The sequence below is a fragment of the Mixophyes fleayi genome, chromosome 9 (assembly GCF_038048845.1).
Source record: "Mixophyes fleayi isolate aMixFle1 chromosome 9, aMixFle1.hap1, whole genome shotgun sequence".
NCBI classification, from domain to species: Eukaryota; Metazoa; Chordata; class Amphibia; order Anura; family Limnodynastidae; genus Mixophyes; species Mixophyes fleayi.
This window is the reverse complement of record NC_134410.1, coordinates 13,528,643-13,587,094: the sequence shown is the minus strand read 5'-3', so window position 1 is coordinate 13,587,094 and position 58,452 is coordinate 13,528,643. Positions and strand designations below refer to the sequence as shown.

At 40.1% G+C, this 58,452-nt stretch overlaps 2 protein-coding genes across 2 annotated transcripts; both read left to right on the top strand.

The window, feature by feature from the left end:
• The first annotated feature begins 5,618 nt into the window (after nucleotides 1-5,618).
• Nucleotides 5,619-29,368, top strand: LOC142101992 (zinc-alpha-2-glycoprotein-like). Its single transcript, XM_075186495.1, has 7 exons — nucleotides 5,619-5,759; nucleotides 13,103-13,348; nucleotides 16,435-16,710; nucleotides 23,306-23,578; nucleotides 24,643-24,748; nucleotides 25,854-25,939; nucleotides 27,814-29,368. The coding sequence occupies exons 1-6, from the start codon at nucleotides 5,681-5,683 to the stop codon at nucleotides 25,909-25,911; spliced, it is 1,038 nt and encodes a 345-aa protein (XP_075042596.1). The 5' UTR covers nucleotides 5,619-5,680; the 3' UTR covers nucleotides 25,912-25,939; nucleotides 27,814-29,368.
• An 8,034-nt stretch (nucleotides 29,369-37,402) lies between these two features.
• Nucleotides 37,403-55,929, top strand: LOC142101989 (class I histocompatibility antigen, Non-RT1.A alpha-1 chain-like). The gene is made up of 7 exons (XM_075186490.1): nucleotides 37,403-37,653; nucleotides 39,994-40,263; nucleotides 42,289-42,576; nucleotides 43,697-43,969; nucleotides 45,704-45,819; nucleotides 50,560-50,652; nucleotides 54,900-55,929. Exons 1-7 carry the CDS (start codon nucleotides 37,545-37,547, stop codon nucleotides 54,921-54,923), a joined length of 1,173 nt encoding a protein of 390 aa, XP_075042591.1. The 5' UTR covers nucleotides 37,403-37,544; the 3' UTR covers nucleotides 54,924-55,929.
• The last annotated feature ends 2,523 nt before the right edge of the window (nucleotides 55,930-58,452 follow it).

The following is a 58,452-nucleotide window of genomic DNA, read 5'->3' as shown; positions in this document are numbered from 1 at the left end:
GAGGAATTCAGAGGGCTGCTCCTCACAGCCGTTCACAAAGCTCCTCGTGGGCGGAGGAAAGCTTCATAGAGCACTAGTGATGTCATCAAAGGGAGTCACCAGGTACAGGACTGAGAAGCAAGAGATAATGAGGGTTGGGTACGAATTTCCGATGGTGAAAACGCCAACGGAAGAAATCCACATTAGTAGTGAAAAATCAGTGTTCAGGCCGTATTGTTGGGCTAATCCAGTGGTCTGTATGCTTCTGTAAAGGTTCTGTCCCAAGTGAAACAAACAGCATTTATAACAGCTGTTTCCAAGTTCTCTTCAGGTGGCATTATTGGCAGCAATTTCAAAATCCGTTAGGATGTACTGTGGAGTGAGCTCGATATTATAGTTCAATGCATCCTCCTGTTAGTCTTGTAAAAAAAAATTGGAGCACTCCTGGCTTTTACTGGAAAGTAAGCCATACAAAAATGGGACAAAACGTCTCGTATTTTCTCGTATGGTCTATATTTGTCTAAATAATATTGGGCATGTTTTAAAAGTGTCACCCATCACCCAATATGATGCTTCCAGGAGGTTTTTTTAAATTGGAGTTGCAAATAATAAAATTCACTGCCAAACAGGCTATCTCTGCCCAGAAATTTCACTCCATCGATTTCTGTTACATTTTCTGGCCCATACATTTCATTTAGGGACGTGGGCTGCGGTGGCAGATCTGATAGTCTCATCCTTTTCACAGATTGTCTGAGAGAGTCACGATTCGACATATAATTTGTTACACGCTGAATAATCTGAGCTGGGCTCTCTTAGTTTGGGCACGTTGTTTGATTTGTTCCCTTGCAATAGTCTCCACTGTGTTTTCTGCCCTCGCTGGGTGATTATGCTCACCCTGTGAGACCAGTACTCGGCTATTTGCCAATTCTATTGTTATGGCATGGGATCACCAATGCTCAACATTTTTCTCTGCAATTCAAATAAAATCTTGGTCCACGCTGCCTGTCTGTGCTGAACAAAAATCCAATGACATTCAGTAGAAAACCTCCGTTTTGAGAAGGGATCGTTCGACAAGACTCTTCAGCCATAATTTTAAAAAAAAATGTTGTTTTTGTTGAAGGAACAGAAAAAGTACATCTCCTATAGCTCAAAAATAGCGTAGTTTTTGTTGAATGAAAATACAAAGGATTTCTGCAATAGCGCAATACAATCACGATGATTTTCGGATTTCTCCTGATTTGCATCAAAAAGCTATGAGCTATGTGGTGCTAACTCATTTATGGAAAACATTGTCGAATAGGAATTAAGAAGTTAAAGTAATTCATGCATAAATTAAATGCTGTTAGCCAATTAAAGTCTGCAATGTATTTTATTGTTGATCCTTCATTGCCCTTCCTCTGTCTAATTGACATGTTGCAACTAAATGTCATTGATTTTTAAAGCGGCCATCATTAAATGTTGAAAAGTATGAATTCATATTATAAGCACACTTAATGAATTTAATGCATACTAATGTATTAATTAGTTGTAATTGATTTAACTATAGTAATTGTTAAAACATTTGTACCCTAAAAGAAAACATTTTTTTCCATATGCTCTCTTATAATATTTCTGGTGTAAACAAATTTATTGTCTTCTATTTGGTTACAAGAATATGGGGTCTATGCATCAAGCAACAACTTACTTAAAAGATGTGGAAACGGCTGTTTCCACATCTTTTAAGGAAGTTTGCTATGTATTACATGCCTAACGGAGGAGATTTCATAGAATCCGATACATGGCTAGGCTGCCGGTAAGTAGAGAAATTGAATCGCAGAAGAGGGGTCATTTCGCCGGGGCTCCAAGAGTAGCCCAAGCATGGTTCATCTAAGCAGGGCATAAATATGCATCACTGCCATGTGCAGCGATGTATATTTATCAGCTCAGCATCTTATGATGCATAGACCCCTATATGGTTTTTATATTTTAATTTAGTAGTGGGGTTTTCAAGACTAAAGGTAGTTGATTTTAAAACTGATTTAAATCCTAAATATTCCATTAAGTGTAATATTAAAAATATTGTTTATCACAACTGCTTTCAATAGGAAACTTTGCCGTGAACATAGAGAGCTTAGTTATTAATAAGGGTTATAAGGTCAAAACTTTGGGAATATTTGTGAGCAAACTATAGTGACACCCAGGGGACATCCCGGCCCCCCTATTAGCATTTACACTGCCCCTGTGAAGACCACCCCATTTCATTTTGCTTAAAAAACCTGTGTTGGGAAGGGACAAGTTGTCAGTCTTTTGAGAAAATCAATCCACCTTGATAAGCTGTCCATCTTCCTAGCCAATTTCCCATGGCACAGATTATACAATTTATGTAAATTATACTCTGAATGTAACCCATTTTATTTTAAACTGTTTTGCTTGTGTATGTTATGTCAATTATTTATTAATTGGTTTTTATATCTGAATGCTCTGTACCTTTGTATATTAAATCTATAAACTTAATAAGTGGCGTCCTTGATACTCTAAAAGAATCCATTACCCTGTTAAGAAGAATATAGCTCGACCAAGTTAATCCTTTCAATGTCGGTGTGTGAGTTGCTAATACATTTGACTAACAAGCCTAGTGTGTGCTTGTATTTACAGTTGTGTAACAGGCTGGAGGTATGAAGAGTTAACCCTTTGATTGCTGGTGTGGGCTGTGCTAAGCTGCGGGTAGCCAGAAGCTTTGAGTGCCAGTGTGGGACAGTATATCGGGGTCCTAATGCACGTATTCAATAGGTGGTGGCAAACCTGAAGTGTGTGGGGGTGAGAGAGCGCTGTGTGGGGGTGATTCAGTAGCTCTATAACCTGTGTGATAGGTAGAGAGAGACTGTGCTGGAATCGTGTGCAACATCATACAGCAAACACCCCAAAGTCACGGAGGCTGGGAGTGTGTTCGTGACAGACTTCAATAAGTCTGGTTTTCAGTTTTTCAAAAATGATTGATATTTTTAGATGTGTGCTTTCGTTAGTTGCCTACCTCTATACCAGAGGTGGGCAAACCAGTCCTCAAGGGCCATCAACTGTTCATGTTTTTAGGATTTCTGTCTGTAGAAACAGCTGGGATAATTACTGACCCAGACAAATAGATTAACTTAGCTGTGCATGATTAAAGAAATCCTAAAAGCATGAACTGTTGATGGCCCTTGAGGATCGGTTTGCCCACCTCTGCTCTATACAGATTCAATGTGAATCTTTGCGACACCTGAATTTCTAGCAATTAGTTAACTTATTTTGTCCAATGCAATCTGTTTGTTCTCTAATGTAACTACCAGACATTACGGCTCCCACGTACAATAATGTTGTTGGAAATCTTTTATTGTAAGTATTGTTTATAGTGTTTTTAATTAAATCTCATTTGTTTTTATTGGGACGTTTGACTTCCAAACCTGACTCAAAAATTAGGGTAGTAAATATTTCAAATGCATGCTAAGTGTTCTCTGTGACATGGATAAACTTACATGAATCGGTTAATTAGCTTTTTGTTTGATGAGTGAAGTTGCCAGGTTACAGTGATTGTTACAGAACTTATCTGCCTTCAAAAGTACAGTCTGAAGTAGAGATGGGCAGGCTCGGTTCCCCGAGAACCGAACCCGCCCGAACTTGAGGTAGCCGAGTACCGAGCCGAAATCGAGGCAAAACGTCCTTGTGACATCGTCAGATCTTGGAGCTCGGTTCTCGCGATGTTTGAAATCCATAAATAGCCGCCTTCACAGCAACCCAGCGCCAGTTGACAGAGGGAGAGAGAAGGGTTAGGTCGCAGGCAGCATTAGAGCAGGGAGAGAGCACTTCTTATAGCACTTCTTACAGCAGGAAGAGAGGTGGATAGAGGAGGCATTTTTGCAAATATTACCAACTGTTTGGAGTGTCATATTCCCTCCTCCAGAAACTATTTTCTGCCTGCAAAAATAGTAATATAGCAGCAGTATATATTTCTGAATTTGCACTACAAGTGTTTGGAGTGTCAGATATTCCCCAGTTCCAAAAAAAGCCATTTTCTGGTGCTGAAAGTATTATCTAGCAGCACTATATATTTCTGAATTTGCACTACAAGTGTTTGGGGGTGTCAGATATTCCCCTCTGTGAGAAACAATTTTTCTGGTGCTGAAAGTATTATCTAGCAGCACTATATATTTCTGAATTTGCACTACAAGTGCTTTAGGTGTCATTAAAATGGATTCACAGCAGTCCACATATGAGCAGGGTCAACAAGCAGCTGCTAGCACCAGTCCTGATGGTAGTCTTCCCTGTACGTCATCTGGTAAAGCCTATGTAAAAGTACATAGTCTTTTTAAGTCAGGGAAAAAAACACACCCAAAAAAAACTTTTACTGTGTTGAAGAGAAAAAGAGCTGTAACTGATGAAAAGTTAACTGCCGATAAAAAAAAATTGCCAACATACCATTCTACGCTGCCGCAGTGGCAAAAAAAGAATGAGGCCTTCGCCTTTCTCTATTAGTGCGAGATCTAAAAATGTTACAGAGCCTTCTGTGCTTTTATACTGGGTTAGCAGAAAGCATAAATGCTAAATTCCTGCAAACCAACCAAGGCTTTGCTCTGTCCTCTGTGCATACCGCTAACAGCATTCATAGAACTAAGTCTTCGTGTGTCAGGAACTTTATCAGTAGGTCTCCGATCCTGACAATGAGCAGGACTTTTTATTGCCACTTATCACAGAGCTAAAAAGTCACTTAGAGCTGTAATTGAATTAAAAAAAAAAAATATCTGTCTGAGTGAGGGCTTTATATCCCTGCAATGTAACTATATATACTTAGCAGCTATCAGAAATCAGCAGTACTGACCAGGGAGTAATCAGACAACTAGAGGTCGCGGCCCTGGCAGTCCTGCTAAAAGTTCTGGTAGTGAAGTAGCTAGGACAGTGCCCTAGAATCCAAACCAGGGCCATCTTTCCCATTGGGCACGCTGGGCAACTGCCCGGTGGCCCCACGTGCATAGGGGCCCCATAGCCAGGGCTCTGAAGTAATTAAGAAAAAAACATACCTTTTTAGTGGTCACACAGCGGCAATCGGGCTCCCTCCTCTTCCCCTCCTCCCTACTGAGCTCGCACTGAAGTCGGTCGTGACATCATCACGCCCAACATTTTCAGTAAGGAGCGCACCCAGAGGAGCCACGATGCGACGGACAAGCAATCGAGGAAGAAAGAAAACCGAAAAAGAAGGGAAGACAGCGATAGAAAGATAAGTGAAGGGGGGACAAACAGGAGCATAATGGAGGGCACAGTGTCTGTTACAGGGATAGAGCAGAACCAGGATGAAAGGGGCAAACAGGAGCATAATGGAGAGCACAGTGTCTGATACAGGGGGACACCAGAACCCGGAGGAAGGGGGGCAAACAGAAAAAAACCTTTATGTGGATTAATTTCTGTAGTATGGCATGCTTTTTTTTAATGTAGGACCCCAGTGCATGCTTGGCTCGGGGCCCATAATGTTGTTAAGATGGCCCTGATCCAAACATCTATCTCCCCAGGAGATGCTGGAGGGCAGAGATAGGTATGGTGAAAGTGAAAGAGTTGAGAGACGGGGAATCCGACGAATATAGAAACTGAAAGTAATAAACACTTACTGTAAATGTCTATAAACGTCTGCTCTTTTACTTTCTTTCTCTCCTTCTTGTTCCTGTAAGTAGAGAGAGAGGTGCTGCTCGGGGTCTTCATGAATCACAAAATAATATTCCAAGACTGTTTCATGGGACTTCTCCTGTTGTATCAGCCCATTGTAATGGCCCAAGCAGGTAGGTGATCTATTTACATTTCCCATCATTACTGTGTGTGGTATAAGTCAGCTTTTCATTGTGCCTTAAGAACACGTCAGATTTGAGTTATTTCCTCTTTTCTGAGAAGAGTTTAAGGGGTCTATTTATCGAGCATTTTACCTGTGTTAAAGCCCCGAAAACAACAGTTTTCGGGGGTTTACCGTAAAATCACTATGTAATATTGAAGCATCGCAGCAGATATCTCAGATATCTGCTGCTTTGCATTTTCTATCGTTTTTCTGAGCACTCCCCATAACAGTGTATGGGAAGTGCTCAGAACCGCTATGTATTAAAGTTTAACTAGAGAAAATGTTCTCTTTTTTTACATGTTAATGTACTCCATCTGAAGCTGGCGCCGTCTGAAGCTGGCGTACATTAACATATCTGAAAACTTTCGCGCTGTCTGAAGAGCAGAGCTGGACAGCGCATGTGTGGAGGGATCATGTGACCCCTCCCTGTCACTCATCCTGCAGTTTGCCGTCCAGGATGTTACTGCGCATGCACCAACTATTCGGTCGGTGCATGCGCACAAACAAAAAAAGATGTTTGGACTGTTGTAGTTATGACATTGACATCCTTTTACTAAGAGGTGGATCAGCTCCACAGCACAAACACAGCAGCCTGTAGCACTAGCATTGCATTATAATGTAGAGAAGTCTTACTTATTGATAAATAGGCCCCTTTCTATCAAATACATCATCTCTGCAATTTTTCAAAAATAAATCTTGAGTGTTTATGTCGGGTTTTCCAAGACCTAGGCCAGGTCTGGTGAGTTAGTTTAAAGTTCCACAGTAAACTGAATACTATAAATTGTATACTGTCTGTAATTTGCAAATGCTATATTGGTGTGTTCGAACTCCCCCCCCCCTTTCCCCCCCCCCCCTTTTTTTTTTCTTCTGTACCCCCCATTTACTTAAAAAAAAAATTCAATAAAAACGATTGATGATAAAAAATAAAAATAAATAAATCACATGGGCAGCTGAGCGATAATCACCTGCCCGCCAATACTGGCTCTGAGGCAGGGGCAGATCTCGACTTTTCTAGATTAATCCTGGCCCATCCCCTGTCACAGCTCCTCCCCTCTCCATGCAGATATTTGCCTTTCTGTTGTACAAGATAATAATGTACACAGAGAAGTGAATGCAGCATAGGTATATAGAGTTTACTAATGTTTTACAACTTTCAGTATTACCTGCTAGATATTAAAATTGAGAAGAAATCTGCAGACAAGAAGCCTAAACGAACAATATCATTGCAAAGGGGAGAACTCCAGACTGTTCTAGCTGGTAATAAACACAGGATTTACCCATTAATATGTCTCTGTCATACGTATGTGGAAGGTCCTAGGAGAACGAACACATGTTCATGTCTGTGACTGACCAATTAATATCATACTCTGCCAACTCTCCCGGAATGTCCGTGAGACTCCCGCATTTCGCGAGAGTCTCACGGACTCCCGGGAGAGTGTGACAATCTCCCGCATCTGGAGAATTCTGGCCACTTCCTGTGAAGTGGGCAGAATTAGGTCCAAAACGCCGCGATTCACAGTGAATCGCGGCGTTTGTCCCCGCCCCCTGCTGTCAAATGACGCGTTTGCGTCATTAGTTCACGGGGGCGGGGCCAAAATGACACGAATTATGGAGCCCCCTGCCCCCATCACGCCCACCTCCCCCCGGCAGACTCCCGGAAGCCAACTTAAGTAAGTTGGCAAGTATGATTAATATGTTCCTATCACAAGAGTTCATAAGGACATAGAAAGAACTGACCAAGTAAACATGTCCAAGTCATTGCTATCTGCAAGGTTCTAGGGACCAGCGGTGGATCCAGAGGGAGTATTCGCCCCCTTTAGAGAAATAAAACATAAATGAGGCTCCAGACATGAAAAAGTTGTAGATTGACTAATGGTAGGGCATACTTACCTACTTCCTCTAATCTGTTTCTGGGAGATGGGCGTGACTGGAGGGTGAGAGGGGGCGGGGCAAACCGTGTCATTTTGGTCCCGCCCCCGTGGCCTAAATGGCGTTTTGCCACGGGGTGCGGGGCCAAAATGACGCGATTCACAGTGAATTGCGTCATTTAGTGGTGGCTGTTACCTCGATACTGCAGACAGGTAACAGACAGTTCTGTCAGGCACCTCTCACATATATACTTTTCACTTCTGATGATTACACTGTTGATTTGTGTTCTGACATCCACTGATTTGCATTCAAATGAACGCTCCTCTCACATGAAGCCTATCACTCCCGATAAATGTTCTGCTGGCTTATTTTATATCAACTGTTCATGTGTATTCTAATAAACACTCTTTCAACCTATGGTGTTTCTATCTCTATTTTCGTCTCTATTATCCATGCCTACTAATAATTGATTAAATAGAGGCAAAAAGTGCTAGAAATCAACATATAAAAAATATAATTGGTGAATCAATTAATAAATAAATAAAAGTGATCTTAAAACATATGGACTTCAGTTGTGAGTTAGTGCAAATTATATAGTGACCAGTTTATTACAGTAATGTAAATTTAGACTAATGTAAAATATAATCCTTATTGTATAATTAAATAACACTAATATGTATTCTCTTATTTATTCTTTATTTGTCTCTTTCTTTTGTCATTATATTTATCTTTTTCTTTTCTTCTTTTTCTCTTATTCCTTTTCTTATTTTTTATTAGCATATAGATCTTTTTCTTATTCATGTTTCTTTTTTAATTTTTTTAGTAGAAACCAACCATCTCAAACTTGAAACTGGCTTCTATTAGTTGTATAGAGGGGTTTCAGGTTGATTTCACTCCTGGGTCACTTCTACTTTGACGTCACGTTCCGTTCAATGTTACTTTCCTTCTGGATTTTAGAGGCAAGAATTAAAAGGCAGATAGAGGCGGCAATGTGCTAGGAGGGATATGGCCCAAATCGTCCCCGCCCCCACTCAATCTGTCCCTGCTCTTAAGATATGCGCTGCCTGAGCCGGCTGGCTTTGTGAATGTGCCTCTATCCCGAGAGTTATGCTACGGCACGTACAGGTAGAGACTGGTGGGAGAACGGAGATAGAGATGTAGATCCTAAGGGGCACATTTATCATTATTCACATAAAGTGAAAAGTAGTTTTCAATCCTTATCACAATGATAAGGATTGAACTACTTCTCACATTTATGTACAGCCGTGCAGAGAAACAGCAGTTCCGAAAAACTGCTGTTTCAGTGATAAAAAAAAAACATACTTACCCCCCTCTTCGGAAGCGCTGTCTTCCGGTCTTCTCCTCACTCTTCAAGTGCGCATGTCCAGTACACAGATCCCCTCTCTGTCTCTGCAACTATCGTTGCAGAGAGAGAGCTGTGAGTGACAGGGAGGGATCATGTGATCCCTCCACACATGCGCTGTCCAGCTCTGCTCTCCGGAGCAGAGCTAACAGCATTAGATTTCCTCATGTACGCCAGCCTCAGCTGGCGTACATTAACATGACAAGTTCCCGAAAAAAATGTTTTTTCGGGACTTGTTAGATTGCGGCCAGGAGCAGTCACCATTCTGTTGAATGGTGACTGTTAGAAAAAACGAACTGCAGCGAAAATTAGTGGTTTTGAAGACTGAACAGTCGAACGGAGCTGTCATAAATATCAATTGCAGACTTCCTTCACCTATTTTCACGGTAAGTGCACGATAGTGCAATACCGTCATTTGTTAAATGTGCCCCTAAGGCTGGGTACACACTAAAGAATTTTTCCGACCAATGTCTTATGTACAACGACTGTACATACGACTAAAGTTCTGATCTGTCGGTTGACAAGAGAGAAAAAAAAATACATTACTTAAGCGTTTGTTGGGGGGAAATTTCTAAACAGTCGGCTCCATTAGAAAATTAACGCATGTAGACCTAACAGCTTCAGTAGCACTTCACAAAGATTATATGTGGGTGACACTCTGGGAGAGGAGAGGTAATCACATAAATTCAACAAGGGTGGCACTCTTTGCTTGAAGAGAAACTTACATAGCATCTGATGCAGACTTATTCACGGAATGGTTGCAAATAGTGCCCGGAAAATATATGACAGATACACACAAATCAGCAGACGTCTTTAAGGGGCACATTTATCATTATTCACATAAAGTGAAAAGTAGTTTTCAATCCTTATCGCAATGATAAGGATTGAACTACTTCTCACATTTATGTACAGCCGTGCAGAGAAACAGCAGTTCCTAAAAACTGCTGTTTCAGTGATAAAAAAAAAACATACTTACCCCCCTCTTCGGAAGCGCTGTCTTCAGGTCTTCTCCTCACTCTTCAAGTGCGCATGTCCAGTACACAGATCCCCTCTCTGTCTCTGCAACTATCGTTGCAGAGAGAGAGCTGTGAGTGACAGGGAGGGATCATGTGATCCCTCCACACATGCGCTGTCCAGCTCTGCTCTCCGGAGCAGAGCTGACAGCATTAGATTTCCTCATGTACGCCAGCTTCAGCTGGTACATTAACATGACAAGTTCCCGAAAAAAATGTTTTTTCGGGACTTGTTAGATTGCGGCCAGGAGCAGTCACCATTCTGTTGAATGGTGACTGTTAGAAAAAACGAACTGCAGCGAAAATTAGTGGTTTTGAAGATTGAACAGTCGAACGGAGCTGTCATAAATATCAATTGCAGACTTCCTTCACCTATTTTCACGGTAAGTGCACGATAGTGCAATACCGTCATTTGTTAAATGTGCCCCTATGTCTCTGTTCTCTTCGTGAGCATAAGCAGTGAGAATTTGCCCAATTTCCGCTATCTAAACTAGTGAAAGTGCAACTCAGCTTCAGGCCCATAGATTCTACGTGAGTGACACTTGTAGAGGAGAGGTACTCACAGATTCACTCCGGTTATTATTCACCTTAATAATACACATATTGGTTATATACTTTTTGTTTATATACTTATATGCTTTTTGTTGAAACTAAGGATGAACAATTTGTAATATAGTGAGAGATTGTGGCGGAGATACAATAATATGGCCACGCACCGGACCCACTAACCTCAAAGTCGGGACCCTGTGTTCCTACGTGTCCCCTCATACGGTCTCCACAGTCTCTCTCCTCCCTGTAGCAGTGCTGCGCTTCCCGCTGGTGGGCGCTGTCTTGCCGGTGGTTCTGCGCATGCGCGGACCTGGCTTCTATAACTTCTGTTCATTCAACCTATTGGCTGATTACCTGCTGGGTTTCCTCTATATAAAGCACCTCCTACAGCTTCTAAGTGCCAGATCTCCAGGTCTCCCTACCTGCTAGGACGCTCCCTCCTCTGGCTCCTGCTTGCTCTTCTCTGTTACTGTTGGAATCACCTGCAGACTGTCACGCCTCCTATTGATCCTGCTTCAGGGCTTCCCAGCTCTTCAGGACCTCAGCACTACACTTCCCTGCAGACTAGTGCACCCCTGTGCACCCTATAATCTGCTATCCCACTTGCCTTGTACTCAGCGCTTCTTCTTCCTGCTGCATACCACTCCTGCGGTCTGAATTCCTTCCTCTGACCTTAGCCCCAGGGCTCTCCACCTGGTCTTGCTTGTTGCCCACTAGAGGGCCACGACCTGGCGAAAACCTCCCTTTCCGTTAGATTCCACGCCTCTTCGTAGGTAGTGTCTAGCCAAGCAGACCTGGGTTCCATCTGGCTCTGAATCAGTAACAAATATTTTATTCTCATCTGACAAAACATGTGTTTTGTCAGATGCAAGAAGACCATACCCACTCCCTCAGAATGTCCGCAAGACTCCAAATTCCAGGTACCTTTCCAAGACTCTCGGGAAAGCAGGTCACCCTCCCTAATCCTGCCCACTTCCTAGAGATATGGGTGGGGTGTGGGCCTCACTGACGTGATTTCTTACAAGGCTCATATTGAAAGTGATTGATAATAGAATGTGCAATGTCCAGATTCCTGGTATAGCTCATATTGAAAGTGATTTATAGTGGAATGTGTTATGAACAGTAAAGCACAGTAATTACAGTTAGGAATGTCACACTTGCGAAACCATAAACTCGTGACTGCATCTAAAGGGAGAACAGACAGGACCATGCTACAATTTGACAAATGTAGGTGGCTGCCTAAAACATTAATGGTTAGTTGATGCCTTAATCATTGAATGAGTGACATAATGGAAGGGGCAGTGTACCACCATGTGGGTGCCACCTAAGGCTGGCAGCCCCAAGTACTTCATAAAGATATGAAGAAAAATGATGCCTTGTTCTAAATTCTGGGAACCCTGAATCAGTGCTCCATTTTTGGAATAGAGTGGTATCATATGTTATATTTAGGGTATGCAGTAGACGGCTAGACATTCATTTGGTTAATATTCAGAAAGTCGACAACATTAAGTGGACAATCCAAATGTTGACAGTGTTATTATGACAAGTGAAATGAAGACAGTATTATTAGGTCAACAATTCACATATTCTGCAGTATTGTTAGGTCAACAATTGACATGGTCGGCAGTATTGTTAGGTCGCCAATTGAAATGTAGACAGTATTATTAGGTCAACAATTCACATATTCTGCAGTATTGTTAGGTCAACAATTGACATGGTCGGCAGTTTTGTTAGGTCGCCAATTGAAATGTAGACAGTATTATTACGTCGACAATTTGAATGTAGACAGAATTATTAGGTTGACACTTCAAATGTAGACTTTTTATATGGTTACGGTTAGGGATAGGGTTAGTGTTAGGGTTAGTGTCAGGGATACGGTTAGGGTCAGGGATATTATTGTCAACCTAATTATACTTTCTACATTTGAATTGTCGACCTAATAATATTGTCTACACTTGAATTGTAGCCCTAATAATACTATTTACATTCAAGTTGTCAACCCTATAATACTTTCTACATTCGAATTGTAGACCTAATAATACTGTCTACATTCGAATTGTCGATATAATAATGCTGTCTACATTTCAATTGTCGACATAACAATACTGTAGATGTCATTATTGTCGACTTCCAAACCATCTGTATATTATGATGTCGACCATATATATGTCGATCATTTACCTGTTGAACGTATGTATAACACCCATATGTAGATATTATATATAACAATTATATACACCACAGCTTTGCACAAAACCTCTGAGGTGGCAGGAGGCGGGGAGAGCACGGAGCAACAAGCCGCATAGTAATAATTCATCTCAATACCTTGCATGCGCCCCCTCACTCTGCCCCAAATCCTCCTCTGGACACTGTCCCGGAAGGACAGTTATGCAAAGCAAGTACAGCAGAACTTGCAAAGAATTATTTGAATGGAACAAAGTGCAGGAGATTTGCTTCTCTCTATCCACATCTTGTAATTTATTATTTCTTCTTTCACAGGCAGCCACAGTCTCAGCTATTACTTTACTACAGTCAACGGTCCTTGCCCCGGGCTGCCCCTCTATTCAATAGTTGAATACATGGATGACATGGTCATTGCGAAATATAACAGCGATATCCAAAAAGTGGAAACTGTAAGAAAGTGGATGCAGGAGCCTGGGGATAGCACTAAGCTTGCAAAAGAGTATGAAGCCAAACACCAGAAGACGTTACAAGTCATGGGACAGCTTTTCAACCAGTCATCCGGTAAAGTAAAATAATATCGCTATATTTCGATGCACTGTCGAGTCGCAGGCGAGTTGCACATTGTATCAAACAGCAGCAGCAGGTGCACAGCAAACAGGTGCAAGATGGGGAAAGACACAGGGACAATGTATTAGGTGATGGTTAGGAATCCTATTTAGCAGCACAAGGTCTGGCAGAGCTTCTGTAGAGCTCCAGTAACGGAACTCTTCTCCCTCCAAGTGGTCCAAGTAACTCTGGAGTGTTAGGAATGACTTATACACCCATAAACTTACCCAGTTATGTGAGGACTAAGAGGGGCGGGGCTTTCAGATTCCCTAAAGACTTAACCCCTTCCTCACATGTGGTCGATCTTCACACAGCCACGTACAAGTACTTCATTCTGGGTCTGATTCATTAAGGAAAGAAATGCAAAAAAAAAAGTACATTTTCCCCTGGACAAACCATCTTACAATACATGGGGTGCAAATTAGTTTATTATTTTGCACATAAGATAAATACTAGCTGCTTTGCCATCTAGCACACAAATACTTGATAGCTTTATTTGTACACTGAAATATAAGGTTGATCTAGGACATGCCCTACCCCAACTATAAATCTGTCCCCACATTTTAAATTCACCTCCCTCTCCAATGCAAAATGGTTTTGTCCAGGTGCAAAGTTACTCCTTTTTTTTTGCTTTACTTTCCTTAATGAATCAGGCTCGCTATGTTTTTCGTGAGGCTTTTCTTAATAGAGAAGATTTAATAAAAATATAAAGCAGTACAAATATTGCACGCAGTCCACACCGTTTAACATATAAAAAAGCTCTGTCTCACCACAATGATGAAAATATGTCACCAAAAAGTTTATTAGAACAACCTGGTTTTATGATGTTCATGAGGAGAGTGCTTCATGTTAGAGTGGAGGTGTCATGATGTGAGTAGGGCAGAACACAGATCTCAGGTCCACATATCTTCCTCACTACTCTCCCGACGTTTTTCATAAGGGCCAGGTAGTCATGTTTCAAAAGTTGCTGGTGGGGATGGTTATAGGGGCGGATACTGGCCAACATCTATAGTGATGACAACTAGTTAAGCAGGCTTGACCTGTGCTACCACATCATGGGGATTGGCCCATAGACTCTACAGAACCTGCAGAACCTGAAAGACTATAGATCGGAGTTAGCATCAGTGGTACTAGTTTGAATTCTATCTAAGATTCCCAGCAGACAACAAGGAAAGATTTGAAAAACTTTGACAAATTTTGCAGTATTAGATTAACAATCTTTGTCTTTAATCGGAGATATGCTCCCTCCATCCACCCAAGCACAGTAACAGACTTAAGTTAAATGTTACAAGTCAGCCACTGATTTAGTGATTATAGAAAACAGAATTCTAAGGTGAAGTGAAATGTAACAGCAGAAGCATTAACCCTTGATTAGCATGCTGTAATGACAAGGCACACGTTCTAAGAATCAGAACAATGTCATTGTGTTCATTTCCTCCAGGCACCGCTATTGTGTTTGGACATTGTTTTTACCATTTTGCTTAGTTGCCAACTCTGTCTGTTTATGTTTTCCAGGGTTACCGCAGTAAGTACAGTCACAGACCTCCTTTCCTGCTTCCTTTGTCTCAGTTTATAGTTACCCTGCGTTCTTACTGTCAGGGAGAGCTAGTACATGTGCTTATTCTTTCCTGCCTGTACAGCAGGGCCAGTGGCAGCAGCTAAATGAAGACATTCACCCTATTTGTAGAGATCCTTGTCTGTAGAACATCTCACAACTTAGGAAGCCATTGTGATAACCATAAAAATAGCCTCAAGTTCATGTTGTTGATCGTATTATGTTTTTCTTTAACTTTATGAATTAGTTTAGATTTCATTGTGGTCTTTAGGATATCCACTACATCAATAACCTTACAATTGTAGTATCCCACTAGCTTTCTCAGTTTAGTTACTAGTTCTCTTGCATTTAGATTATGGTCTGGAAGTTTAACTAATGACTTCACTGCAAAGGGAATCTATAATCATATGAATGTCAAATCCCAGTATTATCATAACCCCCACTTGCTGCAGAGGTGCTAACACACTGCCCAATACAGTTGTTGGACCTGTGTTGTCTCTCTAGCTGGGATTGTGCCCTTTTTTGCAACAGGCTAAAGGTCCCCTCTGCAGGTGTTGAGATGTCATGTAGTCAGTCCAGTGTCAAGGGGATTTAAAGGGGGTCCCAGCAAGAGTGAAAGGGAAGCAATTGCTTCTCCCAAATGCTGCAACAATTGCCTCCATCGGCTCCCAGTTATAGTCTGTGTCATTGTCTATTATCAAGTCATGGTGAAACTGTTTAACCTGCTCAGTTTTATCTAGAATAAAGGTACTTTCTAGAGGCCAGACATTCTCTTTCCATGTCCTATTCATAACAGCACAGTAGACTTCGCCCATTTCCCCTCCCCAAAGACCTTTGCATTCAGTGCACTTTAACCAGTTAACCACTCGGTCACTGCTTAAGCAGGAATTTGAACCAGTGGTTTAAAGTACCGCACACAAAACAATTAAATCTCTTCACCCTATGAACATAATAATTAGAAAAGGTAATTACCTAGTCAAGCATCCTGGACCTCTACTCCCTGGACTAAATTCTAGGCAACTTAGGAAGCCATCTGCAATATCCATGCAATAAGCATGTTCTTGAGCCAAGAGGCTTCATGTCACAAAGCCACACAAAGACTATTGTAAGGCAAAGATACTTCTCTGGCCGAATAACATGACTTTACTTGACAAACTTCATATAAAATATTTGCGCTTTTTTATAATTATAGAAATGACTTAATTAGTGTATAATAAAATATATATGAGAGAGTCCCATGATGCTATGGCCTTCGGAAAACAACATGTTACCTTTATGGGCATAAACGGGCTACATGTGTACCCGATACAAACAGAAGAGCAGCTTTTAGGTTTATTGATACTTATATATTAGTCAGCCCACATGTACCCCAGATAGCTAATACCATGAATTATTCTCAGTTATTAATATACAGTGTGTTTGAATTTTAGGTATTCCCATTTTGCTAGGGCTCTCTAATAACTTGGTGTCTATTTTGGTCCCACAGACTTGCACATTTATCAGATAAAATTTGGGTGTGAACTCTATGAGGACGGCAGCATTGGTGGGCATACAGAGTTTGGATTAAATGGAAACGAGATCATTTTCTTCGATAAGGAAAGATTACTGTATATTCCAGCAACACGTGAAGCTCAAATCATAACACAAGACTGGAACAGAGACCAGTCTAATGTTTGGGTGCATAAAAATCTGATGGAGCATGAATGCATTGACCGGATAAAGAAGTATATCTCTCATGGGAAACATGAACTGGAGAGGGAAGGTAAGTGCTGCCAAAAGCGTTAAATCCAGAAAAAAACATTGTACTACATGAATGTTAATTAATTCCATATCAGCAATATGAACATTTTACCACTGAGGATAGATTTTCAAAACTAGTGAAAAGGAAAAGTGGAGGTCAGGCCAATCAGAATCTAGCTATCATTTATCTAATACAGTCTCGAATAAGAAAGCAATCATCTGATTGGTTTCTATGGGCAACGCCACTACTTTACTGCTTCATTAAATTTGAGGGTGTTAAATCTAACCCTGAGAGAGTTATCACACACTTGCATGTCTAGGCCTCTCAACCTGGGTACGGCAGCACTATTTAAACTATTTTAGGCGTGTTACAAGTACCATCACATCTGATATGTTCTTGTACCGCTTGTGATCGCTTGGCATTTTAATTCATCAATGTGCTCTTGAAGCAAAGCATCAAGAGTACATTACTAGATACACACTGTACAAGACCATGCACGGGAACTCCACTTTGTAATAGTTGCCTGGACTGTGATAATTTGCAATAGAAACGCATGTTCATAAAACACTGCACACACATTCGCATGTGTTAATTCTTCATCTGAGAAGTGTAGTGGACGTTATATCTGAAAAATGATAAATATAGTAGTTTATGCAGAGGATAGTTATATTGGAAGTATATCAAGACCTTGGTTTGGCAGACGTACACATTGGATTGACCTGGATGTGGACCTCTATACTTTGGATCGCACTGAATGTGGACACTTTAGACCAAACTTCATGCTTACCTCTATTATTATTATTATTATAATTAATAACAATAACATTTATTTATAGGGCACCACATGAGTTCCGCCGTACAGAAGGCAAACAACAAGACAGTACATGGAATAACAGTACAATACAGTAAACAAATAACACAACAACTCTCAACATAGCTACTAGGGTGCAAGGGGTATATTCAGTGCAGGCTAAAACCTATGCCCATTGGTGTGGGTGCAACTAACAGGTTTAGAGCCCCTGAAAGAGGTGCAAAGACAATGGAGGAGTGGAGTCAACGGGCAGAGAGCCCAATTGCAGGTTAATTTGAACCTTAATAGACGTGGACCTTTACACTTTGGACCATATGGGATATGTATCTCTACAATATTTACTGGAATAGATATTGACCTCTACAATTTGAAATTGAATAGACATGAACCTCTACACTATGGGCCACACTTAATATGGACCTCTACACTTTGGACGTGTTTGGATGTGTACCTCTAGAGTTTGGAATGGATGAGGATCTATACACTTTGAAGCGGACTGGATGTGGTTCTCTACACTTTGGATGAGATTGCATGTGCATCTTTACAGTTTGGATGCATGTGGACCTCTACACTTTGGGCTGCACTGGACCTCTATATGGTTATGCAATTTTCAGTGGAGAGGTTTAAAGGAGCATTATACTTAATAAAGCATAAATATTGATGTTTGTTTATGCAGTGGATAATTATATTGTAAGGATATCAAGACCAGACTGGACGTGGACCTCTACACCTTGGACCAGAATGGATATGGATCCCTATACTTTAGACTGAACTAGATGTAGACCTCTACACTTAAGGCCGCAATACATGTGGACCTCTACACATGTATTAATTATGTATCTACAAATGCATTTTGCGGGAGTCTCCCGGACTCCCGGGCGGGTGTGGCAATCTCCCGAATTCTGCCCACTTCACTAGGAAGTGCCCCACTTCCTAGTGAAGTGGGAAGAATTAGATCCCAAACGCCGCCATTCCCGGGGCCAAAATCACGATATTTTGGTCGTCCCGCCCCCCTCCACTGGCTGGCTCCCGGAAGGGAGCTGAAGAAAGTCGGCAAGTATGGGTAATATTGCAAGAACAACGCGATCTTGTTCTGGCAGACGTGTACACACTGGACCAGCCTAGATGTGGACCTCTACATTTTGGATGTTTACTTCTATAATTTGTAATGGATATGGTCCTCTACAATTTAGACCTCATTGAATGGGGATCTCTATAATTTGAATAAATAAAATATATGAAAGGGGTAAATTGCGCCAAAAATCAGCTGCTGCTAAATTTCCTATATGAATCACACAATGTTCCAAATAGAATTAAAGAAAAAAAATAAAAATAAAAAAAAAAATATATATATATATATATATATATATATATATATATAATTCAGCGCTGCCGACCATAATCACATGAATATATCCCAAAAAGGAAGAATGGAAACTAATACATTTGTGAAGATGGATGTTTACAAAACCTTCTTATAAACATACACAAGTGAATAATAAAAATAATATTAAAAATACTTATTTTTAAGGAGTAGATCCGTGGGTCACAGTGTTCTGATCTTTTTCTCCATTTTATATACGATGATGATGATGTATAAAAAAATACAACATAGTATAGTATTGTAACAACAGGTGATCTATAGTGTGATAGAGTGTTGCTCTTTTTGTAACATAATCAATCTTCCATTCAGGATTTTCTTCTTATGTGAATCCACTCACCAGATGCAAAATAAATAAATGCCTTGAATATTTAAACGTGTTCAATATAGTGTGGTGTACATAATGTCTTCACCCAACTCCTTAAGTGATAACACTTACAAGATAGAAAGAGATAGTGAGCTTGGTTTCAGATTTCTTTAAGGTCCTCCATGGGGATACTCAAAGGTTCTTCCCAGGTAGATATTCTCAATATCAAACAGAAAGGAAAAAACAAGCGGATCTAGTGTGATACCGTTTGACTACAAAAAATTTATTGCACATACATAGCATATAAAAATAAAAATAAAAAATGTATAAAAACTGGAACATAGGATTATGAGGATTCCTACCAGACAAAGAAGGATAAAAGGCTTGTAGTTTTAAGTCCCCGGAGTATACAGCCTCCACTTTCCTGGTATCCAGATGGTATAGGTGGTATAGGAACCTCAAAGGTTCCAGATCTAATAACCCTAATATACCAACGCGTTTCAACCTCTTGATTTAGGTCTTTATCAAGGAACCATCTGGATACCAGGAAAGTGGAGGCTGTATCTGAAGGTTCCTAAAAATGTAATTATTGGGCTACAAAATGCCATTCTACCCACTGTACACTTAATCACAGATATGTGGGCCAGCGGAACTGGGCAAAGTAAAGATTATATGACTGTGACAGCCCACTGGCTTGGTCATTCACCTTCACCAGCAGGGACAGCAGCAGCATTTACCCAAGTACGTCACATTTTTGAGAAGTAGGCTACTCTGTATCAGCGGCTTCAGTAAGAGGCATACAGCTGACAATCTGTTCCAAAAACTAAGGGATGTCATTGAAAAATGGCTAATCCTGCTTGGACTCTCCTGAGGATATGTCATTTCTGATTACGACCCCAATATTGTTCAAGCATTACGGGTTGAATTCCATCACATTTCCTGTTTTGCACACACAATCAACTTGGTGTTACAGAACTTTTAAAAAATGACATGCAGGTGATGCTGTTTGTGTCCCGAAAAAATTTCTGGGTCAATTTCTGGTTTCTGCAACAGCATGTAGGAGAATGCAGCAGCTGCAAGAAGACTAGCATTTGAGGGGAATATACTTTAGTCCAGCGAAGTAGTCACCTGTGAAGAGAGTGCAGACACGGTTAGCTTGAGTCAAGTGATTGCCTTAATAATACATTTTGACAAGGAGCTACAGAAATTTAACATTTGAAATAAAACAAAGTAAATGTGCTAACTATATTTTACTTGTAGATTAAATACTTAACTTGCTTCGCAAGGATTCAAGAGTTATCAACATCATGTTTGGAAGTCTTCTCCTTCAGTTTCTCTGGCAACTGCTTGTTGTAAAAAAAAATTGCTTTCCCAAGACGCCCAGTGGTGATGCAGATGAGTCCGCACAACATTTTGATATTTGCTCTGCTGTAAAAGAATTGGCCAAAAATCGTGACAGCTCTGCCCTAAAATGAACTACTAATTCCATTTGGAAGGCCATTATCGGCAATTACATCATACTACACAGACTTCTATGATGGTGGAATGAATTAGTATTGTTTGAGGAAGATTATCACTAAACCCTGCCACCTCTTCTGTTTGAGTGATCTAAGGTACAATAAAATGTAACTGCAGATTTAGACCAAGACTGTCAGCCCTATTATTTCTATTTCAGCAATTACAATTAGCAATGGAGCAATGTAGCTCTTCTCTTTGGGTGTTACCTATATAACGCAGTAGAATTTGCCTGCAAATTCTACAGACAAGCCTGCTTGTCTTCCTCTTCATTAATGACTCTTAGCAATTGAGCACTCATCTTTGGGTGTATATTACACACAAACCTTATTAGTGCAAATTAGGAAAAATACAGTTTAATCCCTGCTAAGCCCTCCACCATCCTTTGCATGTTAATAGTAGGATTGGTTGGAGTTATGGTCAAGGTCACACATTTTTTTGTCAAATCCTCCAAACCAGCCCAGATGTCAAACTGTTGTGCTCTGCCACCTGCATCATCCCTGCTTGTGTTTGGAAACTGCAAATTGGTGGCAGAACCTCACGTGCCAGAACTGCTGCCACTGGTGCCACACTGCTGCCTCTAGTGCAGGACTTACACAATCAACCACATCCTCATCAACATCCTCATTAGCGCCCTCGTCGGCTACCCAAATCTCCCCCTCATCCTCTTCTAATTCCAAAGTGTCATCCTCACTTGGTGTATCACCGGCTACACTCGGGCTGTTCAGGGCCTTCTTTATGGGTACATTATCAGAATGCTCCCGATTAGACATCCCACTGTTGGATGGACTCTCCACAGGGATTGGTGTCATTTCGGATTCTGAGCATACATTATCCTCTAATGCCTTACGGTTTTCTTGCAGCTCGGCTTTGACGCGTAACAGTAGTTGTGCACCACTTTTAGACTCCAAATTACTTGGTCTTGCTTGGTCACGAGTGACCGTACAAGAAGAAGGCTCAGTAACATTTTTTGATCTGCCACTAATAGAGAAAGGCAAAGGCCTCATTCTTTGCCACTGCGTGTGTAGAATGGCATGTTGGCAATTTTTTTTTTTTTTATTGGCCGTTACCTTTTCCTCAGTTACACTTCTTTTTCGCTTCAACACGGTACAATTTTTTTTGGTGTGTGTTTTTTTCCCTGATTTCAAAAGACTATGTACTTTTACATGGGCTTTAACAGATGACGTACTGGGAACACTACCATCAGGACTGGTGCCAGCACCTGCTTGCTGATTCTGCTCATATGTGGACTGCTTTGAATCCATTTTATGGAGCCCAAAGCACTTGTAGTGCAAATTATTGTATTAGATAGATACTGCTGACAAATATGACTTTTTGTGACAGCCAGAAAAATTTGTGTAAAACACTGGGGAATATGGGACACCCCAAAGCACTTGTAGTGCAAAAAAATTGAAAAATAAGCCTCCTCTATCCTCCTCTCTTCCTGCTCTAACAATTGCTAATAGAATTTGAATTAATAATAGAATTGAATAGATTCGAAATGAAAGAATAATAGAAAGAATAAGGTGTACAATTATTGCTCTGTCCCTGCGCTGATATAGCCTGTGACCTAACCCTGCTCTCTCCCTCTGTCAAATGGCGATGGATTGCTGTGGAGGCGGGTATTTATGCTTTTTAAATCTCGCGAGAACCAAGCTCAGAAATACGAATACGTCATGATGACGTTTTGCCTCGATTTCGATTCCGAATGGGCGGGAGAGTACCGAGCCGAGGCGAAATTCGGATGGATTCGGATCTCGGGCAACCGAGCCCGTCCATCTGTAGTTTAAATATTCAAGGCATTTATTTATTTATTTTGCATCTGGTGAGTGGATTCACATAAGAAGAAAATCCTGAATGGAAGATTGATTATGTTACAAAAAGAGCAACACTCTATCACACTATAGATCACCTGTTGTTACAATACTATACTATGTTGTATTTTTGTATTTTTTTTATATATCATCATCGTATATAAAACGGAGAAAAAGATCAGAACACTGTGACCCACGGATCTACTCTTTAAAAATAAGTATTTTTAATATTTTTTTTTATTATTCACTTGTGTATGTTTATAAGAAGATAGGATTTGTAAACATCCATCTTCACAAATGTATTAGGTACCATTGATCTCTATAATTTGGACTGGACTGACTTGTGGACCTGACTAAGTAAGTGCAATTTTTCTATGCTGAGACCCAAACTTCTACTGTACTATTATACATCGACTTCATCAGCTACAGTGTTTCAGAACTTTTTGAATAAGCTACACCTGTTCAACTATATGAACATTGCCTTCTATTGTGTTATATTGCTATGGTTGCTATGACAAAGATCCACCATCTTTGCAAATGTTACAGACACCACGCCTGGGGAAAATGATGCTTGCTAGTTTTGGATTCAGGATTGGTAAGAGTTTGACCAATCAAGGGGACAAAGAGATAGGATTTTTTCTTGTGAAAAATGTCTTGCAACCCACTTGAGGTTGGGGGTCACACAACAGCCATATAATACTCTTGAGCAGAGTACAACAGAATCCTGTTTTTAATTTTGTTCTTGGAATTATTTAGTAATTGTATTATTTAGTGGATCTTATTGTCAGTTCCTCCACAGGTGAAGGTCTCTGGTCGTCAGTCAAACAATATCATACAGCTTCACTGTTGGGTGTACGGGTTTTACCCCCGAGCCGTGGATGTGTGGTGGATGAAGAATGAGACAGTCGATTTTCCCCTAGATGAAGCCACACAGATCCTCCCCAATCCTGACGGCACCTATCAGACCAGAGTCACCATAGACGTGCTAGTTGGAGAGGAGGACCTTTATTCCTGTTATGTGGATCACAGCAGCCTGGAGGAGGCACTCAGTGTGAAATGGGGTGAGTGTTACTGGTACATCTGACAGATACAGAACCTGGAGGCACATACTGCTCAGGGATGACCATGGTTGCAGTGTGATCTGTTTGTTCTGATAGGTTCTTAGTTTAAAGTAAAGACAGATTGGGTTTAGATTTGGAATATTCTTGATATTTTTTGTGGTTACCCTGCATTGTCAGGTTGTGAGGTGAATAAAGTTTTTAATCTGTTTTAAAATATGACTTTATAGTTGTAAGGCGACCGCTGTTCAAGATGTGAGTTACTCATCTGATGCTACTAAATGTATATACATACAGACAGCTCACACAAATATCTTCTTCACTGAAATTATTACCCCCAAGTACTGCAATAAAACAGAAGGATCCTATGTCCGATATTCATGTAGTTCAGGCAGAGATGGATCATCATAGGGACAGATGGGGTGACTTTCCGGGGCCCAGGACAATAGGTCGAGATCACAGCCTCTAATTTGTTTTTTTTTCGGCCGGGTCTGGCCAACCTGGGACTGTGTTGTTGTACGTGTTGGGAGGTGGTGGAAACTCCATCATCTCTTACCCTGCTGTATGTCCGGTGATGGAGGGGTCAGAATGCTGCACTTTACTACACAGCAGTAACTCACGCTCATCTGCCATTTTGGTGCGCTGTATAATGTACGTTTGACATATTGCTGAGATTCATGTGTGGAGTGAGGACCAATGGCATACATCTAGCCAAGAGCCCATGATCATCTTTATCCACCACTGAATTCAGGAAATTCCCATTGGCTCCTCCACTCAATGTTCCCTCATGGAAAACAGCCTGGGGAAGTTTGAATGTAACTTTTCTTTGCAGAAATCTTACATTGAACCTTTCCATTTGTTAGCCTTGGAGAAGCAACTAACATGGACCTTGGTGGGTGGGAGTATCTCACAAACCATGAACGTTGCTGGTGGTGAAACCTTGTAGCTGGTATTTGGGAAAAGACAAGTTGTTGATAACTACAAAATCTGTTCAGTTTGTTCTCTCCATATGTATTTTTTTAAAGACTTAACCATTTCCCTATTTTCGTGTTGTCTGCCATTAATAGAAGCCAAGATGAGCAGGTTACAAAATTCAGAGCACATTGGGGTTCCTGTGGCTATGGTTGTGGCCATGCTTTTTTGTTTATTGGCACTACGAGGAAAATCATTTAGGTAAGTAAATAAGCTACAGTCACTGGACATTAGAACACTAAACATATAAGGATAAAGGTGTTAGTCTTTATGCTTGGCCAGCCCTGACCTCTATACGATTGTACTCACCTCGTCTTGAATTTTTTAAATGACATTCAAAGGGTGCAGATGACCCAAATACAGAGTTCCCTGTTTAGTGGGTGGCTGCAAAGCCTCTTTCTCCCCTGCCGTTTTTTTTTTACATGAGACCCGGTAATCAGAGTTGTCCTAAACTTTCAATGGGATGGCTTCTGTACAACCCAGGCCCACAAGCACATTTTTATGGGCAAAAATTTCATTAAATATAAATATTGAAATACACAAATGTGACACATAATAACCATAACCAGATGTCCCTCTTGTGGTTAATTTAAGACATTAATGATGCTCATCTAGCAATATTGGAGGAGAAGAATGTAAAAGAAGAAAGGGGAGTGCTCCTAATGTGCTATAAGCCAGGAATCTGAAGTGACTTACCTACACTTTTGCTTATGTGCATTTTCATGAGCAGACAAATACACTGAATTACTGAAAGCTATTTGTATTGCATTGTTGCAGATTTTGCAGTTAGTAAATGACCCTTAATATATGTTTTGTAGAGCTCTTCTTGTTGAATAAAACATAATTACTCCTCTATCTGGTAGATACTTTGGTGAAAAGTTGGTAAGTCAGTAAATCTGGCACTGGGAGAATTGTGTCAAACATCCTGGGACTGGAGTCTAAGACAAGATTTTATTTTTACCATGGGTTAGCAAGCAGTGTGACATGTACCCATCACCTACACCTGTGCATTGGGTGTGCTGGTGCAGTGGTCAGCACATGCAATTTAAAATTTGGCTAGGTGGGATGATCAGCACTGCAGGGACACAAGTTGGTGATCCCAATTTGACTGCAGCTGACTTCCACATCACTAGAGGTCTGTAAGGGGCATATGAAGAGATCTGTAAGGGGCATGGAAGGAGAAATTTGATAGCATGTAGGGAGGCTGAATGGGCACGTGAGAAGACCTGATGGGCATCTAAGGGGCATGTGAAAAAGTCTCAGGGACATGTTGGCCATTAATGACATTTTATCCTCACTTCAACAGTTCCCTACACAGCGCCTGTGATTACAGTAGCAGCGTGACTAATATAATAGTCCTTTGAACCTTCCTCCACTGGACACAGCAGAAAGGTAAGAGCTGTGCTTATGTGATATTGGGCTGATCCAAACTGGATGAGAATGCAGCCTATTACATCATTAGAAATCAGTGACATCAATGAGTCATAGGTCACGATGTACTTCTGTTTTCAGGGATGTCACAAGTTCCTAATCACTTGACTGTCTACATTCTTGCCGATATTGTTTCAGCCCACAAAATGGCTGCCCCCACTGTGTGGTAGCAATGTGTGCACTTTAGCCATAATGAAGGCCTGAGTATTTACTTATACAGATAATTGTTCATGCACAATTTTACTGCTACCTAAATCAAATATTATAGAGAATAGGACCTGTCCAAAGCTGCAATCAGCTAATATTTGGATTCATACTAGGCTGTATAGTAAGTCTCTCATTACTATACTTACACTAGAGAAACCCGACGGTAACCATCCTAAATTAAACTGAAATTGAATTACTAAATTACTTTAGTAACAGAATTCAATAAATTTTTTATACACTACATTACATGCAGAAATTTTAACAGAGGAGTATAATGAATAAATAACTATATAATCAATCACTATATCAAACAAACTAAATAATTTCTTTGTACACTACAATATATGTATAAGTTCTACCATCGAATTTACATTGCTGGGCATGGTCCCCCCCGAGGCGCGCTGATATACAGTATGTGGCTGCAAATAACTGTCACAGTTTCCAGAACACCCAGCTGGTCACATGTTCCAGGTCACCCAGTAGGTGCACAGGGAGAGCTCATTAACTGTCACAGTTTCCAGAGCAGCCAGCAGGTGCACAGGTGTATTGTCAACTGTCACATTTTCCAGAGGACAATGGTAATGCATTCTTATAAATGGCGAGTGGACGTTTTGCAAAATAACTTCGAAACGATGCAACCAATTACAGTGCCAATATTTTTCTGCAACTCTACAGACCAAGACCTTTAATTTGGTGGAGGTCAGCATATCGATATGACTAGCCCGACAACACTTACCCCAACGTCTTCACACCGAAGGGCTCCTTCCCGATGAAGCTCCATGGCTACCGATGTGCCAACCGACTGGAAGCAATCGCGATGAATGAAGAAGCCGCCGGGACTTGATGACATCACTGACATCCGCGACGCTGTTATCGGTGCTATTAAGGGGTTAATGTAAGTACGCGGGTATGGACAATGTACAATGCTTTATAAAGTACATTGTCCATGCACGCATACTTACATTACCCTTTAACAGCACTGATAACAGCGTTGTGGATGTCAGTGACATCATCAAGTCGTGGCGGATTCTTCATTCATCGCAATTGCTTCCAGTCGGTTGGCGCATCAGTCGTCCTAGAGCCTTGTCGGGAAAGAGCCCTTCAGTGTGAAGACGTCGGGGTAAGTGTTGTCGGAATAATCATTATTCTGTACCCCACCCCTTTAATTTGCTATATGATGTGCCCAGACAACAGCGTCATAGAAATAGGTCACTCATAAAGTCATACTTATGATATTAATATATAGATTATATGGTCAGTGCATGTAACCATTAAGCTACCCCATCCTTTAGAATAACTCAATCATCATCATCATCATCATCATCAACAACATTTATTTATATAGTGCCAGCAATTTCCGTAGCACTTTACAATTGGAAATAAACACAGTAATAAAACAATACAATTAGTTGGAATTTGTGTTTCTATGGATTACATTATCTTCAATGGGTAAATGGGTGTTTGTCACAGTCTAACCAACAATAAAAGAACAAAAAGAAAAAAGAAAAATAATAGAAATCCATTTCTGCCGCCTCCTTTACTGTGTTGCCCCAGGCACTTGCCTCAATAGAACTGTATTGTAAATGTACCCAGCAAAACAACAATATTTTTCTTCTCTCACTTTCCAGACTGAAACCAAAACATGAAAAGATATATCAAATGAAGATGTGCAATGTGAGAGGAACATGAACATAAAGCTAATTTTTATTATTATACAGACACATGAATGACTTAATCCTTTCCTCCTCTGATTGAGGACTATCGCTCCATGTTGATCCAGAGGCTAGAATTTCCTGAGAGTTATTTTATCTTGTTTAGATAATCCTCTCTTGAAGAGGCTCAATTACTGAAGACCCGCTATTGTTATACCTTAATTCCCATATCTGCCATTATCTAAGACTAGGGGCTAGATTTACTAAAGGTCTGTTTGATGGTTAAACCACTAGTTTTTGGACGTTTTTTCGGATTTACTAACGACCAAACCACCATTAAAACTGCCAGAATGAACATATTTAAAGCCCACCACTTTACAGATCGCTTTTAACAAAAAATAACATACAAACAGCTGGATTTACTAAGCTGGAGTTTTCAAAACAGTTGCAAAACCAGCATCCAAATTCAGAACATTACAGGAAGCACCATTGACATATAAATTGTGAGGGCAATCATTATTTATTGATTAAGGAGCAAAATTAATTTATAATTAAATTATGGAGAGAAATTTTATTTTTCATTATATTATGAGGACAGAATTATTGTATTATATTATGTGGAAATATGAATATATAATTATACTAACTGGGCAATGCTATTTGATTGCTAATGGGGGCAATAATTATTTATGATGCCCACATGTGGCACTACATAGTGCCCCCATAATATAATACAATAATAATGTCCCATTACTATAATAAAAAAATAAAACTTACCCACATAAGTTAATTATAAATGAATTTTGCCCCTTTAACAATAAATAATGATTACCCCATGAATTATATGTTAATAGTGCCTCCTCTTATGTTCTGAATGGCATGATGATAGCTCAAACAGCATGTTTGAGCTATCAAGACAAACAGAAGCAGGTGTAGAAAAAAACTGTCTTTTTCCTGGAAGTTTTGATGGCGGTTTTGGCAAAACCGCTGACGGTTTAGCGGTTTTCAACTGGCCACACATCGCCAGGCATTTTACATTGCAACCTCAAACCACACTATAGTAAATTCAGAGGTTTTGAGTACTAAACCGCCGGCGAGGTGCGGAGGTTTCAAACCACTACCAAACACAATTTTTGGTAAATTTACCTCTAGGACTCTGACTCCTGAGATTCACCTCCCCACTTCTTCTCCCTTTATCTTTCCCAACCAACCTCTTTCATCTCCCCCAAGTTTCATTTTTTTTGGTATATATTTTCCGCTCTCGAAAAAATGCTCAATGTTTAGAAGACAAGGGGCCTCTCTTTATCAAAAGGAATATTCTGGCGCTGATAGGATATTGTATAGACAATTTGTGAGTGGAAGCCAAAAACGCAGCTGTGAAGGATTGGTGAGATCCTATAATAAATAAATATGAGAGAAAAACATACACAGCACTGTGGATGGCAAACTCTCTAAGGATGAATTTGTGGAAAAGTCGTAATAAAATCAAAAATATTTAATATTGCATCATAATAAACAAATTTAAACCATACTTAAATGGTAATATGCATAATCAGTGCCCTGATATACTAAATCACTGAATAAACACACACATAAACCACTGAGATGATATCAATAAAATGAAATGCAAGTAGAAAGGTGAATATAACCACCATAGAACATGATAATAAAAAATGGTATCGATTACACAGATAATATGGCTGAGTATCTCTGTAACATTGACGGAATCTCACTTCAGTATCGTCTCGTGATTGATGTGCCGCACCGCCTCCTCTGGGTGGTACTACTATATCTCCTTGTGTCAATAAAATGATTCTAAATGAAAAAACCCTTATGGGCAAGTTCTAGTATACTCAATGCAAGTAGGTATATACACGTATTCTTTATGAAAGAGAGAAAAAGGCCTCTCTTTATCATATGATATTACTATAGCAGCACGTTGGCTAAGTGGTTGGCACTTCTGCCTCACAGTGCTGGGGCCATGAGTTCAATTCCTGACCATGGCCTTATCTATGTGGAGTTTGTATGTTCTCCGGGTGCTCCGGTTTCCTCCCACACTCCAAAAACATACTGGTAGGTTAATTGGCAGCTATCAAAATTGACCCTAGTTTCTGTCTGTCTGTCTGTGTGTATGTTAGGGAATTTAGATTGTAAGCTCCAATGGAGCAGTGAATGAGTTCTCTGTACAGCGCTGTTGAATCAGTGGCACTATATAAATAGATGATGATGATAGCCGAATGGTTTTTTTTTTCTGGATTTGGAATGTTTTTTTTGACATGGCTACAAACAAGAAAAAACGGTAAGCACTGAGAGCAGTCTAAAATCAATCGATCACAAATGCAGATAAATACAATATAATATGGTGATGTGAAATCTAGTTCATTTTAAAGATTAGTTCATTCTGATATAGTTTACACAAAAGATTAGTTAATTTCACTCATTTGACTCAGTAGTTCATTTAGCTCAGTTAGTTCAGTTAGATCACTGGCCCTGGAACACTGCTGAGAGAAGTGATTGGAGACATAGATCTAGTCTATTACACATACTGTAGGCATATATACTACATCTCATTAGATGAGATATAGTCCTGTTAAAATTATCAGATAAGTTTAATATGTCAGATCATTTTTAATATTTTAAAAAGGGCAATCACTTATACAAAAACTAGTAGTGACATGTTGAGCTCTGCAAAGTTAATTACATTTTCATTAGTATTTTGTATTTTCATAATATGTAAATGAAAAAGACCCAAATTCAGAGTATTATAAAGTGTCACTTTTTTGCTTTTAAAATTGAGATCAGTGCAATCAGGATATAGGGGAGGTGTATCAAACCTTAGGGGGGGGATTTTTACAGCTGTAAAAAGACCCAAAATAGGCATCACGTCACTGGGGGCAGGGCCAAAATGGCGCAATCCATGAAGCCACGCCCCCTACCCTGCTCCAGGAACTCCCAGACGTAACCAACATAATGTTGGCAATTATGACTAATCAGCTTCTGTCATTTATATAGCAGAGTCTATTAAATGACAGAAACTGATTCGTTGCTATGGGCAACGCTTCCACATTATCTCACTTGAAGGTTTAATACATCTCCCCTGTATATATGGTGGAGTAAACAACTACAGTATATAGCATGCAGCACTCAGCAGTGCGTCTTGAGCCGACAGGGAAGAGAATGTATCCTGTGACTCATGAGCTAAATGATCTAAATGATTGAAAAGATTCAGAGAGTGAAAAGATTCGGATGACTGAAAAAGATTGAGAGTGAAATGAGTCAGAGAGTGAAATGATTCGGAGACTCATATGAGTCAGAGAGTGAAATGAACTAGATGAACTAATGATCTCCTGAGCCAGGAGAATGACTCATAGTCAGTGATCAGCTCCACAGTCTCACACAATGTCTGAGCACAGCAGCGCCACCTTTGGTAGTTTAGAGGTACTGACTCATGAGTATTAAATGAGAGAGCTGAATAGAAACAAAAGAGCCAGTGTGAATGAGACAGTGAGTGCGGCTGCTGGAGCTGCTCGGCTTTATCTCTAACTCCTCCCACTTGTTTTAGTCCCTGGTGAACTAATCTTTGCCAGAGCTGTGAACTAAATGATTTAGTTCACTTTGAAGATTAGTTCATTTGAACTAATCATTCATGAACTACCCATCACTAATATAATAAATTTATGTAATAGTTAAGCCTAAAATATAAACATCTGTAAAATGATTTTCAACCTCATATATAGTAATCACAAAAATCATGTAATGTCTACCATTAAGTGGGGCAACACATAGATGTCCTCCTGTGGGGTGAAATATAATAAGATTAAGAGATTGGATCTGAATAAAGTCAATATGTTTCTGTCCAGCACCCAATAGTATACTTGATATTCTGATCCAAATTCGGATTTTAGCACAGTCCAATTATATACACAAGAGCTACTTGTATTTCTCCAATCAAGTGTATACAATCTCACAGTATGTACCACCTATATAAATTCCAGCAGGCACTATTACTGTATAACGATAATCACACTGTTAAACCACGGCACCCAGGAGGAGGACCAATATAACTGTCACACATTCAGTAGTATGGAAGGTACGCAAAAGGACAGTTCATGCCTGTTTCCTGCTTGTACGTGTAACTGTATGACTGTTTGTCGTGATTCCCCTTCATTTGTTTGATTGGTTTTCTTTTTGCAAAAATAAAATCCAAACAAGAAGTTCTATGAAGAAAATGTGTCTGATCTAAATGTTTCTCCAAATATTGAAATTTTAAGAAACCCCCTCCATCTAGGTGAATTGTGGAGGTCCTTCACATAGTACCGATATTTACCATTACAGTATATTCCTGTCAGGCTTCTATGCAGAAATACAGCTAGAGAGCCAGGAATATGATGAAACACATGATGTCTATTGCGGAAAGTACAAACCAGATGGTGTAGTAATGAGCACAGCAGGGAAATGCAGAAGGTATTACCAGGTATACAGCTGATGCAGGTAAGCAGATGACATGAAGAGATCCCAGGAAGAAGGTAAACCAGAAGCACAGAAGCATGAAAAAGCAACAACAGCCTGGGACAACAATAACCAGCAATGTATGCTGGGAGGGACAGGTATAAGTAGGGACACACCCAGGTGCAAGGGATAATTAATGAGGAGGTTAACCCCTAGTACAACAAGGAAGGCACAATAGCATCACCTCTGGTGAATAGAGGTACTGCCACAACATATCTATATATATATATAGAACAATAATAAAGTCCAAAAGGCAGGAGCTGCCAGGCAAAGCAGCATGCAATGCAAGGGGCTTACAGGCAGATCCGGACTATTCCACAGTGATGAAAGAAAGAAACTATGTGTTGGGGCTTCATGCCCATATGTGGGTTGGGCTAAGTAGAATGATCATCCTGTTATATCAGCTGTACCCCACACTATATACCAACGACAAGCTTGCTTTTTACCATTGTCTACTCCTACCACATGACATACCAACCAGGTACCCTCACACATTGTGCCAGTCACAATGTGTGAGATTTCTACAGTAATTGCCGGCAGTGTGCGCTGCGAGGTGCCTGCGTGTTACATTGCTGGCAATTGAATTTTCCCCAATATGTCATGTCTAAATAAGTTCAGCCACACACATGTTGACCATGTCCCCAACATTATTTGGCCAAGCCCTTTTGGAGGTGCGGCCGCGCAACGGCGGCATACAGCACCCTTTTTGCTCGCCTGTGTGTGTGTGGGGGGGGGGGGGGAATACGCTGTACCGGGGCCCCCAATTTCTCTTGTCAGCCCCACCAGTCTGTGCTCTCACGCATATGGCATACAGATACCATCCTGTATCGCACATAATATATAAGCCATGTGTTGAGGGGTTATTATACCAGCCTATGCTCTCACACATTGTACCGACAATGTGCCCATACACATACCAGCCTGTGCCAAACACATACTAAAGCAATCATGTGCCACAGACATAACAACCAGTGCCTATGTTATGGCAACCCTGTGTGCTCACACCATATGCCGACACAGAACATTAATCTGAATGCTGCGACCCATGGCTGCAGCAGGGAGTAATAATATTTAATAACCTTTAATTGGACACAAGTTATCAGTGGTTGAAGAGTTTTATTTTCATCACTGGAAAGAGATTTCTGTTTTCTCAACAGTTCCTGCAGGTGAGTGGCCTATTTATACATCCTGTTTATTTGTTATAATTTGCTTCAATGGAATCCTCTTTGTATCACAGTCTGAAACAAATATTGGAATCATTCAGTTACTTTTAGCTTCTTAGCTAAAAGTATCCAACTAGCAAAAACTTGTATATTGCTTTGGTATTACGGGGGTTAAAATCAACTTCCTGCCATATTAGGTGAAGCGTTTCGTTTTAGGAACACCTGGGCAAGAAAGAAACGAAAGTTACACCTTAGCTGAATGGTGGGGTAAAAAGAAAAGAAAAAAAAGAAAAAAACTTCCTGCCATACTATAATAAAACATTTTGTTTTGGGTGGAGTTTATATAGATATGTAAAAATACATTAGTATATTTACCTTTGATGTAGAGTCCCCCCAAGCTGGTAGGTTCCACAAAAAGAATCATACACAGAATAGATCCCCAGCACACTGCTGTGAACCAGTACAAGAGCTGCTATTTTATGTGTGCTACAAGCCGCGTCGGTGTTCACAGCCGCCGCGGCTTGCTCTCTGTGCTGCCCAGCCTCCCGGCCGTCTCCTTGACGACTGGGACGTCACTTTCGGGTCTGGCCTTAGCAACGGTCGGACAATAATTCTTTTCAGCGCAGCGTCCCGGCAATTCAGGAAAGCCGGGACGCTTGCGCAGCACCCCCACCAGCCTGCGGCTAATTATTAAACTTAGCTACTTATTAAGCAGGGGCTGTGGGTACTTCCCGAGCTAGTCTCTGATTGGCTGCATTTGGTATTTAAGGCAGTGAGTGCTTAGCCTCCCTGCCGGTTATAGCATCTCAGTTCTGTGCTGTTGCTCACCTGCTCTGGATTCTTGGATTGCTGTTTACCTGTTGTGACCCTCTGCCTGTTATTTGGATCTTGCCTGCTTGCCTGTGACCCTGACCTTTTGGCCTTTACCTTGGAATCTGCTGTTCTGCCTGTGACCCTGACCTTTGGCGTGTTTTCTGACTATTCTTCCCTGCAAGTGACCCCTGACCTTGGCTTTCATCTGACCATCCATTACCATCTCTGCTGTCTCCTGGCCTGCAGCTGCAGTATAGTATAACGAACCTACACTACATTGGAGTTAAGTCCTGGGGGCATCCGAGTACCTGTGAGGAGATCTAGCTCTACGGGAAAGGCGGCTGCTATAGGTGAAGACCTCTGTCTCTCAGTTCTGCAAGTTCGTTATCTTACCAGGCAGCCTAACATTGTGTACATAAAATGCAGGATTCTCATACATTTGTAAATATATGATAAGCCACCTGTCCCGTCAAGGCGCTCCTGCTAAACAGAGTGGTCCTAAATCTGAACAATGTGAGTCTCTATATTGGGTCATACATGCTTTGTGTTTTTAAATTGAGAAGTAACTTACCAAGAGTTACCCCAGGAACCTCCAAAATGGCAATAGAAGCAAACCTATAAATTGATTGAGCAACTTTAATTTCTCTATTCGGGTTCCTCAAATACTCCACCTGTCCAGCGCTGCTCTCCTCTCTCTTACTAGGGGGCCTCATCCAAACACACAGTGGCCTGTCAATACCTTTACTCTATGAGCTTCCTAGTCATATAAAATAGGCAAGCTGTAGTTAGAAAGAGGAATACATCGCTGGACATTTCAAGTCTTCAAGACACCCTCTGGATCAGAGGGGATGTTGCACTAATAGAAAGTATAGCTCTTGACCTCATGTACGATGAGCAGAATGCCCAAACTAAAGGGGCAAATATTTTCCACCAAAGTGCATGGGTGTACAGTCAAACTGGCATTGTTTGTGATGCAGCACAAGTTTGCACTGGCCGAAGTTGGGCAGAGCAAAAACAAAGTGTGTCGTAGGGGCACTCAGAGCAACAATGAAATTATTTTGCACAGCGAGATTGACATATTCTATATTTATAATGGGGTGTGGTTTGCACCTTCCAGTTCCACATCAAGGGAAAATCACATTTCTGTCCACATAAACGAACAGAGCTTCAAACACACGCCACATGTAATAAATAAAATATGATACATACAATGCCCCTTCCCTACAAGTAATTTAATACATAATGACATGACATAATGAGGTTAAACCAAGCAGTATTTTTGGTGAAAAACTGAAAAGTTTTATTTAAAGAAAGGGGTGATATTAAAGTGTTAGATGATTGTACTTTGATGTGACGTTTACACTTTTGCACAGTGCACCTCTTCAGAGTTTTCCCGCACACACATAGATGCAGTTCTAGTCTGCAGAGATGTCTCTTGGAATGGAACATAGGTGTTCTCCTTATAGAGTGCTGGGCGGACCATCTAGGTGCACAGGGGCAAAACTATGGAAAGGGCGGTCAGAGTCCACTCAATGTTGCTGAGGTTCTGTAGCTTCTCATATCATAATGAACTTCATGCAAGAATACATTTTACGCTTGGGGTGGAATTCTTCTATATCATTTGGCTCATGAAAAGTAGATCTTCTACCTAGAGCAAGGACATGGAATGAGCAGCAAGAAATCACCGCAATGTCCGGGTACTACGGTACACCAGCATCACGGATTTTCATTTGCACCTCTATGGGGCGTGAAGAAAAAGTTACAATGCTGCATCACCGCGGAATGCCATCATAACCGGTTTGGAGGCACTCCGCGGCACAGGAATGAATCGGCAACCTAGAATCTAATATTTCCTCATTTGTCATTTTACTAATGCCCTTAGAGATCTGCAGATTATTGCAGCGCTCCAACAACCTCTTAACAGATACATAATAATATATTTTTGCAGAACATCTCCGCTCTCCAATAGCTCCAGAACAAGATCTATGAATATTATTATTATTATTATTAATTTTTATTTATAAGGCGCCACAAGGTGTCCGTAGCGCCGTGCAGAGACAAACAAATTACAATACAATGGGAGACAGCACAGTACAGTAAACAGTAAGCACAGTAACTCAGTACGCTCAATGCACAGCTAGAGAGGGCGGGGAAGGGAGGATCCGCAAACGACGGGGCCCAAGAAGGAGGGCGCGGAAGACAGGGAAACCCCCAGGGGGGAGGAGGGAGCGAGAGTGGACGTGGGGTATTATATAGGGCAGTGGTTCCCAAACTGTGAGCCTAGGCTCCCTGGGGTGCCTTGGCGATCTCACAGGGGTGTCTCGGCCACGGCCAGTGGTAAGCGAGGCGGGGGACTACTTGATAATTTTTTTGGCTTAGGGGTGCCTTGAAAAAATGATGGAGATCCTCAGGGTGCCTTGAACTGAAAAATTTTGGGATCCACTGATATAGGGCATTAGTTATGGCCCACAGCACAAAACTTACCCGGAAAGACTAAAAGATGTTAATATGTATAGTATAGTATAATATAGTATGGTATATGTATAATATGTATAGTATATTATATAGTATATATATGTATAATATGTATAGTATAGTATAATATAGTATGGTATATGTATAATATGTATAGTTTGGAGCAAAGAAGGGAAAGGGGGGCATGATAGAAACTTTCAAATATATCAAGGGTGATAACAATGTACAGGAGGTAATCATTCTACAAAGGAAGAGAAGTATTAGAACACAAGGACATGCACTGACACTGGGGGGGGAGAGTAGGTTCAGAGGTAATCTATGGAAAAAATCACTTCACATATAGGGTAGTGGATAAGTGGAATAGCCTCCCATCAGAGGTGGTAGAGGCTAATACAGTAGAGCAGTTTAAACATGCTTGGGATAGACATAAGAATATCCTTACAAAGAACAAAGGATCAAAGAGGGTTTGAGGTTACCATAGGTTAAAAAATGGGCAGATTAGATGGGCCAAGCAATTCATATGTTTCTATGTTTCTAAGTATACTTCCACAGCCAATCAGTATGTGAACTCTGGTGCTGCAAATATATTTCCCCCAACTCTTTACTTTGAAATATTTTACAGCTAAGGGGATTTCCTTATCATTTGCTGTGCATTGAAACCACTTACTTATAGGAAAACGAAAGTTATGAAGAGTGACTTGAGCCCCCTCCCTACTGTTTATAGTGAAACTAACAAGACTGTGAAACATGAAGAACGGAAGAATGTTGCTTACACTGAATTTAATAAAGAACCTACAGACCTTCCTTGCTAATTTTCTGCTTTTATCAACCATCAATGCATCAACCCTCAACATAGGTAAGTGTTTAAGTCACTCTTTTGTAAGTTGGCTCTTGTATAAAGTATTCCTGGTAAACCTAGTTTATCTGTTGTGTGCAAATAACAAATGTTTCTGAAGGATTAAGTGATATTGGGTCGTACTATACAAAGTTTTTGAACTCAGCTGCTTCACTATCGGCTGCAAGAACAAATATGTGTCGACATTATCCAGATTCCCACATGCCTTGAAAAAGGTCCTTGTGAGGTTAGGATACTTTAAATAAAGAAATAAACATTATTCAAGTAACTGCGTTATATCTTTGGAGGTCTTTCCTATCTGGCTAATTACATTTATGCAAATATCTATACTTGGATGAATTAAACTAATAATTTATTGCTCTATGTATGCAAAAAACAATCACTGGCTGATATATGGTAATGAGTCTGGTATAAAGCAAACACATATTTCTTGGTATTTGTGACTCATATGTATATCAGTAGTCAACAACACTAGTCTATAAATTACTAGTTGGGGTGAATAATAATTAATTTACTATTGGTATAGTTGTATACAGAGGTGATAATTATACTATTTATGAATGATCCTATCATGTGTCTTCTGTCAGTGGGGATTTTTCTTTCTACTGTCTTATACACTGTGTTACTTAATGGAACAATAGTTATCTTTGCTGTCAGGAGTCAGGACCCCCATCTGTAATCATTAGGCCCTGGAGTGATGGTAGGAGCAGATCCACCACCCATTATGCTCTGACCCTTATATAAAATTTTGCATATATAGTCAACATTTTAGAAAAGAAAACCTGCCCCTCCCCCACATACACACTCACACTCACACTCACTCCCATCCCCAATAAATAATAAACAATTATGTGAATAAAGTGGATTTATTGACAGTATATTGACAGTATATGAACGTTTTGAACAGATAACTTTCTCACATATCTTGAAAATGGTCCTTGTGAGGTTGATATACTGTAAATAAATAAACTAACTGTATTTACTGTGTCATTTCCTTGGAGGTCATTGTATCAACAAACAACCATTGGCTGATATATGGTAATGACTCTGTTGTAAAGCAAACATATACAAAGTCACAAATTTGCAGCAGTTTAGGGCACCACACTGTCACAATTATTATAGTCAAAAACTGGTTCGGTCAGAACCCGAAAGAAAAAAAATTTCTTTTAAAACCTGCTTCTGATAGGTTAAATAGCTGAAAAACTTCTGTTTTAGCTACCTTGCCATTCAGAACTTCAAAATAATATATAATACCCAACGATGGTTTATTGTTGGGTATTATATGCTATTTTATGCAGTACGTTTATGTGTCCTTTTTTGAAGAAATAAAAGATAAAATAAAAAATAAATGGGCAACTAAGTTTTTAATAGGATTTGGGTCTGGATTCAGTCCTAAAATAGTGTATTCAGCACACCGTAGCTGCTTGCCAAGAGTGTGTTTAGGGTTACGTCTCTGGTTTAGGTTGGGGGCGGCAAGAGAGCTTTTTCAGTCCCTCAAAATGACCTGACTTTTGCACGTTTGGACATGCTGGAGATTAACCATCTGCCTATACGTTTAATAGGAAACCTTTTGCTTCCTGCAAACATACTTTATATTGGAAAATAAATAAATAGTGGCAATTGTACCAGTGTAATAAAATATTCATATGTATGATTATGACACATGTAATAGACATACCCAATGTCCCCGCACTCATGATTTGCTTAAGATACCAATAAAGTGTAAACAAGCAGGCTCTTATGGAGCGGTTCCCAAAGGCGGAATTTGGTTGAGCACTGTAGACAAATAGACATAACCACACTACACATCCGAATATTTTGTGGTGAATAAATAATCCTGGGCGTATTCAATTGTTAGCGGTAACGCTGATAAACGAGCGCTCAAAAAATATTACAGTTTATACGGTAATATTGCGCGCGAAAAGGGCTAATACGGTAGTTTACTCGCGAAATTTCAGCTCGCCGCTCCCAATTCCGCGAGTAATTACCGTATTAACGCTAAGATTTTTTGAGCGCTCGTTTGTTAGCGTTAATACGGTAATTACTCGCGGAATTGGGAGCGGCGAGCTGAAATTTCGCGAGTAAACTACCATATTAGCGCTTTTCGCGCGCAATATTACCGTATAAACTAATATTTTTTGAGCGCTCGTTTATCGGCGTTACCGCTAACAATTGAATACGCCCCTTAGAGCCTATTCATACCTAGTTTGAGTTCTCATCAAATTTATGGTGTTTGGGGATACAAAACAGAGCAGAGAAAGTAATGTTATACCAGAAAGGAATGGTACATAATATTAGTTTGGTCCTTTGCTCTAACACAAAGTTTCTTCTCTTACACAGAGAGTCACAGTCTTCACTATTATTTCACCACAACCTTATCTACTGGTCCCGGACAACCTTCTTATCACGTCGGTGGATACGTGGATGACGTGCAAGTTGTGAGATACACCAGTGACACACGGAAAGTGGAGCCTGTGAGCTCCTGTCTGGAGGAATCCATGGACCCTCAGCACTGGGTGAATCAAACTACGATTGCTAAGCATTATGAGTTCAGGCACCAGAAGATCATAAATGATATAAAAAGACTAAAACTTTTCAACCAAACTAAAGGTAAAAATAAACAAATGATACTGTTCATTTTGTGACATATAGTGGTGATGTACAGTATTGTTACATATTCATAGATGATAAATACTAATAATTACACATCTGCATTTGCCTGCTGGCAGCATGGGGCAGTTATGTGTCCTAGGCATGGACCATCCTGGGTTATTGACAGAGGAGAGTAGGGATTCCTATGCCCTTTCTGCTACTTTATATCACAGCCAGCGCTGGATAGTATGAACGTATGGAGACAATTTTATAATTAACTCTAAAGTGTATGGAGGAGGGTGAAAATTAGTTTTTATTATCGCAGCCGATTTCCAGCACATCAGCTGGAAAACAGAACTGTAAGAACAGAGTTCTGTTACAGTGTGGTATTACAGCATCAAGAGCCATACTTTTACACCTGACCCCCAGTCACACAGAAATTCCAGTAATAGTAGAAGTGCAGCTCCCCTCCATAACTCTACAGCCTCCTGCAACTTGATCCTTGGATGCTCAGTGAGACAGGGAGGAGGAGGGGGGGGGCAGTGCTGATATTCAGAATGTAATGGTGATTCAGCAGTAACATCATTGTGTTTTATTGACAAAGAATCTTAAAAGTTGTCTGACTTATTCTCCGGAATTTCCATTTTGAAGGCTGGTCCCTTTCACACTCAGGGCCCCAGTGCAACTGCAATGTGTGTGTATATGTCTTATGCTCAATATATTAAATATGTTGGAATTTATTTTGTGTTATTCCCGGAGCACAAAGGGTCATTTAAAAAAAATGAAATTGTGCTGCAGCAAAATCTGTCAGACAGGGAAATTTGTAGCTGTTATTAACTGTTTTGCAGTATAATGGAATCCACTGCTCCTTTGGAATTTTCCATCTGCCGTTTCCTCTCTTGTCCATCTGCTAAGTGGGGTTGTTCACTAACCCTGGTGGGCAGCTGGATCAACGGTAATTCTGGCCTAATCTGCTGTACGAATGGGACACTGCCGGGCAGATGAAGCGACGTGACTGTGGGAAAGAGTCTTGTTCTCCGTTACTGAATTTCACTGATATCTGAAGTCTCTTCTGATCCATTGATTCTCCGTGTTTTACAGTTCTAGACTTATACTCAATCTGAGCGCTAAGCAGTCATGTCTCTGTATGACACAGAACATCTGGCCAGTTAGCACTCCAATGACTGTATCCTATAGGGCACAGTTAGGGTGGTCAGATGCAGTCATTGTCAGACCACATTTTATGCCTTCAGCAGTGAGGAATTTAGGGACACGATGATGTCTTTTAATATTCTTGGACTTATGAAGTCATTGGAAATGGATGGGTGGTAAAAAAAATAAAAAGATATAAAGAAATACCTCCAACCTACAGTTTTGGAACCCTAACCTAGCCTAACATGATGCAATTTAAGGCCCAGAGAAGACGTCTCGTGACCGTCCCACTGGTAATGTGGGGAGAGTTGCATTGAGGACCTGTAAGAAGACCTACAAACAGGAGGCTGACTTTGTATTTTGAGTGAGCTTCAATATTATTTGAATTGTGCAAATACAGAAGGACTTGCTAGTTTCAAGTGTGGAAAGATGGAACGAACAGACCGTCTTTAGGCTTCACTATCAGCCTGAATTATACTCCATATGCCTTGTTGTTACCTTCATGATAATACAATTCTGCAAGACTAAGGATAGCTTTGTGTTGTCAAGTCACTAAGTTGGATGTGATGAAGATGGCCCAAGTGTTCCAACAGACCGTAGCCTAAAGCCACCCCCCCCCCCCCACCCCTGGTTGATTGGGGAGGTATTTCCTATCCCTAGGTGGCCAGTGTGGGGCTTAGGTAATAGTGCCCAGTAGGACAGTGAACTAGCTACAACCTACCATAAGATGAAGATGGAAAAAGAAAAACACTCTGCTTATTTGTGGCTGGCATCACTGAAGATTATGTGCATTTTAGTATATGTACCATTATTACATTTGCTGTATAAATTACCTGTTGTGTATTTCTATATTGCTTTCAAAGTACAATAATTCTGTTCTATGTCTTGCAGGTCACAGGGATACACACGTTTTTCAGGTACAATTTTGGTGTGAGTTATCTGGAGGTAACACCATTAGTGGATATGAAGAGTTTGCAGCGAATGGGGAAGGATTTATCGTACTTGATACATATATTCTTAAATTTGTTCCACTAATATCTGCAGCAGAGACTATAACACAAGACTGGAATGAAAGGCGGTCTAGGGCTGAGAGGCAAAAGTCATACATGGAACACGAGTGTATTGTGTGGTTGAAGAATTACTTGGACTGTGTGTGGGTGAAAAAACGTTTGATGACAGGTAAGAGAACAATGTAAAATATTTTCCCTTAGTTATTATTCTGCATTTGACACCAGTGCCCATGTATTGTATGTATTTGTACATCTAAACCACCACTGATAGCTACTGTGCCAAAGAAAAAAGCCCATAATTTAGTGTATAAACCTTACAATGACAATAGTTTTGTATATAATTCTAGAGTTACTCATTTAAATTAGTGCAAATTAGTACAGTATTCATAGGTCACATTTCATCACAGGATCAACTTAACAAAGCACCACTCCCTTGATACACAAAATATCAAAGAATAAGAAACTTACAAAGCTGAATATGTCTAATTGACCAACTTTACAAATTTCCTTCCTTATCAACAGCTTAAAGTTTATACTTATACATTACTATTCTTGGTTTGGAGGGCAATGCTATAATGAGGAAAATGGAACGGCGATGGGGACCAAATTGGCACATAGTTATGCAAACCTCTTCGTAGCCAAGTGGGAGGAGGATCACATATAGGGGCACAACCCCTATAAGAACAATTTGATCATGTGGAAGCATTTCACAGTCTATGGGCATTATTTATCAATGAATCCGCTAGAACCAGCAGTTGAGAGCTCTGATATACACACAACCATGTAGCAAAAATATTTAAATAGATAAATGTGACACATGTAATAAAGACAATCCTGATCTGCCCCCAATCTCATGATTAATTTAGTACATAAGTGAGACTGGAGCAATAAGTAATTTAAGAGATAAATCAAAAAGTCTAAATGATTAAAGTGATAATAGACAGGACTTTGAAGTAAGCTTTTTACAATTTACAACATGTATATTTCCAGCATTCCCAGAAAAGTAGGTGCATCCATGTTTTCCCGCGGACAATGACCATATGCATAATGTAAAAATCAATCTATCTCTACAGTAAGTGGACAAAGCGGTAGACTTCATTAAAGACATTATGCATTTGTATTTTTGCACTTTTGAAAATGACAGGTCTTGATACCTTTATAATTCAAAAGTTGGTGGTGCACATTACGTAAATTATGTGAGAGTTTGGTGTGGCTGCGACTAGTTTACTATATGGAAGGGGGGGAAATAAATAATGTTTTTCCTTTAATATTTGTCATGTATTTGTCAGTTCCTCCACAGGTGAACGTCTCAGGTCACCAGTCACATTTGTTCACAAAGCTGCAATGTTGGGTGTATGGCTTTTACCCCCAAGCTGTTGAGGTGAAGTGGAAGAGGAATGAGACAGATAAGGTTTACTCAGATGAGGACAATCAGATCCTCCCCAATCCTGACGGAACCTATCAAACCAGAGTCATCGTAAAAGTGCCAACTGGGGAGGAGGACAGTTACTCCTGTCATGTGGATCACAGCAGCCTGGAGAAGACCATCATTGAGAAATGGGGCGAGTACCAGCTATGCAGTTCCATGTCTGTGGCTAACATGTAATTTGGAGTGACACCAATATACTGATGAGTGATTACTCCCTATCAGTAAACTTTACAAAAAATTGTATTTGAAGAGACCCTAATTTTAGAATCGCAGTCTTCCTTTGGTTGCACAAAATACAATGTTATTTACATTATGATGTGGCCTTTTTATTTTGACCTGCTCCCTGATGAGGTCATGGTAGAATTTACATCCAGCCTAACTGAAGAATACTTCAGGATTAGGCAACAACTGGGGTTGAGAAGGAAAGGGGCTATATCAACCTACTGAAAGAATTACATAAATATAAGAAAATATAACATGGCTGTTATATGTTGGGCAGCACAGTGGCTCAGTGGTTAGCACTTCTGCCTCACAGCACTGGGGTCATGAGTTAAATTCCTGACCATGGCCTTATCTGTGAGGAGTTTGTATGTTCTCCCTGTGTTTGGGTGGGTTTCCTCCGGGTGCTCCGGTTTCCTCCCACACTCCAAAAACATACTGGTAAGTTAATTGGCTGCTAGTCTGTGTGTGTGTTAGGGAATTCAGACTGTAAGCTCCAATGGGGCAGGGACTGATGTGAGTGAGTTCTCTGTACAGCGCTGCGGAATTAGTGGCACTATATAAATAAATGGTAATAATAATAATAATAATAATAATATATGTTAAGTGGACCTCAAACTAGTCGCACCCCTAATACTGCAAACTGCAGAAACAGCTTACACACCCAATATTTTACCGCTACAGAACTTACACTTGAATTACTTGGTGCTCCCAATGTGAGTAGCGCTATTTCAGTTAAACTTTTATTATTAAGCATAATTCTGTACCAGATATGGAAATTAGCAGTACCCTATGCTGCTTGCAAGCAGGAGATCAATAAGAGGTCATGCCGTTCCTCAGAGAACTCTTCCCCTAAGGCGCAAGCTGTACGCAAATGTCCTGAAATGGTTTGTTACTCAGGCAACAAACCACATTATGGTTGGTTTCAGGCAGCCTCTTCTCTATGTCACAACTTCACACTCTCAAGCCGAGTCAGGGCATTTGCATACACTGTGCACCCAGGTATTGGTAAAATAGAAAAAACTAAAAAAAATTCATACCAACATAGAAGAAAAGGCACTTTATAAAGATTTATTTTTCTGTAAAGTGTCAGGTCCCCGTTAATGGGAAAGGTCTGTAGTGGTAAAGTAATAGTCTAGGAAATTTTACCGGGCTTATGTGAGGTATATAATTAGGCTTGCAGATAGAGAAGAGTCCTCTGTACATGTTTTTTTTCATTTAAACTGTGGTTTGTATTAAGTATACTACTTTTAGGGCTTGTTCACAGAGGCACTGAAAAATGTCGACAAAACCTTGCCCTTTTTCAAAGGTTTTGATAGCGCATTAGAAGTGTGTTCTCAGAGCTTCCCTGCAGCATAGTGTACATGTACAATGTGCTTACTGAGTGCGCCCCTGGAATTACATTATATTGTACCAAGCGCTGATGTGTCTGGGCGCTGCAGGCAATGCCAGAATTGATGAACGTCAGAAAGTGTGTATGTACAAGTACAGTCCCTTCCATTATTATTTGTCCCTTCCATTATGATCTGTAAGTATCAAAAGTTTTTTAACAGGTTTTACTAATGTGCATTAAACATTTACAATTAACGCCTGCGTGTACGAGCCCTAATATTGCACCTGTCTAATTTATTTTCTTTTTTTACCATAGACAAGCTCATAAAAGAATCCAAAACAAGCAGAAATCATTTTTGTGCAATTGGTGCTTTTGTATTCATTATACTATTCATCATATGTCTGGTGGTGGTGATGTACATAATAGAACAGGTGAGTACAGAGTTTGCAGTCACTGGGTGTTTGTAGTTGGGGTAAAATAATTAATGGGATTTAATGTTTTGTTTATTAGGTTAGTGAAATTTTGCCCACTTTTCGGATTTATAATACTTTGACATATTTATACATATCTGTAAATATTCAAGATATGTTTGTCTGATCCTTGTCTGATATATATAACATTGCTTTATAACATTGTTCAATAAGTTGATGATACAGAATACTTAACATTTACCCCTAATTAATCGTATCTATTACACGTATAGAACATATGTATTGAAGGAAAACTATTTTTATTGGTCAAGGCGGATTAAGGGGCTGAGACAAGCCTCAAAGGGATGGCAGAAAGATGGATATTATTTAGACAAAGAAGATATGAGGGAATCTTTATGCCTGATGAAGCCATTTTGGTGAAACGCGTTGGGTAGAAAGATCGCACATACAGTGCCTGACCTACATTCATTCATAGATGCAAGGACTGGAATTCTTGAGATACTATTTATTCACAGTGGAACGCGTGTGTTCCATATGCTGTTGCCGAAAAAACAGAAGTTCGGCCTTTAAAACGCAAGGTATATTCCAATTCATAGGAAGTATATCAGACTTGAATACTCCAGCAGCAAGCTGTAGTGGTTAAGGACGGGTCATAACTAGATATTCTCAGGCTCGGTTTTCCGAAAACCAAACCCCCCCAAACATCACCAATCCGAGTACCGAGCCGTCCCTGTACTTTCCCATTTTCTCGGATCTTAATCGAGGTAAAACGTCATCATTGCGTCGTCGGACCTCGCGGGTTTTCGATTCCATAAGTACTCCCCTCCCCAGGAGATTCAGCGCCATTGCTCGCACAGAAACAGGGGTAGCAGTGTTTTTGCCACTCTCCATTCTAAAGTGAAATTGTTCAGTGCCATTGCTCACAAAGAAACAAGGGTAGCAGTGTTCTTTGTCACTCTCCAGTCTCCAGTGCAATTGCTCAGTGCCATTGCCGATACAGAAACAGGAGGGGTAGCAGGGTTATTGTCACTTGACAAAAATTGACTGGAAATGACTGGAAATGAATGTTATTGAGATTAATAATAATGTAGGAACAAAAAAAAGGCAAATTATGTGATTTTGTCACGAGCTGCGGCGGTACTCACAGCCGCCGCGGCTCGCTTCCTGCCTGCCCCAGCGTCCCGGCCGTCACCATGACGACCGGGACGTCACTTCCTTTCCTACCCGGCCGTCGCCAAGGCAACGGCCGGACGCCTGTCACATAGCGCTACATCCTGGCGGTGTTAGAAGCCGGGCGCAGGCGCAAAAAAGAACACAGCCTGTGGGCTACTTAAGGGGCCTGGATGTCACAGGCATTAGCCTGCATCTGTATGTATCAATCAGGGACTAGCCCTGATTGGTCTGGTGCTAGACTGCTCATTAGTCTGCAGGGGTGTATGTTAGTTCGGATTGGGCCAGCTGGGTATTTAGGGCAATGAGGTCTGCTGCCTCATTGCCGGTTATAGCTTCTGTGTTCCAGTCTGCTGACCTGCGTGTTCCTGCTCTAGTCTTCTGAAACCACGTCTGATTTACCGTGTATGACCTTTGGCTTTGAACTGACTTCGCTTGTGTATCCTGTGACCCTGATCCCTGGCCTGTTTATCGTTTCTGCTATCCGCCTGTGACCCCTGACCTCAGCTTGTTTACTGATACCGCTGTCTGCTGCCGGCCCTTGACCTCTGCGTGGACCTTACTCCGCTTGCCTGGGTTCTCCCCAGCCGGTACACACTTCACGACCCTCTGTCAGTCTGCAGCCCAGTCTGTCCCCACCATCAGGGGCTCCAGTGAACACCTGACTGGCAGAGTAGATTCCGGCTTGTGTTGTGCCGGCTGGAGGGGTTCCTAACAGATTTCAGCATTTTTAGCAATTAAAAAAAAACAAAAAAAAAAAAAAACAGATCCAAATCCAAAACCAAAAACACATACCTATCTAGATGCCTCTAACACTAAATTGTTATGATAATTATATTTTAAAACACCTAACTCCCACAAAGATGTATTTTTAATCATACATTCTGCTTTTTTTTTTTTTTTTTTTTTTTTTTTTAAGTCCTGTGATACAATGGTTGATCTGCCTTGAAACATCAATTTCTATGCATTGATCAATTCAAGAGCATAAGACACAAACTCAAAAAGTACACGACTAATAGGGCATGGCAATGCTTTCAGGATCTGTTCTATTATATGGGTAAGATCTTCAGACACAAGATCAGTAAAATGCTTTCCACTATTCCAGTACTCGGTCCACACATTCTTGAAGTGAAAGCTGCCAAATCAGACCACTTATTAGCATCATATGGGCAGGTGCAGCAAGAAAAACTTGAAATTCATGGTACATCTGTTGACGTTTAACACTCCTGCTGAAATGACTATATATAAACTTAGTTAAATCCTCCAATTACAGGCATGGAAGTGGTGAGAGGAATCATGTGACATGCACATTTGATAATAATGGAAATTCCAATGTAATGTAACTTACATTGCATCGGAATTTCCATTATGTAAGTTGCAACGCTGTCACGTTACCCATCATGGGATTTGTTGTGCCACTGCAGAAGCCAATTAAGTTTTCACTAGATAACGCAGGCACTATGAAGAAACTGTTCTTCATTGACAAAAGTTTTTGCACATGAGTCAGCAATTTCGAAAGGATCTAACACAGTGGAGATTATCTTTGCAAAATAGAACACAAACTGCAAGATGTTTTACATTAAAAATAACAGTTGTCTCATCTGTCACATCAGTATATACCTGATCTTTCAGAGAGTCATGCAGAATGTCATTGCAATACTTTGCAATGCTATACCATTAACGTTTGTTGACTTCTGTTTTCGTAGCTTTACATTTCCTATGCCCTCTTTCTTTGATATACTCTTAAGGAACTTTAAAAAAGCCTCTAATTTCACCAAATGCCTGTTTCACCAGAAAACTACACATTTTGGCTTCCAAGAACATTCTCTGTGGTCTGTCCCAATCTCGCTTGCAGAAATATGTATAATCGAGTAGATTAACACCTGGCCAAACTTCCCACATGTTTCTTATGTACTTTGCTCTTTGTGTGTTTCAGAAAAACAGATTTTCTTTTTTTTAGAACACTTTTGTTGCTCTGGGGGGGGGGGGGGGATTTTATTCCTCACTGTTTTGATTATTTTATCTTCTGGCAGAATGTATTTCCCATCCATAACAATATCCATGGTGTTTTGTGACCAACTACAGGTCTGCCGCTACTGTTCTGCCACTGCCAATCTGCCATTGCCAATCTGCCACTACCGGTCTGCCATTGCCAATCTGCCACTACCGGTCTGCCATTGCCAATCTGCCACTACCGGTCTGCCACTGCCAATCTGCCACTACCGGTCTGCCACTGCCAATCTGCCACTACCGGTCTGCCACTTTCGGTCTGCCACTGCTAATCTACCACTACAAGTCTGCTACTGCCAATCTGCCACTGCCGGTCTGCCACTGCCAATCTGCCACAGTTTTTGGCAGTAATACACATTTTCATTAATATACACACAGCTGTCCAGTACAAGTGCTAGATAGACATACACATACCCTATGATTTTTTTATGAAGCTCAGTATAATACAGATAGTTTCAGGGGCACAGGGAGGATTGTCGGGGGGGGGCGGGGTTTCTCCCCGCCGACCTAAAAAAAAAAAAAAAAAAAACACACGAGAGAGAGCTGCTGCGCATGCGCAGCAGCTCCGTTTCGCCAGCGCTGTCCTATACAGCAGCCGCGGCACTGTCTAAGAAGCATCTGCGGCGGTGCTGTATACAATACAGCACCGCCGCGGACGCTTCTTTGACAGCGCTGCGGCTGCTGTATAGGACGGTGGCCAATTAGTTAGCGCAGGGGGGGGGGTTTCTAGAGACTCAGAAACCCCCCCTACGTGCGCCACTGAGTTTACGTTCTTAACGCTGTTGAAGGGGTAGAGGGGCACATAGACAATTATATATGAGAGCTGACCTGTCTTTTTTTTGTAGTCCACGTTCATGCCCCAGACCTCAGATCCCCAGCAGGCACTTTAACCCTGGGGTGCTCAGGTTAGCCATAGCCACCATCACCACCCCAGTCTCTGTGGGTGAATAACTGAACATGAACACTGACTGCCTTCTTAGACATGTTCCCCTTCCAATTATCATTATCACACTTACCTGGAGTTCTTCTGAGATTATGTGCTCCCCCTCTGCCTCAGCTGTCAGTCTGCCACTTCAGCTACTTGTTCACTACAGCCACTGATGCTGCCAGTCTGCTGGCACTTGCCTACTTCTGGCACTTTGCTGATGCTGAGCTCCTCCAGAGTGATTCTGGAACCAGTGCCACTTCAGCCGCCCACACCAGAGTGCCCCCACTTGCTGCTACTGCCACTCTCTGGTCTGGTGCCACTGTCTTGTACCAATGTCTGGTCTGGTGCCAATGCCATTGTCTGGCATATATGAGGTTAGTTATGATATACACAATTGGGGATAAGCTTGAGCTTCCGGGGGCAAATATATGGACTGTAAAACAAATTACATTAGAAGAATATAAGCACACTTTATGTGTTGTACAGGTATACAGGCTTTCCCCAGTGCCTTTAAACACAGGCATAATACATAAACAACGACTTAAAGAAATTATCACAAAAAAGTATCTGTAGTGAACTTATTATTTTTGCTTTGTTCTGAAATGTAACATTTGGTAACTCCCTTCCTCTAGAAATTCTGCGTTTGCTCCAGGGCAGCAGTGGAGCCGGGACCATCTGCATCAGACAGCAGTACTTCTGGACTGCAGCCAGACAGCCAGGAGGAGGTAAGAGTTATTATTCTTATTTTATAAAAGCCTTGTCTGAGGGACTGGGTAGTGGTTATTAGGATGTCCAGGGGGAATGATGGTAGGTTAAAACTTTGCCTAGGGTGCCGAGAAACCTTTTTTTCTATCATCGTCATCCTGAGGTAATTGTACCACCGCAATCATTGTAAAATAAGCTTCCCTATCCTTGTCTCCGATCCTTGCCAAATAGGCTTCCCGATCCTTGTCTCTGGTTCTTGCCAAATAGGCTTCCCGATCTTTGTCTCCGATCCTTGCCAAATAGGCTTCCCGATCCTTGTCTCTGATCCTTGCCAAATAGGCTTCCCTATCCTTGTCTCCGATCCTTGCCAAATAGGCTTCCCTATCCTTGTCTCCGATCCTTGCCAAATAGGCTTCCCTATCCTTGTCTCTGATCCTTGCCAAATAGGCTTTGCATGGGGAAGCTATTGCCTGAGACAATGGGGTGTTTTTGCCTTTCAATAAATAGACGTGTGTGTGTGAGTAACCATTTTCACATGCATTTAAACTACTAGGTTATTAGAAATCTCAATCCCTGGCTGATCCCTGCTCATACATTAAGTGTGGGTGCACTGTACAAATAAGATACATAGCTATGTTAGCATTCTCCATTATAGATCTATTTTTCTTGGTTACTCTGGCCTCAATAGAACTAGACATTGTGTGAATAAAAGGCATTGCCTAATGTGTCCCAATATTTTATTTACCACTATTGGAAGGTCTGATTTACACCCAATTGTCATCTGTCAGTATTGGAAATTGTTGACAGTTAATAATAATAATAATAATAATAATAATAAATAATAATAATACATTTATATAGCACCAGCATTCACAGTAGCTATTTACTAATGCTGACAGAGTAATTAAACAGTAATAAAACTAGACTGGATATTACAGACAGATATAGAGGTAAGAGAGCGATGCTCACAAGCTTACAATGTGTAGGGAAGTAGACAGCAATGGGAAAAGTGATTAGTGGGGCTATACGATCCAGTCAGGGGTCAGAGGGTTTTTGAGTATAGAAGGATAATAAATGTAACCTTGGGGGAACTATATAGTGTGGTCATAATTGGGTAGAGCAGGATAGGGAGGTTATGAAAGTGGTTCAAGGATTTGGTAAGCTTGGCTAAGAGATGAATGTACATAGAGAACTTGAAACTTTGGAGGCAAGGGGAAAGTCCTGTTGTATGAGGAAGGGCATTCCATTATTGGGTGCAGCCCAAAAAAGTCTTGTAACCGGGAATGGGAGCAGGTAATGAGTGCGGATGAGAGACACAGATCTTGGGCAGAGCAGAGAGGCTAAGTTGGGAGATATTTTCAGTCAAGTCAGGCGATGTTTATTGTTGCAGGCTTGTTGGTGTTTGTAGACATATTTTATATTGGATTCAGTAACATACAGACAGCCGATGTAGAGACTGACAGAGTGTAGCAGCAGTAGAAGAATGATGTGTGAGGAAAATCAGTCTAGATGCTGCATTCAAAATAGATTGTAGGGATGAGAGTCTGAATCTTGGAAGACCAGTAAGGATGGTGTTGCAATAGTCAATGCGGGACATAATGAGTGCATGTATTAAAGTTTGTGCAGTATCCTGTGAGATATGTGGAAATGTTTCTTAGATGTATGTAACAGCACAGTTGTCAGGTATGGTATCGTGTGAGAAGGACGGACATTAGTGCAACCTTTACTTTATATATCCCAACTTTACATTTTGATCTTTTAGTTACATACGCTAATTTGCCCCCCTAAATACACACTCGCCACAACTTGTAGTTAATTACTGTATCTCCTTCTGATGTTACATTACGCTGGTAGTTTCTTTGCATATTATATTATATTTTGTAAATACTCTACTATTAGTATCTCAGTCTAACATCTGTACATAGCTTACATTTCATTTATTTACTGTTTATTTTGTACATTATTTTTTATGTTATTGTTTTTTTCTACGGTTCTACCATCATTTATGGTATATTCTTTAAAAACCTAATACATGTGTTTAGGGGGAAAAACTTCTAACTTTCAGGTGAGGTGTGTAGTGAAGGTGTCATTCAGTGGATGACCATTGCACCCGTCCAATCAGAATCTCCTCCATTACTCTGACAAGGTCCTGTAGCAGTTACTGGAGCCAATAATATTCCTCATTCCACAAGTTGAAACATATGTTTTAAATGTATTCTATTTCTGAAGATCAGTATATAGTAGACCATGATTAGTGCCTACTAGTATAACATTTATTAGTCTTCCACTTTATGTACATTTTTTTTTGAGGATTACTTTTGCCATACCCAGTGTATTTTATTGGTCAGTAAACAGCCCATGTGGCATCTGGAACAAAAATAATCAGGAGAAGGAAGAAGGAATATGTTCTGCTCTCTCTCAGTAAAGACTGGAAGACAACTAACAACCACCATTGCTTTTATTGTTTTTTTTAAGCCTTTTTTTTTGTGTTAATGCTTGTATAAGTTTTTTTTTCTTGCATATATTTTATATTCTTTTCTAAATTGTATAGTGAGAAACTAAGTGTAAATATGTTTATTGGGTCTGATGAGGCGCGTCTGAAAAAGTTGCCGTATTTTTTAATTCCCGTCATGTGTGCACATTATCTTTAAAAAGTTACTAGGCAACCAACAGTTTGACCATGGCCAAAATTTTTCCCATGATAGGTTAGAACAGTGACTATCTACTTTTATGCTGGAGATTTCAGCAGACCTGTATCAATTGATTTGTGAAAATATAGTAGTCTGAGCCCTCACATACAGCCCTTTATTTACTACAACAGAACTTGGCAAGCAGCTAGACTTTATTTTTCTTTTACTTTGCTGCAACTATAGAATATCTTATAAATTGTAATATATATATATATATATTATATTTATAACACATAACAGGAAAGGCACTCACATTTGTAGATATTTCTCCAGCCTGGGTGCAGGAACTCCAATAACATGAATGTAAAAAATAGTATAATTAGGAGACATTCACAGGACTTTTCCAGATTATAAAAGTATTTATTCCATTAAAAATTGGTCAATGTTTCATGCTCCACACAGCCCTTTATCAAGACTAACACCACAGTGAACCAAACACCCTTATATACCCTATACAGTGGGAGTGAACCAATCAGGCAATCACCAGCTGAGCAAATTGGCTACAGCTGATGAGCTAACTGAGCTAACAGAATACCAGAGAAACCTATAAAGACAAAACTGATGCAATATATACAAGCAGTAATTAGTATATAATAGATCACTAAGAATTGCAACAAATTAGACAAGTAAAAAATACCTTGTAGCATTAAAGTGCAATATATTACATACAGTAGATATTAATATGTCATTAGATATTCAGTTATAATCACAGGAAAGATAATACAAAACATTTGAATAATTAGCGTAAACTATCTATATAAAGGTTTGTTGCTATCTGTTATAGCAAACCTATATACATCACTAAATCCAAAAAATAGCCGTGCACAAATCTGGTGTATAAAAAACATACTAACTTGTGTAAGTGAACCAAAAAGTAAGAAAGATGAAACCACAGTGTAAAAGAATATTACCACCAAGTAAGAAAGGCATAAAAACAAAGATCAAACAACTAGAGCACTGTATATATATATATATATATATATATATATATATATATATATATATATATATAATCACTTCAGTGTCACTTCACTAAACAATGGTACAACTAGAATATCGTACTTATAGCTGTAGAAAAGTAATAGAAATTTAGCCAAATTTTGAGTTACTACGAATATGGAACTTAAAAGGAAATTATCAATTTAGTCTGGATCCGTCGACAAGACAAATCATTTAAACTTTTAGTTGTTTCAAGTTATTGTTTATTAACTATAAGTAGCAGTTGACACAGCCCCATGTGACGTGTTACGGAGGATAAAGTGTCATCACATCTGACTTATTACCATTAACTTATTATTCCTGAGAATGGATACAGAGGGATAGATATCTTATCTGCCCACCAGTTTTTCTGCATTTCCTCTTTGTGAAAACATGACAACAAAGTTTTTTTTTATATGTAATTATTGCAATAGGGGACATTTCAAGAAGTTGTCTTTTTGCAGTGAATCTCAAAATCATTTTTTACGTAACTTCACCTTTATCTTCCATCTGTGTCGCTATGTTGCTTTCATAACGCATTTGTCCAATTTTACAGTGTCTGAGCTTCATTTATTTATTTCACTCTCTCCCATTTGCAGACCCAGTTGAACATTGAAATTTGAGCAGAAACAACTTCTGCCTGACTTCGTAGCGGTCGTTCGTTGAATCATCTTTACATCTTAAAGTTCCAGATGCCCCATCAGTAATGATTCCAGCCCTTGACCTTATGATGTGGATGGTTTGTGTCAATTAAGTTGAACTTATAAAAGTTTATTTGTATTTTCCTCATGTTGAAGAAACACAGTTCATTTAATGATTATATTTAGACAACAAACTAAACAAAATGACGGAATATGTCAGTGGAGCTAGATCTATGTGTCACCTTGTAAAGTATTTGTAAATACTGTATAGGATAATAACTTTCAAACAACAATGTTAATTTGATATTGACATATTCCAAATCATTCCTAAATGCTCTTTATGTAGAAGAGCAGAGAAACATATATACCCTTCCCCTCCCATAAATATACCCACCTCCAGATGCTTGGTTTGAAGGCTCTTCTGCAGATACACTTTCTTTCCAGTTACTTCCTTCCACTTGTTCTACTCCCTTAAGGTTCCAATAACTCCAGGTGGTAGATTAACTAAAGATTCTAAAAAGTAAAAGTGGAGGTGTTGCCCATAGCAACCAATCAGATTGTAGCTAGTGTTTTCTATATTGCACTAGATAAATGATAGCTAAAATCGGATTGGTTGCTATAGGCAACACCTCCACATTTACTTTTTAGAAGCTTTAGTAAATCTAAGCCCAGGTGTTTATCATATTTAGGCATGAGTGATTTTCTCAGGAAGAAAAAAGACAAAAGCACACAGACCAAAATGGATCTGACGCGTTATCCTTTATTTTCTCAATATACTGTATATCGGATGAGATTCAGGTGGTTCTTTCACACAGAGAACGTTTAGGATTGATTTGGGCTAGTCTGAAAGTTAACATTGTTGTTTGAAAGTCACTATAGTATATATTGTCATATTCCATATATATTATATATATATTTGTCATGGTGATGTTTGACGTTCTCCCTTTGTAGTTTCATATAGTTTTAATAAAATGTAATTTAAAACTTACATTGTGATTCTGCAGCCTCTTTCTTTATTACTATTATTATTATCATTTATTTATATAACACCAGTAACCGGTGGCACCACTGATACATGAGGCTTCATGCTGCAATCCAGCCACAAGTTACTATTGACTTGATAGAATGCATTGCTGTGAATATGTGTTATTCCCACAACAATGGTTGCTTCTATTATTTGAATGTGACAGGAACACTTTAAAGATTCCGGAAGCGATGGACCAGGTTTGAAAAAAAACAAACAAATGAACAAATATAGACAATCACCACTACCATCAATATTACATTTTTACTCCAGCTTCATCTTAGAACTACAACCAGTGGTAGAGGTGAGGGTGTATTCGGGGGTACGCCATACCGCCACTTCTCCTACTGCCTTCATTGTAAAATGATCAAATTCCATTCCCATTACAATTTCCATGCCACCACTTCTAAATATCCACTTCGACCACTGATTACAATAGGAGACCAGTGCATGATACCCAAGTGAATATGTACTATAAATCTACCACCACCTCCAGGACCAGCTGCAATATTCCAATAAAGCCTCTGATTTATATCATTGTCTCTCTCCTGTAGCAAAATAGTATCCTCAGATGCCGAGTATTGGCAACAGAAGGTGGGGGGGACGCATGTCAATTACTGTCCACTTGGTGATGCTATTAATAATATTAACATCCATAGTAACACCTTTGAAGGATTTGGTGGCTTATTTGATATGATGATGATGATGATGAAGAAATGTAACCCATAGCAACCAATCACATTAGCTTTAATTTATCTAGTGCAGTTTAGATCAGTGATGGGCAACAGGCAGCCCTCCGAGCCTTCACCTTCTCGGCCTGTCCAGCTCCTTCCTATACTATACACTGTTGGAGCTTTTCTCAGCTCTTCATGCTCCGCTGAGTCTAACCCATGGCCCCAGCTCTTCTTGAAAGTTGGGGCCATGGGTGAAGCTTGGAAGGTCGTAAAAAAACTGATTAAGACTCAACTTATTGTTTGCTCGGAGCAGCCAAGTTCCTCATCACATGACCTTCTTAGCACCAAAGAGGGGGAAAGAGAAGGAGTAAAACAGCACTAGCTGAGCCTGTACCCAGTATAGTGGGCGCAGCAAATAGGATCAGAGTCCTTGAAAGAGAAGGGGACAGAAGGCATAGGCATGCTGGTGGCAACGAAAGTGGAGGAAGGAGGACATGAGGGAAGAGGACCCTGCTCGTGAGAGCATACAATCTATGCTCTCAGAAAACAGGCGAGCTGGTCTCAGAAAACAAGTAGAGCTGGTCTCAGAAAACAAGTAGAGCTGGTCTCAGAAAACAAGTAGAGCTGGTCTCAGAAAACAAGTAGAGCTGGTCTCAGAAAACCATTCCCCTCTGGATTGGATTGGGAACCTACATAACAAAGGATGGCCACTGGGCCTCCCCCAAGACCTTGGGTTTCAGCATCCTGCGGAAAAGGGCTCCTGGAAGTCTGGCTGTAGTTGGACGAAAACAAAGCACACCCAATTGTTTGGCCATAAACAATAACCCACTTAAGTCCATGCCCCATCCCTGAATTAGCACAAGTGTCCTTTTGGGGAAAAGTAGTTTCACAACTGACCGTCATTTACGGCTCAATATGGCCAACTGCTAACAGAGGAAAGCTTTTAGCGAGCAGTTGTAGCAACTTCTTCTGGTGATTGGGTATCCAACATGCTAATTAGGGAACATGCTGGAATAACTAGTAGTGCCTAGCTAACCCGCCTGGCAATATTTAAGAATATAAATCACCATACATTAAATTACATTCATTAAATGCAATAATACAGTATGGGAAAGAGGAAATGCTTAACCTTTGTTTTCACTATGCCTGGTACCCTGCCAGGTGAGAATACTTCTTCCACCAAATTGTATTGTTATACCCCAGACAACCTAGCACAAGATAAAAGAAAACATAGTGTGATATATATATATATATATATATATATATATATATATATAAATGATGATGGTGATAGTGATCTCTAGGCTATATTGAAGCATGAAGGTAGAGATCTGTACATCATGTACTATGCAGATAGCCTAATTGTAATTAAAAAAAACAAAAGTAAAAGAGAAAGTGATTATCATATTGTGGTGCACACTTGGGTACAATTATATTATTAAAACAATTATTTTATTAAATTCATTTAAAACCATCTAACTTTCAAAAACACTCAAAGCAGTGAATATAACATAGAAAAACACAATTGTGAATACCATACGGTCAGGTGTCATCGGAGACGCTGTATCCTTTCTAGGCTATTATCAGTACTAGCACAATTTAGATACATGTTATCAGAGCAACTACAACCTTGGAGATAAAACATTTCTCCAGACGAGATCTTACTGAATAGAAATATACTATATCTCTCAAAGCCAACTATTATCTGCATAAGTATAATCCAGATACAAATTATCTGAAAATAGCAACATGTTAGAATAATAATGTGTGTTGTGTGTTAATAATTACTTACATCTCACACATATGTGCACGA

Excerpts from the sequence above, each read along its gene's own strand:
- LOC142101992 (XM_075186495.1), top strand. The coding sequence starts at position 5,681 with ATGAATCACAAAATAATATTCCAAGACTGTTTCATGGGACTTCTCCTG. Across the intron at positions 23,579-24,642 it reads GGCACTCAGTGTGAAATGGG|AAGCCAAGATGAGCAGGTTA; the intron begins GTGAGTGTTACT and ends TGCCATTAATAG. Across the intron at positions 24,749-25,853 it reads CTACGAGGAAAATCATTTAG|TTCCCTACACAGCGCCTGTG; the intron begins GTAAGTAAATAA and ends TCACTTCAACAG.
- LOC142101989 (XM_075186490.1), top strand. The coding sequence starts at position 37,545 with ATGAAGAACGGAAGAATGTTGCTTACACTGAATTTAATAAAGAACCTA. Across the intron at positions 40,264-42,288 it reads ACTTTTCAACCAAACTAAAG|GTCACAGGGATACACACGTT; the intron begins GTAAAAATAAAC and ends TATGTCTTGCAG. Across the intron at positions 43,970-45,703 it reads GACCATCATTGAGAAATGGG|ACAAGCTCATAAAAGAATCC; the intron begins GCGAGTACCAGC and ends TTTTTACCATAG.